At 50.9% G+C, this 66,957-nt stretch overlaps 1 protein-coding gene and 1 long non-coding RNA gene across 2 annotated transcripts in view; one reads left to right on the top strand and one right to left on the bottom strand.

Moving 5' to 3' along the window:
* Window positions 1–6,360: 6,360 nt before the first annotated feature.
* Window positions 6,361–34,768, bottom strand: LOC133361226 (uncharacterized). The gene is made up of 3 exons (XR_009757346.1): window positions 34,671–34,768; window positions 26,105–26,230; window positions 6,361–6,503 (listed from the first exon to the last, which is right to left on the bottom strand). It is a non-coding gene; the product is annotated as an uncharacterized LOC133361226 (long non-coding RNA).
* Window positions 34,769–57,129: 22,361 nt separating this feature from the next.
* LOC133341356 (protein diaphanous-like) overlaps window positions 57,130–66,957 on the top strand; it is a 10,036-nt gene continuing 208 nt past the window's right edge. Inside the window, exons 1-6 of the mRNA XM_061549943.1 lie at window positions 57,130–57,245; window positions 58,270–58,372; window positions 60,734–60,841; window positions 61,771–61,868; window positions 63,085–63,192; window positions 66,899–66,957. The exon at window positions 66,899–66,957 is cut by the window's right edge and continues 208 nt beyond it. Of these exons, the coding sequence (XP_061405927.1) occupies window positions 57,147–57,245; window positions 58,270–58,372; window positions 60,734–60,841; window positions 61,771–61,868; window positions 63,085–63,192; window positions 66,899–66,957 (575 nt within the window). The 5' untranslated portion in view covers window positions 57,130–57,146. The remainder of the gene's footprint in view (window positions 57,246–58,269; window positions 58,373–60,733; window positions 60,842–61,770; window positions 61,869–63,084; window positions 63,193–66,898) is intronic.

Here is a 66,957-nt window from a genome sequence, read left to right as displayed (position 1 = left end):
CCACCACTCCTCACCCAGGCCCCTCCCAAGAGCTCATGGGGGCCCAACCGGATATCAAATCACAGGCGCGCTCCATCCGCTGAACACAACGTTTGCAGGTTGACTTGGGAGGTCTCATGAGAGCCTACGTCACAACAGCAGATGTATAAATGCACAGGCTTGGCTGGGGGGCATTGGGATGGAGTTGAACTTGGTTTCTTGAAACCATTAAAACACTACAACAGGTGCAAGTACCATGCACCCCTCAACCTTCTTGCCACAGGGGCCATTAGAAAAGTCCACAATTGCGGACGCACCAAACCCACAATCGCAAGCAAATCAAGTGCGATGCGAAGTTCATGGAAGGGTTCAGAATATAGGACATACACCTGTGGAAGACACATTCATGTGCATTGCAACACTATTTGGTCCCATCATCAGGGTGCAGCATACACACGGATGAGAAAACTGAAGAAATGTGGTCAACAAGCAGAGCCTAAAGATGCACCTGGGCTGCAGCCTGACAAGAATCACGCTAAATGAAGGCATCTTGCAACTCCACCAAGGTCCAACTATAAACATGTGGGCATCTTCAGCAGTGACACGTGCACACACCGCACAACACGCCATGCACGGGGTGGTGGTACACGCAAAAGGCTCGAACGGTGGACACTTAAATAATGTGAACACGACGGCTGCAGATTGCCAAATATTGTACTAGGCCACAGGCCTTTGCATGCAGCAGGAAGTGATACAAGTTCAGGGCCTGCAACAGGCCTGGTTCTCGCCTCAATGTTGGAAGTCTACTGCCAGCGTCAACTCCATCAAGTTCTCATGGCCAACGTTATAGAACGTCGTCTGGACTTCAAACGTTCTCGCGAGGACGCAAATCATTCACTTCCGCTCCCCGGGGACGCACGCGACACTTGCCTGCCGAGCCACCTCTATCGGTCATTTTTGGTGGGCACCAAAAACCGTAACCGAGACCGGCAAGATGGGGGGGCGGGTACTGAACATCATCACCGAAAGAAGCAGAGCAACGGACACAAAACGACGGTCTGTCGAGACAATTTTCTTCGTACAACCGCTGTGCCGCGGAAAACGAGCCGGACCAAAAACACGAGAATGGAGGACACGAGCGTGGAGGTCTCGAGCGTGGTTTGCGATTGCGGGTGGTGAGGATCACACTTTTCTCCGCTCACCTCGGGCACGTGAACTTGAACCACCGCACCAACAAAAACTACACAGGAACGCGTGTCAAGCGTCGACGCACCAACAACACCAGGCAGGTTGCAAGCTGCAGTGTACATGCACACTGTGCAAACTGTACAGCGCACTGCACAGAGCCCTTGCACTGTACAGCACACTGCACAGAGGCCTTGCACTGTACAGAGGCCTTGCACTGTACAGCGCACTGCACAGGGCCTTGCACTGTACAGCGCACTGCACAGAGGCCTTGCACTGTACAGCACACTGCACAGAGGCCTTGCACTGTACAGCACACTGCACAGAGGCCTTGCACTGTACAGAGCCCGTGCACTGTACAGCACACTGCAGAGGCATTGCACTGTACAGCACACACAGGCCTTGCACTGTACAGCACACTGCAGAGGCCTTGCACTGTACAGAGCCCGTGCACTGTACAGTGCACTGCACAGAGCCCTTTCACTGTACACACTGTACAGAGCCCGTGCACTGTACAGCACACTGCAGAGGCATTGCACTGTACAAAACTCGTGCACTGTACAGCACACAGAGCCCTTGCACTGCACACTGTACAGAGCCCTTGCACTGTACAGCTCACTGCACAAAACCCTTGTACTGTACAGAGCCCTTGCACTGTACAGAGCTTGCACTGTACAGCACACTGCACAGAACGCTTGCACTGCACACTGTACAGGCCCTCCTGTGAGCACTGTACACAGCACAGCACCCGGGTGCACTGTACGCAGCAAGACCCACGTGCGCACTGTACACAGCACAAACCCAGAGTGCACTGTACACACAGCACGGCCCACGCGTGCACTGTACACACAGTACAGGCCCCGGGCGCACTGTACACAGCACAAACCTCGAGCGCACTGTACACACAGCAAGACCCACGTGCGCACTGTACACAGCACGGCCACGGTGCGCACTGTACCCTGGAGATCACGAGGGGGAACGAAACCCCAGCAGCGCAAGGTTGCTGGGCACGCCGGGGCGAGCGACAGACCGAGGAACATCTCTGGCAAAGCGCGAGAACCCGTCTGTGGCAGCTGGGGGGTAGTAAGCAAGCCATCCACGGGCACCCTCACACCGCACACCCAATAGCTCGCACCGGATGTAGAAACTCGAGCGAGATTAAGAGCTGCGTCGTCCCCAAGCAACCGGCTTGCAAAAAACAACAAAAATCATCACCCTTTTTCTCACTTGTGCCAAGCACGCAACGGTTGCGAGCATTACGAACAACGCCGACAATGAAAGCATCCAAACTCGGCACATGTTTTTGTATCTGTCCCCCACCACCACAACCACTGTCGTGGCCCCAAACAGCGACGACTTCCTGGCATCGCGTAACTCTACGGCGTAGCAAGTCGGCGAGTGCCACGTTCACAGACCCACACCGGGGGGGGGGTGGGGGGTAGCTGCTGAAACAACCACCAATACACATACACACATACTCCTCTCACACACACACACGGGACGGCGGATTCTCAGTTGTTGCGAGCCCGTCTGAGCCTTTGTGGATAGCACCGTTAAAAATATTGGGGTGGGAATAACGCACCTTGCAACAGAAAGGGGTAATGCAAGCGAGTCACAATCATCTATTCACGATATCCCCGCTGATCAACTCGGACGCATCGCCGCTGTCACCCACATCCACACCCTCCTCCTCCCCTCCTCTCCCTCCCACGTCGCCCGCTGTTTCTTCTTTTGCTGTGGCGACGGGAGGCAGAACGCCTTCCGATCTTAAGCCGCCCATTTTTCGAGACGTTAAATAACGCAGGTGGATGCTTCCCCGCCCCCCCCCCCCCCCCCCAAGATGTCATCCCTGGCCAAGGGGATAACAAACATACATGGGGGAGAGACGCAACCTCAGCCCCGAAGGTTGCCACCACCAACATCAACACCCCCCCACCACCAACATCAACATCCCCCCACCACCACATCACCCCCCCACCACCACCACCTCGGCCTCCGCCCGCCCACGACTCCCGCAGCATTCCCCCCCCCACTACCGCATTGCCTACGCATCACCGCTGCTGCAACCCCTTGCAGCAGCAGCAGCAACATCACTCCTCACTCACGGCTTCTGCTGCCCAACGTGGGCGAGGTGAACCTACAAAGGGGCTGGTACTGGCCCCGTGACAGCCTATCCGCCGTGTGAAGAAGAAGCCTTTACACCCAGAGTATAAAGTACAGCGTAGCATAACAACGACTGGGACCCCGAGTAGGGAGGGGGCAAATGGATGTCGACCTATGGAATCGTGTGAGAACATCGTGATAGAATTCACTGCAAACCACACACCACCACCACACTTCTCGCAAGCCGTTTCTGCCAGCCTGGTTAGGCAACAGGATGTGTGTGTGACACCAATCCCGGTGGATTATGGGTAACTAAATAAATGTTGCGGCGTCGTCGTCTTGCGGTAAGCACTCGCATTCAGACCCCGCCCCCCCCCAAGAAGGTTCAAGAAGCAAACAACATCAACGTCAAAATGATGCGTCACTTATTTGTGGAGTCAAATCGCCATAGACGTGTGTATGGTCACATCCACTTCTGCTTTATTGTACTAAGCCTAGGAAGGATGTTTTGCATCATCATCATCATCCACTGTCAATCCCTGCTGAATGAAGACCTCCATAGTCGTGACCTCCACCCCCAATCCTGCGATGCCACCAAAATCCACCCCCGCCACAAACGAACGCGATCCACGTGGCCGTCCTTTCAGCCATGACCCCTACCCAAGCTGCCATTCCACCAACAGAGCCTCATCCATCATTATCTGTTCTTGTAACGACGTGTACCCTTGCCTAAACCCCACTTTTCTAACCTTACAGCAACCACGTAGTAATTGGTTTGTCCAATTAATAGGTGCCTCACTTTAAATTCTCCATCCGATCCATCTCAAAAGCACGTTAATATGCACCGATTAAGTCCTTCCCATTTTAGGTAAATGTGTTGTTGCTATTCATGATTTAAGTCAATGTCCAACATTGTTTTTCCACTGGAATACATAATTAATCGTTGACATGTCCAGTCCTTGTTGAATTCCATGTTTACCTTGAACTTGAAGTCTTCTTCGTAAAGATCGCCAATCGACTACTGTAGATCAGCAAATCTGAGATTAAACAAAGTATCCACTTGTGTACTATACATGCCTTTCATATCCATCGTGGAAAAATCCAACAACGTTGTAAAAAAGAGTATCAAAACGTCTAAAGTGTGTAATAGTATGGCTGGAATGTTTGCACGGTAATCCCCTTCGATCCAAAAACATAAACCGAACACTTTCAGTTGAATGTCCTTTTGGAGTGGCTTCCTCAACATGCCCTACAGTGTCATTGGTTCGGTCCCTGGGAAGTAAATGTGTTGGGGTGAAAAAAAACCCACAAAAACCTCAAACTATAGACGCTAAAGTTCTTGTACACCAAAACTCTAAGTTACAAAACCGCAAACTGCGACCTAAACACGAGAAAGCCTTTGAGCCAATCTCCTCCGTCAACTCCACCCTGGTGGTGGAAGGGGCAATCTTGAGGCCATAATTGACAGCGAAGCGATGGAAAGGCCTTCACTGACCCCACCGAAGTTGTGGGCCCCCACCCGCCTGCCCGCTTTCATGAGCCGAGGATATCTATAACTAAAAAAGGGGACCTTGTTCAGGGTCGACCACCCGCACATAGCAGCTACCACCCCCCCCACCTGTGGCACAGAGACCAAACAGCGATATGGAAAGTTCCAAAGTTGAGAGGCAGGTAACGGGCGTACGATGTGGAAACACATTCCGGGAACAATAACGCTTGCCCGACGTTTCGAAGACACGGTGCCCGATTGAGGAAAGGGTGAGCAGGTTACGCCGCAGTCACCACGGGCTAATGTCACCGGTGGTTGGATGAGAATTGCAATCCAAACTTTAATCCCAGGGGCTGTGGCTTAAAAAAGTTGACTTTCACGGTCTAAAGGAGTAAAAGTGACGAGGAAAGACGTCGCTCCACATCCGTGACAGCACCTACGCGGTTGTGCTGCAGCCGAACCCGGCCTGTGGCTAGAAACGTCGAAACAAAATGACTACATCTAAAATAAAATCCAACAAACGAGGGACCTAATTCGGCTTCAAACGCAAGCACCGAGAAAGGGGTAACCCCCCCACCGCCCATCTCCCCTGAAAATAGCAGCCACCCCCATCACAACATTCGCTTAAAAGCAACCAACGCAAAACCAATCCCAACCGCACCTCAAAAGCAACAAAAAACCCAGGTGAGAGAGGCGAGGGGGGGCTGTTAAAAATAAAGTGGATGGCGGTGGAAAATCGTCACCCAGAATTGTTCTCAAAAACGAAAGGCAGCCACCGACTCCCGACCAAACTCGTGCTCTGCCCCCCACCAACCACCCCGTACGACAACAAAAACAATAAATTAATTCAGCCAACTTTTGCCATTTTCAAAACAAACCTCCTCGGCCCCCCCCCCCTATTCAAGGGGGGGCTGCAGCGAGGGGCCTCGGGACGAGCTTCATCTACGGCGTCAACAGCGGCGGCGTCGACCGGGCCGAGCCCGAGAGTGACCCCGGGCCGAGCCCGAGGGTGACCCCCGGCCACCCCGGGCTGGTGACGGTCCCTTTGGGTCGGTGGTGGCGGCGGCGGTGGTGGTGGTGGGGGTCGTCCATTTTGTTACAAAATGGTGCATTGCAGTAACAAAAGGGGGTCCCCCCCATTCTCTCTCTCCCCTCCTGCCCGAGCACCGTCCACTTGGCAAAACCACGACGGGAACATTTCACCCCGTGGGTTGGGTGGCAGCGTGGCCATCGGCACCACCGCAGAGAGGAGAGCGAAAAAAACCATCCCATGCCCCTCTCGTCTCGTCTCTCTCGCTCTCGTCTCTGCCCTCTCGCTTCCAAGGGCGTGGCGGCGGCTACAGCCCCAATGCCTCCCCGTTGTTTCTCCAAGGTCACCGTGGACACGATGAAGAGAGAGAAGAAACAGAAACAATCGCCACTAAAAGTTGCCGAGAGCCCGGGGGCTTCCGCACCCGATGTCTGCCCCGAGTGGCGCTGCGTTCGAGGCTGTGAGGGTGGTGGTGGTGACGGAGGGTCTCCGGCACTCACCTTGACGCGTTGCTGTTGTTGTTGTCGTTGTTGTTATTCGATGCCTCCTCGTCGTCGTCGTCGCTGGCAGCCGTCGCCGAGATGGTGGAGATGTTGAGGGTTGAAGATGACGAGGGGGTATGGTGGCGGTGGTGGCGGCCGTGGCCGTGTCGCCCTGCGGCGAGCCGGGAGGGGAGGCCGGGCGCTCCTCCGTGCTTTTGTCTCGGCTCCCGGCCTCCTGTTGATGGCGGTGACGATGAAGACGACGATGTTGGTTAATTAGCTACGATTAATTAAGCTATGGGGGGGGGTAGGGGGAGGCGGCGTGGTAGGTAGGTAGGTGGGGGTGGTGGTGGTGAAGCTCACAACGCGGACAGGCTCCGAGGCCTGCTAGGCCGCACGCGCCGCCACCGCCTCTCGGCATTTGTTTAAATAAAAACACTAAAAAATAAACCTCCAAATGTAAAAAAAAGCCGTTATCGTTGCCGACGAAAGCGGTCGTTTTTTTCCCCCGTTTTTTAGTTTATAAAAGTGTGAAGGAAGCTTGCGTTCTGCGAGTTGATAGAAGTCGTCAAAAGGGGCCGATTGTGTGTTACGAGGCATCGCGAAAGCGCCAAATCGCTGCGGCTTACCTGCTCCATCTCATTAAGAAGACGACTTTCTCAGGCTTCGCCTCAAGCTGCCCCCCCCCCACCACCAACACTAATTGACGAATCGCCCTTCACTCACTCGACTCTACCAACGCATCAACCAAACCCATCAATGACCTAACGCGTCAACAAAAACTACTAAAAAAAGAATAACCGCGCCAACAACGACGAACCTAACACCGCTGCCCCCCCCCCCCCCCACAGCGAAAAATGATAAACTTTAGAGGCCTTCTTGGATCCAAAAGGTCCGCACGCTTCCCTGCCTAACGCCCCCACGATACACACAAGACGCTGGCCGCAATTAGCACGATGCCGCCGCTGCTACTACCTCCCCCACCCCCCCCCTCCCTCCCTCCCTTCTAATTAACGACGGTCAACACTTAAAGAGGCTTCGAACCCATCGCTGTTGTCTCTTCTAAACCCGCCTTGCCGCTTGCTGATCGAGTCTGTGGCTGGTGGTGGTGGTGGGGGGGGTAGGCGCGTGTCGCCGCCGCCACGTTCACTGGACACGCACGTGTACGACAAGCATCGGCGCTAAAGATGGAGTCCTCCTCCTCCTCCTCGCCATCGCCCCTCTCTCTCTCTGCTGCCTCCTCCTCCTCCTTCTTCCCCCTCTGGCTCCCTCCCCTTTCACCCTCACCACCCTCGTCGTCGTCTCCCCCTCTAGCGGGCGCCCTCCAGCAGCACACGCAACACGTAACACATGTAACCACGCTCACCACTCACTGCGTGGTGTGCCTTACTCGCGATTACAGTACATGGCAGCACACACACACACACCACACACACATTTGCTCTTTCAACTGACCATTTCTTGACAGCTGTTGTGAAAAATCCCTCCACCCCCCCCACCCCACAAAATGATTGATACGTATACAATTAATTCCCAATAAAGCCACCCCGCCTCCTCTATATATAGGTAGGCGATAGTATATATATAGGCTACGCGACTGTGGACTTCCTTCTGATGCTGGAAGCTACCGAGAGCGACCACTCGCCCCCCTACCCCGACCCTTTCTGATGCAAAATATTCATCGTCGTCAGCAGCGAGGCGCTGTAGGAGGAGCCGCTGCGAGTGACGATGGGAGAGGGAGGGAGGGGTGGGTGATGGAGGGGAGGGGCCGCGGGGTTGGTGGTGGATGAGTGGATTGGGGGGCGAGTTCGTTGATCGAAGTAATAGGCGGGTGGACAGGTTAGTGGGTTCATGAGATCGATGGGTTTCGTCGAAACGTGTGGATGGGCTGAGTTGGTGGATTGGTTTGCCAAATCAATGTCCAACATTGTGGGGTGGCTGGGTGGGTGGGTTGGGTGGCAGGGTGGGTGGGTGGGTTGGGTGGCAGGGTGGGTTGGGTGGCAGGGTGGGTGGGTTGGGTTGGGTGGCAGGGTGGGTGGGTGGGTGGGTGGCAGGGTGGGTGGGTGGGTGGGTTGGGTGGCAGGGTGGGTTGGGTGGGTGGGCTGGGTGGCAGAGTGGGTGGGCTGGGTGGCAGGGTGGGTGCCTGGGTGGCTAGGTGGGTGGCAGGGTGGGTTGGGTGGCTAGGTGGGTGGGCTGGGTGGCCAGGTGGGTGGGCTGGTTGGCCAGGTGGGTGGGCTGGGTGGCCAGGTGGGTGGGCTGGGTGGCCAGGTGGGTGGGTTGGGTGACAGGGTGGGGTGGGTTGGATGGCAGGGTAGGTGGGTTGGGTGGCTAGGTGGGTGGGTTGGGTGGCAGGGTGGGTAGGTTGGGTGAGTGGCTGGGTGGGTTGGGTGGCTGGGTGGGTGGGTTGGGTGGCTGGGTGGGTGGGTTGGGTGGCTGGGTGGGTGGGTTGGGTGGCAGGGTGGGAGAGTTGGGTGGCAGGGTGAGTGGGTTGGGTGGCCGGGTGGGTTGGGTGGCAGGGCGGGTGGGTTGGGTGGCAGGGTGGGTGGGCTGGCTGGGTGGCAGGGTGGGTGGGTTTGGTGGGTGGGGTGGGTTTGGTGGGTTTGGTGGTGGGGTGGGTTGGATGAGTTGGTGGGCAGGTGGGTTGGGTGGCTACGTGGGTGGGCTGGGTGGCAGAGTGGGTGGGCTGGGTGGCAGGGTGGGTGGCCTGGGTGGCTAGGTGGGTGGCAGGGTGGGTTGGGTGGCTAGGTGGGTGGGCTGGGTGGCCAGGTGGGTGGGCTGGGTGGCCAGGTGGGTGGGATGGGTGGCCAGGTGGGTGGGCTGGGTGGCCAGATGGGTGGGTTGGGTGACAGGGTGGGGTGGGTTGGATGGCAGGGTAGGTGGGTTGGGTGGCTAGGTGGGTGGGTTGGGTGGCAGGGTGGGTAGGTTGGGTGAGTGGCTGGGTTGGGTGGCTGGGTGGGTGGATTGGGTGGCTGGGTGGGTGGGTTGGGTGGCTGGGTGGGTGGGTTGGGTGGCAGGGTGGGAGAGTTGGGTGGCAGGGTGAGTGGGTTGGGTGGCCGGGTGGGTTGGGTGGCAGGGCGGGTGGGTTGGGTGGCAGGGTGGGTGGGCTGGCTGGGTGGCAGGGTGGGTGGGTTTGGTGGGTGGGGTGGGTTTGGTGGGTTTGGTGGGTGGGGTGGGTGGATGAGTTGGTGGGCAGGTGGGTTGGGTGGCTACGTGGGTGGGTTGGGTGGCTGGGTGGGAGGGTTGGGTGGCAGGGTGGGTGGGTGGGTTGGGTGGCCGGGTGGGTGGGCTGGGTGGCCGGGGTGGGTGGGTTGGGTGGCAGGGTGGGTGGGTTGGGTGGTTTGGGTGGGTTGGGTGAGTGGGCTGGGTGGGTGGGCTTGGTGGCTAGGTGGGTGGGCTAGGTGGGTGGGTTGGGTAAGTGGGTGGGTTGGGTGAGTGGGTGGGTGGGCTGGGTGGCAGGGTGGGAGGGTTGGGTCAGGTGGGTGGGTTGGGTGGAAGGGAGGGAGGATTGGGTCGGGTGGGTGGGTTGGGTGAGTGGGGTGGGTTTGGTGGGTGGGGTGGGTTTGGTGGGTGGGCTGGATTGGATGAGTTGGGTGGGCAGGTGGGTTGGGTGGCTAGGTGGGTGGGTTGGGTGGCAGGGTGGGTGGGTTGGGTGGCTTGGTGGGTGGGTGGCAGGGTGGGCTGGGTTGCTGGGTGGGAGGGTTGGGTGGCTGGGCTGGGTGCTGGGCTGGGTGGGGTGGCAGGGTGGGTGGGCTGGGTGGCTAGGTGGGTGGGGTGGGTGGGCTGGGTGAGTGGACTGGGTGGCTAGGTGGGTGGGCTGGGTGGCTAGGTGGGTGGGGTGGGTGGGCTGGGTGGCAGGGTGGGTGGGCTGGGTGGCAGGGTGGGTGACTGGGTGGCTAGGTGGGTGGCAGGGTGGGTTGGGTGGCTAGGTGGGGTGGGCTGGGTGGCCAGGGGTGGGTGGGTGGCCAGGTGGGTGGGGGCCAGGTGGGTGGGCTGGGTGGCCAGGTGGGTGGGTTGGGTGACAGGGTGGGGTGGGTTGGATGGCAGGGTAGGTGGGTTGGGTGGCTAGGTGGGTGGGTTGGGTGGCAGGGTGGGTAGGTTGGGTGAGTGGCTGGGTGGGTTGGGTGGCTGGGTGGGTGGGTTGGGTGGCTGGGTGGGTGGTGGGTGGCTGGGTGGGGGTGGGTTGGGTGGCAGGGTGGGAGAGTTGGGTGGCAGGGTGAGTGGGTTGGGTGGCCGGGTGGGTTGGGTGGCAGGGCGGGTGGGTTGGGTGGCAGGGTGGGTGGGCTGGCTGGGTGGCAGGGTGGGTGGGTTGGGGTTGGGTGGGTTTGGTGGGTTGGTGGGTGGAGTGGGTTGGATGAGTTGGTGGGCAGGTGGGTTGGGTGGCTACGTGGGTGGGTTGGGTGGCTGGGTGGGAGGGTTGGGTGGCAGGGTGGGTGGGTGGGTTGGGTGGCCGGGTGGGTGGGCTGAGTGGCCGGGTGGGTGGGTTGGGTGGCAGGGTGGGTGGGTTGGGTGGTTTGGGTGGGTTGGGGTGAGTGGGCTGGGTGGGTGGGCTTGGTGGCTAGGTGGTGGGCTAGGTGGGTGGGTTGGGTAAGTGGGTGGGTTGGGTGAGTGGGTGGGTGGGCTGGGTGGCAGGGTGGGAGGGTTGGGTCAGGTGGGTGGGTTGGGTGGAAGGGAGGAAGGATTGGGTCGGGTGGGTGGGTTGGGTGAGTGGGGTGGGTTTGGTGGGTGGGGTGGGTTTGGTGGGTGGGCTGGATTGGATGAGTTGGGTGGGCAGGTGGGTTGGGTGGCTAGGTGGGTGGGTTGGGTGGCAGGGTGGGTGGGTTGGGTGGCTTGGTGGGTGGGTGGCAGGGTGGGCTGGGTTGCTGGGTGGGAGGGTTGGGTGGCTGGGCTGGGTGGGTGGGGTGGCAGGGTGGGTGGGCTGGGTGGCTAGGTGGGTGGGGTGGGTGGGACTGGGTGAGTGGACTGGGTGGCTAGGTGGGTGGGCTGGGTGGCTAGGTGGGTGGGGTGGGTGGGCTGGGTGGCAGGGTGGGTGGGCTGGGTGGCTAGGTGGGTGGCAGGGTGGGTTGGGTGGCTAGGTGGGTGGCAGGGTGGGTTGGGTGGCTAGGTGGGTGGGCTGGGTGGCCAGGTGGGTGGGCTGGGTGGCCAGGTGGGTGGGCTGGGTGGCCAGGTGGGTGGGCTGGGTGGCCAGGTGGGTGGGTTGGGTGACAGGGTGGGGTGGGTTGGATGGCAGGGTAGGTGGGTTGGGTGGCTAGGTGGGTGGGTTGGGTGGCAGGGTGGGTAGGTTGGGTGAGTGGCTGGGTGGGTTGGGTGGCTGGGTGGGTGGGTTGGGTGGCTGGGTGGGTGGGTTGGGTGGCTGGGTGGGTGGGTTGGGTGGCAGGGTGGGAGAGTTGGGTGGCAGGGTGAGTGGGTTGGGTGGCCGGGTGGGTTGGGTGGCAGGGCGGGTGGGTTGGGTGGCAGGGTGGGTGGGCTGGCTGGGTGGCAGGGTGGGTGGGTTTGGTGGGTGGGGTGGGTTTGGTGGGTTTGGTGGGTGGGGTGGGTTGGATGAGTTGGTGGGCAGGTGGGTTGGGTGGCTACGTGGGTGGGTTGGGTGGCTGGGTGGGAGGGTTGGGTGGCAGGGTGGATGGGTGGGTTGGGTGGCCGGGTGGGTGGGCTGGATGGCCGGGTGGGTGGGTTGGGTGGCTACGTGGGTGGGGTGGGTGAGTGGATGGATGGGTTGGGTGGCCAGGTGGGTGGGCTGGGTGGGTTGGGTGGCTAGGTGGGTGTGGTGGGTGGCTAGGTGGGTGGGCTGGGTGGCTAGGTGGGTGGGCTGGGTGGCTAGGTGGGTGGGCTGGGTGGCTAGGTGGGTGGGCTGGGGTGGGCTGGTGGGCTAGGTGGGTGGGCTGGGTGGGTTGGGTGGCCGGGCTGGGTGGCTGAGTGGGTGGGTTGGGTGGCTAGGTGGGTGGGCTGGGTGGCTAGGTGAGTGGGGTGGGTTGGGTGGCTACGTGGGTGGGGTGGGTTGAGTGGCAGGATGGGTGAGTGGGTGGGTTGGGTGGCCAGGTGGGTGGGCTGGGTGGGTGGGCTGGGTGGCTAGGTGGGTGGGCTGGGTGGCTACGTGAGTGGGCTGGGTGGCTAGGTGGGTGGGGTGGGTGAGTGGGTGGGTGGGTTGGGTGGTCAGGTGGGTGGGTTGGGTGGGTTGGGTGGCTAGGTGGGTGGGGTGGGTGGCTAGGTGGGTGGGCTGGGTGGCTAGGTGGGTGGGTTGGGTGGCCAGGTGGGTGGGCTGGGTGGCCAGGTGGGGGTGGGCTGGGTGGCTAGGTGAGTGGGTTGGATAAATTGGGTGGGCGGGTGGCTGCTGGGTTGGTTTGCTAGGTGGGTGCGTTGGGTGACAGGGTGGGTGGGTTGGGTGACGAGGTGAATTGGTTGGATGGATGGGTTGGATGGATGGGTTGGGTGGATGGGTTGGGTGGGTGGGTTTGGTTGGTGGACTGGGTAGGTTTGATAGGTGGATGGATGAGTAGGTTTGGTGGGTGCATGGCTATGTGGGTGGCTTGAATGACTAGGTGGGTGGGTTGAGTGGCTCGGTGGGTTGGTTGGATGGGTTGGGTGGGCGGGGTGGATGGGGTTGGTTGGGCGAGTTGAGTCGGTGGGTGAGTTGAGTGGGTGAATTGAGTGGGTGGGTGAGTGGCGTGAATTAGTTGAGTGGGTGTATGAATTGATTGTGTGGGTTGAGGAGCGGATGGACACGTTAGTGAGATGTGTACGAGTGCCGTGCTGGCTGCGTGGATAACGTGGCTTGGCCGAGTGGATGGGTATGTGCCTGGTCCGGGGCTGCTCGGCGCCGTATCGCTAATTATGGTCTCCAGCCTTAGCTGGGCCAGCACCCCCACCACCGACACATTACCCAACTCCCACTCCTCGCCACCACGAAGGGATGACGTTAGTCTACCCCCCACCCCGCGCCACATTCTACTGCCTGCCCCATCCTCCTCCCCTCTCTCCCTCCCCCCTTCTCCCCCACCTACATTATCGCCACGTTAACTTCTCCACAGACGTCATCATTATAATCAGAGGGGCGATGTCACGAATCCAACCAACCACGACTCCCCATCACCGTGTAAAGGGGGGGGGGGGGGGCGTCACAAATTCCTGAATTGATGCAGAACGATTGCTTTTCCAATCTGTGGTCCATGTACAATCTTCAGGTGCACGAATCTGTACAATCTACACAACCAAAGTCTGTATACAGAATCATTCTACAAGCTGCAGTGTATAACGTGTCAGCAGTATACACGCGAGAACGTAGTGGTATAATCTGACACGATTAATCAATGATGATCATTACATACCACATGCTTTGATTTACGTACGAATTCCATCATCAAAATAATAATTTCATCTCTCAGCAGAACCACTTTCAGTGCGGTCAGTTTGGCGATGTGAGCAAAGGTTGACCTTTGAAATTGAGTCACTGGGTTTCCAATAATCTTTTGCTGGTTAGGATGCAGTTTGTTCTGATGAAAAACGTTTGATGATTCAAAACGGACCAATGCAATGTATCCTATTAATGTATTTGATTCAAGACTAAATTAATTTTCTCCAATACTATGAATGTGGGGCTAAGTTGTCGGCAGCAGAGAGATACGCAGAACAATCCATTGTAATACTATACTTTTATGCTCCTACATCTTGACTCCCAGACTTCACCCACCCACACTGACCAGCGTGGTGATGCATGCACGTCTGGATGCAGTAAATAAGAAAGGAGAACTATTTTAAATGGGATAAGTGGTCTTCTGTATTCAGACAAAAGGCTAATTGGAAACCCAGTGAGTCTATTACCCCTTTTCCACTTACACATTCCTGAACCGTGCCAGCAGGGGGCGGTTTTCCAATGGCGTTTTACCGAGCCGAGCCAGAACCAAGCCGTGCTACGCTGGGCCTCACAAAGACAACGTCTGGATCTGGCTATGGTGGTAAGCCACGCTAACGGGCGAGGCTAATGACCCGTGTGACGTCAATAGGTGCAACTCAAACAGCGGCGCGACCGCGTCACGTACGTGCGCCTTGGACGTCATAAACTGAGCGACGTCATCAGTGATGCGGCTCGGATTTGGAAATGGAAAAGAACCCCCCAAGCTTTCCGGCCTCGGATGTGCACGTGTAAAATGAGGTCTTTCATGAGCGATCGTTTTTGGTCGTGCACATTCACTCTTCCCATCCTGTGTGTACGTACGAAAGAAGTTCTACGTACATAGGTCATCAGGTTCGTGTTGCGATCGAAACGTCGTGGTTTATTTTATTTCCAACTACGTGACTTTACCGAAAGAACCAAAGAGTATGAATTCCTGCAGTCACGAAAGCTTCAAATCAAGTGCATAGAACTTCTTTCGCACCGTACGTCGCCAACCGTGCTAATTGGAGGTGTGAAAGTTGGCTTCACCCAAGATACCCACAGTGGACGAACCACATCGGCTGCACGAGCGATCCGCATGCAGGGCCGGGGGCCCCCCAAAGTGCGGGGCCCGGGGCGATTGCCCCGATTCGCCGTGTACCCTCGGAACGCCTATGTGCGCGTGCATTACACGCTGCGGTCCTTGCCGTTAAGCCGATGTGCAGACACCGTCACTGCCCTCTCGATGAGTTGAGTCTGCGAGTCATTTGTGAGCGTTTCAAAAGTAAATTTAACCCTAAAAGCTAATCGAGTTTCGTGTTTTTCTTCAACGAGGGTGAGAACTCGAGAGACCAGGAGAGTCTCATTTTGCAGTCCACCTTGAGAATTTGGTCCACCAACAGGGGGCGATGATTACAGTTTACTTCTGCTGTGAATAATGACCATGCAACATCCCAACAGAGTGATTTGTGGGTACGTTTCTAATCAAGACAAATTTGGATTCCGACGCCGGCACACGAGCCTACTCTCTACTCTTACGAATTACATCGGGGGGATCTTTAACGTCCACTGTAAGGCAGATGGCGCGTAGTACCAACGTGGCTGTTACACTCCTGAGAGATAATTAGGGCCGCTGCTGGATTTTAACCGTGAACCTCTGCAACAATTGAAGGCGCTTACCGCTAGGCCGTGTCTAGGTGTGCATGCAAAGCAACATTCTCCTTATTTTAGCGTGAAAACAAAGAGGTAGTCATACGGTAAAGCTTCCAAGCATTCTAGTTTGGCCGGGACAGTTCCAATTAGTTGAGAAAGGTGGAATCTAGAAGCTTTTGTGAAAATGGTGCTTTTTATTTCCAGGTTTTCAACATGTTTTTTGACCCCATGGTTGAGTCATGATGCGGACAGTGGGCGGGGCTACCTCAGCAGTGGGAAGAGCTCCATGAGCAGTGGGCGGAGCTACCTGAGCAGTGGGTGGGCATGCGCAGTGGGCAGGGCGACCTGAGCAGTAGGCGGGGTTACCTGAGCAATGGGCGGGGCTAACAGAGCAGGCGGGGCTAAACGAGCAGTGGGCGGAGCTATCTGGCTGGTAGGCGGAGTTACATGAAAAGTGTGGGGCCATCCATTTAGTACGTACACATGGAGGGGGGGGGGGTGAACCCAAATGCGTACACTTGCGTATGGGGGGTCTACTGACAATGTACGTACAAATAGGGAACGGGGGGGGGGGGGGTGAAGCCTTAATAATAATAATGCAGCCGGCGGTGGGCTGTTTGCTTAAACACGTTAATATTATTAATCCTTAATCGTTTCTGCGTGGATTAAATATCGGCTGTTCTATAGGATTGGGGGGGGGGGGGTGCGTCAAGCGTACATACCCAGGTTGGGGGGGGAGGGTGTTAAAAGTACGCGTGCGTACAGGGAGGGGGGGAGAGGGGTCAAGCTTTTGACAGATTTTTGCATACCTACTAAATGGGTACGGGCCTGAGTAGTTGGTGATGAGTGGGGTTTACATAAGTAGTGGGCGGGGCCACTTGAGTAATGGGTGGAGCTATCCGAGAAGTGGGTGGGGCTACCCAAGTAGTGGGTGGGGCAGGGGGAGTGAGCAGGACCCCCTTGGCACAAGCGGTGCATCGGCCAGTCGTCACCTGCCAGTCGACCCATGGCACCACCTGGGTTATGTCCCGTGACTTCCTGCCAGCGGGCGTTCGACGTTGCCTGGCACAAGCGCCGTGGTGACGTCACCGCCACTTAGTGGCGAATGGCAGCACCTATGAGCAGTGGGTGGGACTAACAGGATAGAGAGGAGGAGGAGGAGGGGCCCCCGCTCACTCTGAGTGGGGCTCGTTCGTGAGTGGGCGTTGCTATGTAAAAAGTGGACGAGGCAGACTGAGGGGTGGGCTGAAAGCAGAGGTCGCAACCGGGTACCCGATACCCGTACCCTACCCGATACCCGGCTACCCGTACCCGGCCGGGTACGGGTAGCCGTTTGCGACCCTGGTGCGGCCGGGTACGGGTAGGCCGTGAGTCACTGGTGAGTAACCGTTTGTCACTCATTTCGTGTAGGGTACGGGTAGGGGATGGGTACCCGTACCCAGCCGGGTACGGGTACGGGTACCCATCTGGTGCGGCCGGGTACGGGTAAGGAATCAAAACCCGTTTGCGACCTCTGGCTGAAAGTAACGGTTTCACCTGAAGACGGAAGCTTGTGTTGCCTCCGAAATGTCGTGATTTAATTTATTTGTTTTCTTTTAACCTACGTGACTTTACCGAAAAAACCAAAGAGTATGAATCCTAGCAGTCACGAAAGCTTCAAATCTAGAACAAAACACTGTTGTACTTCCAGGTTGAGCCTCACATAAATTTGGTAGCTTTAGCATATGTGAGATTTCAGTAAAACTACATGCGACGCTTTACTGCGCAATATTCCACGTCAGTCACTTCACAAAAAACCTTTGGCACGACGTTGTTAAGAGTCAAGTGGGTCTCTGTACACACTCGCGTGATGTTAATCTCCGTTGATCGCCCCAAACCAGTGGAAATGCCACATTGCTATGGCGAGGGCTAGTCTTTACATTAAAAACGCTCACAAAAGCAGATTTCATTTTTCATCATTGTAGGGAGGATGGGCTTATGACCACCTTCAAGTGCGGTTACACCATGAGGTACCCAACACAATAAACACTTTTGAAACCATACGACTCGAGTAAGCCAGCAAGGTTGCCTGAAAATCACAAAATAAAGAAAAATTAACTCAACTCCTCTGGGTGGAACACCGTTCAGGCCGTTCACACTTGCACATGCATTAGCCGACCACGACGTCAAGCTATTTTTTTTGGGTGAACATTCTTCTTATGAGTGTGTTGATCATCACGAATAAATCTCATTCAAATGTATTAATCAATTATCCCCAAAGCTAGAAATACCCTGCCGCCAATTAGTCCAGCTTTCCGAGGTTTGTTTTGCTGCATTAAAATGTTACCGTTCTTGCACACACGTAGACCCAGGGCTGGACTACAAACACAGAACGAGGAAATCTTGTAAGTGTATTGTTTGGCGAGGCGTGGGTAAGAGCCTGGTCCAGTTGAACGACGAAGGGCTGTACAATTTTAAATAGTTTTGGCAATATTTATTGATCTCGATCCGCAGTCGAGCTTGCTCGGCCACGGAACCAAATCGCTCTTGAAATCCTGCAAACTTAAATCGCCCTTGAAAATATTGTTTAATAATGATAATTGAGAGCCATCAATCAATCCAACACTGCAGAAAGGCAATCCGCAACGCTGCAAGGGTCATGGGGATTGTTTGACCATACTTCACAACAAGCGTCAATTCAGGGGATGGGTGGGGGAGCTGGAGACAGGGCACCCAGGACCAGAGGTCGCAAACGGGTTTTGATTCCTTACCCGTACTCGTACCCGGCCGCACCAGGGTCGCAAACGGGTACCCGTACCCGTACCCTACCCGATAGCCGACTACCCGTACCCTACCTGTACCCGGCCGGGTATCGGGTAGGGTACCCGATTGCGACCTCTGGGATGAAGCCATGTTGCAGGCACGGGTGGGTTAATTCTAGGAACTTGAATTGTGAGAAGAGACAAGACGTTGGGAAATGAGTGACAAACGGTTACTCAACAGTGTCTCACGGCCTACCCGTACCCGGCCGCACCAGGGTCGCAAACGGGTACCCGTACCCGGCCGGGTACGGGTAGCCGGGTATCGGGTAGGGTACGGGTATCGGGTACCCGGTTGCGACCTCTGCCCAGGACTGGTTTGGACATCGCTGTGCCACTGCTGTTAGCCGTGATAAGCAATCAGCTCACGGTCGCCGAGATCGCAGCGAGTGCGCCGACTGCTGCTGTGCCAAAGGTCGCAAACGGGTTTTGATTCCTTACCCGTACCCGTACCCGGCCGCACCAGGGTCGCAAATGGGTATGGGTACCCTACCCGAAATGAGTGACAAACGGCTACTCACCAGTGACTCACGGCCTACCCGTACCCGTACCCGGCCGCACCAGGGTCGCAAACAGCTACCCGTACCCGGCCGTGTACGGGTAGCCGGGTCTCGGGTAGGGTATGGGTATCGGGTACCCGGTTGCGACCTCTGTGCTGTGCTTATTCAGGTGAAATGCCGAAGAATTGTAAAAGCAAAATAAAGCTTTCTGTGGAGTTATTATCAACTCTCTCTCGGTCTCCCTGTCATCAGCATATTTAATTAAATGTGCAGAATATTCATTAATTGTAGTTGTAAAATAATCGCGACGTTTGCTTTATTTTACAGGAAAGTCTTGTCGAATCTCAAGACTTTTATTGGCAAGGTCTAGCTAGCACTGGAGTGTTTGGCCAGTTCTGTGCTCATCGGCTACATTTGCAGGGCATACACAACTATGCATGACCATGATTTACTCAACAACGTTGCAGGCTTAATTGTGTTGATGTGAATTAAGAGTATTTGTCTGCTATAAATGTCAACATAATAAGCCACTTCGTTGAGCTATCATTTGTGGCCAGGTCGCTTCTAAAAGAACTATATAGCTCAGTGGGCCCTACCTAAATTAAAATCGCTTTTTTAATAGTTTAGTTTACTAACATAATTTAACAATTGTACGCACACAAGCAGAACTCTTTGTAAATCCAGGTTTCACTGCACATCCTTGAGGTCGGATTAAAATCGTAAAGTTTTTCATAATTATGGAATCAACCTGGTTTCAGTCGTGATGTAATTAGGTTGCACTTACAAGAGTTTTATTCTCGCTTTGTGTAAGAAAGGATGAGTCACAGGTACCCAGGTTCCTCAGAAGTCAGAGGCGTTGAGTCGACACGGCTGAGATCCTGGGTTTGAATCGAAGGTTCAGCCACTGCCCTGTCATTAAACCGGACTCTCAACTGTGGTGAAGTTGATGGTGTCAGTCTGATCACCAAGACTGCACAAAAGAAAACAATTACATTAGATTTTAGCTCGGTACTTCATTTAGCAAATTTCCAGTAGAATTAAAAAAAATCTGTTTGACTGACACGACATTAACATACCTCTCCAGCGGCAGAGTTGGTTTGAATGCACTGCCACAATGGAGACCCGAGGTCACTTGCAGGAATCTCAGAAGTAACTGTGATATCCACTTTCACAGGCCACTCTTGACCATGTTCTATCACTATGTATAAGCACTCAATAATTGGCCAATAACACCTTAACATGAAGAGGCCTGCAGAGCTTGAGAAATTGCTGGTAGCGCTGACTCATCACCTGGCTGCTACCTTCCAGCTTGAGTCTGTGGCTCATCAACAATTGTGAGATGCAATTTGCTTGAATAACAATGCAATATATATGTACACAGCAAAAGCTCTGATATCCGGCACTTTACCATCCGGAATGCCCTACTAACCGGCAATCTGTCATAGAAGGCGATACAAATCTTCCTTCACGTATCCGGAAAAAATTCGACAGCCATCCGGCATCTTCTTCTTGGTTCTTTCGGTAAAGTCACGTAGAAGGGAAATAATAAAATTATAAAAATAAAACATAATAAAATACAATTCTCAAGACGTTTCGGCCACAACACAAGCAGCCGTCCTCAGGTGAAGAACAGGTCTGTCGGAAAGACAGCGTCTGAATGAATTGTATTTTATTATGTTTTAGTTTTATTATTTTATTATTTCCCTTCTACGTGACTTTACCGAAAGAACCAAGAAGATGAATTCCTGCAGTCACGAAAGCTTTAAATCGAATTCCGGCATCTTGCCGTGCACTCATCGTAGAGCCGTTGTTTACGGAAGCTTCAGGATGCCGCCGAGTGGTGGTGCTAGCGGCGTGTCTCTGTTGTACACACAGTACTCTAATACTCTAAACGGCCCCACTGCTTTCTTACAATCAACGTGTAATGTTCTACGATGGACTGGTGAGTATCTCCATAAAAGATAAATATTATTTCTTAAAGAGTTAAAATGTAGGCCTAGTTCCTTTCTTGAAAAATGTTATATGCTTGGACTTTTTGGTGAACCATAAGAATAGAATCTCAGATAACCAGCATATTTCATTAACCGGCACCGTCAATTCCCCATGGATGCCGGATAAACAGAGCTTTTGCTGTATATATATTTTAAACTAACCATGATCAAAATAAAGGTTTTTGGGTTAGATTGCGCAAGTATGAATGTGTCGTAACCCACCACCACCCGACACAGCTAACCAGTAAGGCTTGTCACGTAAACAAAATGTGCCAATTAGTTAATACTTCAGCCTAACCCAAAAATCCTTTATTATGAATAATAATGGTCGTGAAAGCCTGCGTGTCAAACAAACCATGAGCAACACTGCTCTTCAAGAGTTTTCGAACAAATTCTTTGTCTCAGGACATCACGGTGGTAACACAATCAGTATAGACTTGTGAAAAAAGATAAATACAGCAAACCCATGCCCATTGCAGGAGGGGGGGGGGGGGCTACGTTCTTGATGATAGCCACAGTCGGCTAATCCGCGATCCTCAAACATAAGGAATGCATTGGCAGTACACTGGTGCGCGATATAAAAAAAAAACAATTAGTGCAATAATTGTTTATTTTCCCGCGATTCGCAACCCTGGTCAGAAAATCTTGCGGGGTGGTGGTGCGTCAAAAAATCAGTTCTTGTGATGCGGTCGGAAGACGAATGTCAGTTCAAATTTAGATTTCAGAATGGTTTTATGAGGACTGGTGTGCCGCCAATACGCCCAAATGGGAAAACTGGGATTTTGTTCACCATTCCTAATACGACACCCACCCCCCTCCTGTCGTTTTCCGTTACCCCACATCAACCGAACACATTACGCGGGAAAGTATTTTGAATGTAAAATTACACATTTTCTTGTGTTACGAATAAATGGCATGGTAAGTATATAAAATATATTTTTTTATATAGTACACGTGTACGTGTTACACTACATCAAGGAAAATCGTGCAGCTGAATCTCACTGCATCACTAGAAGCTGGGAACACCACATGGCCTGGGACTCAGGGGCGCAATTGGCGAACTCTGTACCTCAATATATTTGGCACAAAACCGCGACAGCTAAAAAAAACCCACAAGAAGGCATTGGTTTGCTGTACGAACAAAACTGGGCCACTGACATTGTGCGAACCAAAATGGCATTTTGGGCAGACACAGAAATTCTAGGAAAGACGCGCAATAAAAACACCGGGCAAAACAAGACGAGTAGGGCACAGGCGCGGACTTGGGAGGTTGGCGGATCAGACGATGGCTTCCAGACGAGGTGGACGACGAGTGTTGGCACCCCTGGGGCTTCGGGTGGCCGGGTCAAAGTTGCAATAACAAAAAAAATCCATAAGGTAACTACTTTCCACATCCAGGTGAAATGGCGGTTGAGCTGGGTCAGTGGTGAGCTTCTGAAGAAGGACCTGCAGCAGCTCCAAGTGACGGCGCTACCAAAAAGAACAAGTCTTGAGCTTGCGAACTGCGGCTTTGTGTCCTGGGCTGTGCCACACCTGATCCATGACTAATGTAGTGGCATCGTTGGAGGCCAGTGCATGAGGCATAAGCCGGCCTGTGTGAGGCACGATCCGCGCCGCTCACACCAGCCACATGCAGTGCCAGCCTCTGCCGGTTAGGGGGCGAGAGCGCCAGGGACGGCGCAGGGGTTCTCCGGGGGCCATGGCACTCCAGGTTAACCTGGGGGCCTGGTGACCGGAGGTACCGGCCAAGGTGCCCCAAGGAGGGGGCTGGGGGGACCACGGGACCAGGACCCTCTCGAAGGCTCGAGAAGGGAGACGTGGCCAGGGGCGGAGGAAGCCCCGGGACTGGCAATATGAGCCGGACCCCTGAACGGGTCCGGCAGCTGTTGCAAGACTGAAGACAGGAGCCGTCACCCCGAGAAGACCTGCCCGACTACAGGAGCCAGGGTCCGGTCCGAGATAGCCACCCCGTGTGAGCTAGGGTTAGCTAGCCCGGAGGAGACACCTCCCTAGGGTAGCTGGTGAAGGGGCAGTTCTACCCCTTCGTGTTTTAGGGCTTATTGTAAATAAATGTGTTGCCTCCCTGGTGTGAACCACTACACCTTTATTACCATTGTGCTTTTGTTAACCCAAGAAAAGCCTCACCGAGTCTCGAATCTTGTTCAGGAGGGTCCTCCCAAGTTGTCCGCAGTAGAGGGGCGATGCTGCTTTGCTTAATCCCAATTGAGTAATTTGCAGGGAGTTCTCGTAGCATTGTGTGTTTGTTTGGTGGGTAAATTAATGACACCAAAGTGGCACAATACTTAAAGCTTCATCAATGAGATAAAAAATACTTGTAAGCAACTTCTAAATCCATCACCGCAGCGATGAATCTTCTTTTCTCTTCCAAAAACTTTCTATATTCGTAAAAAGGTTGGCAAGCGAGGGATCCAGGCGGCTTTGGGAGGAGCCTGATGATTACCTGAAACCAGTGGCAGTGAATGATCGCAAGTCAGCAGTAGCGGAACTGTGTTACCCACGGTTTGAGATTCGGTGACTGCAGTTGCGCTGTGGGCTAGGCTTAAACTGCCCCATCGTTGTAGGCGAGCGGTTGCCAACTGACGTCTCCCGAGCTGCATTCGGCTCTTTAATCAACTACGTGCAGCTCCATCGAAGGGGCATAACATAGAACGTATTATCACAGTAGCAAAGAATAACTAATATGTCTCGCGCTATGCCAAAAACTGTCAATGATAATGATGTAAATTCCATAGTTTTACCATGATAGCCTTCTTTAAGCAAAACCGGTGTTTTCTTAAATATCCAATTGGGTTTATGGTAACCAATTCCATGTCTTTTGAAACAAAATGATGGATTAATTAAACAAACAATGAGTAATTAAAGTTCAGGGTAAGTGAAAACGTAAGTGAACCCCTGGTTTCATTAGCTCAATTAAGGTAATAATTAGAATCGGTGTTTAAATAATTAGGTAGATCTTTAGGGGTGAGTTTGGGAGGCCCCACCCTATATAAAGATCAGAAACTTTGAGAGTTTGGCCTTCACCATGCAGGTGTGGAAAGAAGTCATGCCACAATCAAAAGAAATCTAAGGACCTCAGAAAATGTTCTATTGATGCTCATCAGTCTGGAAAGAGTTACTAAGAATTTAGGGCTTCCCAGGAGCGGCTGTCCTACCTAAATCTCTCCAAGAACAAACTGGAAAATCATCAAGGAAGTTGCAAAGAGCCCAAGAGAAACATCCAAGGATCTGCAGGCTACTCTCGCCTTGGCTAATGTGCGTGTTCATGACTCAACTATCAGAAAAAGACTGAACAAGAATGGTGTTCATGGAAGGAGAGCAAGGAGAAAATCACTGCTCCCCAAAAAGAATATTGCTGCCCATCTAAAGTTCACCAAAGAACACATAGATGATCCACAAGACTTCTGGAACAATGTTTTCTGCACAGACGAGTCAAAGGTAGAACTTTTTGGCCTCGATGAGAAACGTTATGTTTGGCGACAACCAAACACTGCTTTCAAACAGAAGAACCTCATCCCAACCGTCAAGCGTGGTGGTGGAAACGTGATGGTTTGGGGCTGCTTTGCTGCCTTAGGATCTGGGCGGCTTGCCATCATTGACACAACCATGAATTTTGCATTTAATCAGAAAATTCTAGAGGAGAATGTCAGGCCATCTGTCCGTGAGCTAAAGCTGAACCAACCAAAAGTGGGTCTTGCAGCAAGACAATGATCCTAAACATATAAGCAGATCTACAAAAGAATGGCTACAGAAAAAAATTCCACTTTTTACAATGGCCTAGTCAAAGTCCGGATCTAAACCCCATCTAAATGTTGTGGCAGGACCTGAAGTGAACTGTCCATGCAAGGCAACCCTCAAATGTTACCAAGTTGAAGGAGTTCTGTCAGGAGCAATTGTCAAAAATTCCTTAAATTCGATGTGAGAAAGTGACCAACGATTACAGGATACACTTAATTGGAGTCATTGCTGCTTAAGAGGGGGGGGGGGGGTGTCACCAGTTCCTGAATCTAAAGGTTTGCATACTGTTTCACACGTGGTTATGGAATGTAGAATCATGAAGATTAATAAATGTTGAAAGAGTATCATGTTTGTGTGTAATTTGTTTAATCAGGTTATCTTTATATATTATTATAGGACTTAGATTCTAAGGTCTAATAACATTATAGATTTGAAATATGTAAAATATGTGAACATCCTAAGGGGTTCACAAACTTTTTCTCAGCACTGTATACACTTGGCTCTTTGCAGACCTCATGGCTACTTTTTTTGCTCTTGTTCTATGACAGATTGGCCATCACTGGTGTAGGCGATGAGAGGTAGGTTCTTCTGTGGGGTGGCCAAGCGATTGTTCAGGACATTTGCAACTTGGGACATTAGTCACAGGTTGTTCCCTACAACCTTAGACATCTGGCAACCCAGGAGCAATATATTTAACAATCCGACTGCTAATTAGACTAAGAAAGTCAAAACCTGTTTCGAGTTTTCCTGCTTGAACTAATGCTGCTGGAAAACATTAACCCATACATTCCAGGGGCTGATCGACCTAATTTTCAAGTTACTTCAAGTGGTGGTGACCCACAGTCGCACCGTGGGTTATTCTCAATTGCCCAATCGGTGTGGCATAAAAAATCCACATCTGCCATGTGATGCTGTGATGCGGTTTCAATGCGGACGCTTGTCTGCTGGGTGAAGTGAAACCCGGAGGTCCTTCAGTGAAATTGGTGAACAAAATTAAAGAGCTCGTTCGGAACATCAGTATTTTCCCGGTTCGCTCTGCACCGAGTCTCTGGACAGAACGAGGGTGCTTTGAGAGCCTGCGCTTGACCTCAAAGAGAGTTGTGGGAATTAAGTCTGTGAGGCTTTGGGAGGTTCTGATGGTCTTCTTGAAATCGGCAAGCGACGGAGTCAAACAAGCGTGGAAACCACACAACTGCGGTCACCAAAGTGGAACGCAACTACCAATGGTCAAGATCTTTTTTAAATGACAATTTTCTTCTCACTAATCGCATGAAACTTTGTGGCGGACAGCCCAGGACATACTGCCACCCTGCGTATGCGTCGGCCAAATTGGAGCCGAGAAAAGTCTCAAGGAGGCGACGAACGTTAACGCTGGACCAGCCGGGTGATCGAACGCACTTTATGAGATTGGCTATCCAGCCGAACGACTCACCTGTTCAGGCAAGCTCCGTGCCTCCGAGTTCTCAATAGAATAACGCGACCGATTTGCAAAATAATCGCGCGTTATAAATCGTGTTCATTATTTATGATTAAAAGATTAAACTGTTATTAAGGACAAAAAAACAATGAAGCAATCGCTGCTACACAGTGCACCTGGTACTCGGTGTAAAGTGTGTACTCTGCGGCCGAACGGTGCGTCGTGTCTCTCTGGCACAACTGGCACTGTGATGCAACAGCCCCAACAAAAACACTCCTTTATTGTCAGTTAAAACCCCAAAACGTAGTAATTTAACGGCAAATGTGGCAGCGAGATCTGTTGAGAGACGCCAACGCACCTTGTCGCCAAGAAGGAGGTGCCCATAAAGCACTCTGTAGTGCGGTGCTTGTGACGGGGCCTCCGAGACGGGCTCACGGTCCTCTTGGGGGCTGGCGACCCCTCAGCGGTGCCCATTCTTCAGTATCTTGGAAAAACACAGAACCGTGCACACACATAAAGATGCACACAAAGATATACGCATGCACGCACGCTTGGGAAATTCCGTTTTTGATTAAGGGGAGTTTGGCCGCTGTTCATCAAAATTGCGGTAACCGGTGCGGTAACAGAAAAGGGAGTCCCAGTCAACTCAAGATTTGTAACGCGCGGCTACATTCAGCAGAAAGCCATGACAGAAACATGGACGGCACGGAAACATTCTCAACAAAACATGAGGTGTAGAGAATTTTTTATTTTTAGTCCGGTCTTAAAAGCACCGATTCTCACAGCTGACCAGACCTCAGATAGCACTCTTCCAGGACACCAGGCTTGCAGATGAAAAGCTCCGTTTTGCTCTCCTAAATCAAGTGGATTTGACACATAGCAGCAGGTTCATGCCAGATAGTATAAGTATGGATGGATGGCATCGTTCAGGTAAGATGATTGCCGATCTTCTTTGCTATAAAAGCCAGTACCGTGACCTAGAACTGGACTCTCACGTGCATTGGTAACCAGCGGAGCTCTTTCAAAAGGCTTGAGGAAGCTTGCGAGGAGTGGGGTCTGGGCAAACAACGTCGGCGAGGAGGGTGTTTTGGAAAATGCTGGAGTCGTCTGCCAAGGCTATCGTTGACTCCGTTATAATAGTCGAGACGTGAGGGCCAACTGGACCACATGCGATATGCTTATTTGTGCAATTTCTGATAATGTAGAGTCCCAGCTGTGATAAGTGCAAAACTGGATAAATTCGCCGACGCACGAATCAAACGTGAGATGTTTGTCAAGTACCATACCCGGAAATTTAAGATTTCCGCGTGTTGCTACGGAACTACACGGCATGATGGTGGAAACTGGCACGTCCAGACATCGTAACTTCTGACAAGTTGCAGGTATCGTAGTCTCGGACATTGAGGGCTTGAGTTGTAGGTTGTTTAGCAGCGGCCAGTATTGTAGAGCTGATGTATATTCTGAGAGCAAGTTCATTGTATTAGGACCATAAGTTTTGAAAGAGATGTAGAACTGGGTATGTACGTATGTTGAACTTCGTTCACACCGAACTTAGCCAACCGTGCTAATCAGAGGCATGGTATCATCAGCATATCGATGTACAGATTCACTCAAATTCTGTAAAAGTCTGGCTACTTGAGACAACGGATCCCAGTGGGACGCCGAACAGATACAGGATGATGCTGGACGTGTCTTGTCTGCAGGTGGTGCAGGACGCGGTGATTAATGGGGTCACGAGCGACTAAAACGTTCAGTCCCTCGTGCTACTGCCAACCCAAAAGAATCAACAGCCACCAGGTCATTGACAATAACCACACGACTGTGGCCTCAGTCGATTGGAGGGCTCGGTATGTAGACTGGACAGGGCTGAAGTTTATTGAGCCAGATACATGTGGTCATAGCCACACCGGTCTTTGTCGCTCGACTGTTTTCGAGTTTGTAAAAATAATGGAGATAGACCAATAATGTGTGACTTCGCACCTGTCAAGATTATTTTTAAGGAGTGGAATGATCTAGCACTTCTTCGAAATGGATGAGAAAGTGCAGGAGCAGAAGGTTTTGACAGGTGCGAGAACATCATCGACAGCTCCTCTTTGCAGACCTTCAATAGTGCGATTGGAAACAAATACCCAGAGAGGTCATCATTGGTAATCCTTCGATGATCTTCTGAGATGAGAAAATAAAGGGGGTAAGAGGAAACCTAGGAGAGAAAGGTTGACACAGCATTGTATGCATGTGTAATGTAGCTCTCAGAGACAGTCTTGTATTTCCATGTATATATTGGAATAAAGTCCACTGACAACTCAACGAGTAACCAAGAGTGACTATATATGCTTGGTTAGTTAGACGACTCGATTCTTGGACAACATAGCTTCTCGTCTCAAGACATCTCGAAAACGATGGAGACGACCTGTCCAAGGCGACGACGACACATCAACAGCCACCAACTCCGGCATTGCGCCGGCTCTTATGCCTCGCCCGGTCCGGCCACGCCCCTATTCTCGAATTCTCCTCGCCACACCTGCTCTGTCAATCTCTGCCCTTATAACACTTCCCCCGCCATTGGATCCCATGCTCCCCCTCATGTGATCCTGTCAACGTTTGTCTCATCAATCATCATTAGCACGTCCATTAGGAACCATACTGTCCCATTATCACTCCGTGCTGTCTTTACATCACCCCCCCCCCTCCCTCTCTTAAAAAAAATAGCAGTCCTCGGCTAACACAATTTCAAACAATTTATTTTTAGGCCGAATCAACCATTTAAAACAACGCATACCAATTGTTTGAGAATTGAAGGAACAACTTGCTCCTTAGAAGAACAATGCAGACAACCATAACCAAACCAACAACACAACAATATTTCCAAAATCCGAACAACCCAAGCACGCAACCCCCGCGATCATCCCGTCAAGCCACGGACATTTTGAACGGACAGACGCCCACAACACACAAGGAAACCAACAACATCACGGCGATCCGTCAACGAAATGTCCAGTTCTTGACGTCGGTCCTTCTCCCCGGGCAGATTTGTGGCCGTCAATGGCCAAGAGGGCTTGCACTCAAGCCCGGGGGGGGTTTTGAGGTCTTTGGGCACTTCTGACGCCAGGGATTCAAAACGGGGGGTGGAACAACACACATCCCTCGACGTTCGATTACTCCGGCCCACCGACCCGGCCCGTCCTACACCCCAGACCCCGACCGCACAACACTGGGGATGAATGATTCAAGTCTAAGACGGACATACGGTTAGAACGCAACTCATGGGCTGCCCAGCGGCGACATATCACTCGCCCTTGCCCACTCCGCGGCCGTCAATTTTTAACAACCTCCACCAGCCATTAACCTGGCCAGTGCAAATTTCGGGGATTAAAGCAATGGCACTTCCTAACCGACTCAGCCATGCTCTATCCCGTACTACACCTCCTCTGACTCACACACTTCAACACATCATACAGCCTGACGATTTATTGACAAGGAAGGTTTGTCCCTTCCAGAGGCCGGACCCCATCCAACATCCATAGGGGCGAATTTCCACGGCCAACATTCACTCAACAGGAATCGCATTCAACAGGAATCGCATTCAACAGGAGTCACACTCAACCTCCTGCGCCCCGAACAACTTAGGGTTACTGCCACAACTCACCCTTCCATGCTTCACAGCATGCGTTCTAACACCCTCCTCTCTCAGCGGTTGGCCCGAACCCATCACTCCTTGCTAACCTCGCTTAAGCAATACCTCTTTCACCTGAACCCCCGCAATTTTCATATCCCCGAATGGGATCTGCAGGAACGGTTCCCAATTTCCACTTAATAGCGTTAGCACCCAGAGCGGTGCGAGTCCGCAACCCTTACACTCTAGACAGGCCAAGGAGGACCTCCGTCTCCTGCCCGCCAGGTCAAACCGTTGCAAGGACGCACAGGACCACTATTATCAATTAAAGTGAGCCCCCAACACGACGGGACCACTACTCCTGAGCAACGTGAGCCCACAGCCCAGTGCTCTAGACTTCCCAATGAGGGTCTCGACCTCCGGGCCGTCAGGTCGGGCCGTCTGCCGCAACACGACGGGACCACTACACTCATGTCCGGCGGATCTCTAGAGATTCCTTGAATTTTACCTGCGCCAACTAACGCTTGCCGATGGGGGGAATCCCCGTAACAATCGTGGTCCCATGGCATCCGAACACACCCTGGTCATTCAACACTTTCGGGCCATCCTGATCAGGATCCGTGCCCCAGAGGTAGGCCACAGCCTACGTCCCAATCCAACACTGGCACCCCATCTCTACAAAATCCTAATTACCTCCGTTCGCCGCTACACACGCAATCACCCCAGCGAACCACAACGATCCCTTAATCTAGAGGGCTTCATGACAAAACGATTCCAGAGTCACAATCCAAGGCACTCACCCCTGAACACATATTTTCACACCAAACACACCATATACAATTCCCCATGAACCAGCCGCACCTACCACTACTCGGCCCGCCAGCTTTCGCTACTGCGTGCCTGAGTTCGGGCTCTACGAATCCCCGATGCGAGGTGAGTTTTAGCGGTCGGGTGTCTAGTGCATCGTGACTCGTCTGGGCTAGGCCGTAGCTGTCGATGAGGCGGTGGACGCAAGGGCTCCATGATGTCCCCACGACGCTTGGGATCCCCGCACGAAGTATTGAAGCTGGCCGCAGCGGAGCAGGTGAGCCTGGGCGCCCGCGGCGAAGGTGCCGAATTGGACCGGGATCACCACTCCGGGAGCCGTCCCGGCATCCCCCCATCGCCGCTGGTCCCCTCCACGAACCGCAGCCATCACTCCCCTCGTAGGCTCCGTTTCTTCCTACGACAACTCCACAAAAATCTTGGTCGGCCGGCCCATTCGTCACCAAGCCGAGGTTTTCCGATCCCTGCTTCCACCCCAGACTGTCTTCGCCAGGTTCCGCCCGCTTGTATACTGCCGACATCTCCTTGTAGGCTGCCTGAAGCGTGGCCCTCCTCTCCTCCGGAATGGCCCAGAACACTGCGAGGCCATCATCATCAAGAGCCGTAGGCAAAGAAGCCAGCGCCTCTTCCTCCATCCAGCCGACAGACACTGCTCCAAACCGGCAGGTGAAGGCACTCCAGTCCCCCCCCCCCGCCGCCGTAAATTATTTGATCAATGGCAGCCTTCGTGGTTGATCGTCGGCTCCTCGCACCGCTGCCCGAGATGACACCGCCTCCGCTGCCTTCTGCGTAGGTTTCAAAATGGCGGCCATCGGTCGTGTCACCTCCCGCAAAATGGCGGCCCCCGACCGCATGATCTCCAACGCGGGAACCCCGACCGCCCGACTTCGCGGCTCATTCCCGGCTGCGTCGGCTCCCGAAATCGCCACTCTCCTCTTCGATGTCAAGTCAGCGACGGACAACCGGAGCCGATCTGCCTCCGCCATCAAGGCTTGCCACTCCTCCGACGCAGGTGCCGCATTCTCTTCACCCTCGGGCTTCGTCACCGGGCTCCCGGCTCCCGGGGCTGCAGTGGGAACTCCTTGACCGTCTCTCTTCTCCGTCTTTGAAGATGTTACAGGTGGGTTCTTACTATTTCCTTTCTTAGGCATTTTACAATAGCCACTTCTGACGCCACTGTAATGTAGCACTCAGAGACACCGTGCTGTCTTTCTATATAATTATTAGAATAAAGTCCATTGACAACTCAACGAGTAACGGCAAGTGACTATATGCACTTGGTTAGTTAGACGACTATTCTGGGACAACATAGCTTCTAGTCTCAAGACATCTCGAAGACGATGGAGACGACCCGTCCAAGGCGACGACGACGACGAGTCCTTACACCAACAGCCACCAGCTCCGACTCGCACCGGCTCTTATGCCTCGCCTGGTCCGGCCACGCCCCTATTCTCGAATTCTTCTTGCCGTACCTGCTCTGTCAATCTCCGCTCTTATTACAATTCTCCCGCCATTGGAACCCGTGCTCCCCCTCACGTGACCCTGTCCACGTTTGTCTCATTAATCATCATTCGTACGTCCATTAGTAACCATGGTCCCGGGGAACCATACTGTCCCACTATCGCTCCGTACTGTCTTTCCACATGTATGTTGAACTTCTTTCGCATGGTATGTAGCCAACCATACTAATCGGAGGTGTGGGGTAAGGACAACAAACTAAACAAGAAAGCAGTTCTAAAGAAATTAGTTTTCAATATAGATTATTTAAAAGTACATTGCTCCAGTGGCTTCCTAATATTGGAAGAGAGTTCCAGACGACCGCAGAAGTGCATCTGAAAACGCGCGATGCGGTGACCGTCTTTTTTCTATAGCTAGCTAGAAGCTGCTGCGAGAATGACCGGAGTTTGCGTGATGGTTTATGCTCCTTGAGAAGATCAGGAAGGACAACTAAACACAAAAAGCAGTTCTAAAGAAATTTGTTTGTCAATCTAGATGATTTACAAGCACATATCTCCAGTGGCTTCCTAATATCGGAAGGAAGAACGTTCCAGACTGCCGCAGCACACCTGAAGCAGATAAAATATGGTACAGCGGTGGGATTATGTAAAGGGAGGCCATAGTGTGTTGGAGTAGCTGAATTAGGCAATCAAAGCTGCTTAGCATAACGAACAGCCACCACAGGAATGGAAGACAATCATCATACCACTACACCAATGAAATAAGTCAGTTGAGTATCCGGGGTCAAGTATTACCAAACTATGTATGAATATGGTGAAGTATCAGATGGAAAAACCGTTTACAGGAAAATTAGAATGGATTTATATAAGGGAGGGGCTTGAGTGATTAGATTGGTACAGCAGATAGAGAAAAGTTGGCAATATGGGGTGGATCACTGGATTTCCTTTGTAGACTTTAAGCAAGCCAATGACGAACCTCTGGAAACTGCCAGCCTGTTTCGGCATCCAAGGTAGGATACTCCAGATGCTGAAAATTGTGTAGATGGCGCTCAGGCCTGTGCACAGGCATCAACTACGGATGCGCGGAAATTAGACAGGATAAGTAAATGCAGAAGACCAGACGAGAACATAGCAGGTAAGTGTTGAAAATATGATGAGGAAAAAAATGGTTGCGCTGGATGGGACACGTGTGCAGGATGAGGGAGGGCCAGTTTATCAAGGCGGGCATGGAGTCATCTCCAAGAATCCAGTGACCAAGCGAAATACCGAAGTCACAGCAGATGGTAGGATACTGTTCGGGAAGACCTTGGAGGTCGAGTGTCTACTATGCAGCAGCTGCGGTATCTGGCAGACGGTAGAACGCATTGGCGAGGTCTGGTGACATCAACGGCTTTGGCCATGATGATACGGTTCAGGAGTTTGGCGGTTTAGGTGAAGTTACAACTTGGGGTTGAGTACTTTGGTAACCTCAGGCCTGCTTTTCTTAATCGTCATCTACGGGGATCGGAGTTTCAGTTGTTGCAGTGTCGACGTTGATCAATCCGACTTGTTCATGAGGTGACATTCACCACCACCCCCACAAGGCCCCGTTTGAAACGGTTTAAATCCATATAATAACAATTTCCTTTATTTATCCAGGAAAAGCCTCACCGACTCTTAAGAATCCTTTTTTTTGAGGAGGCTTCCACAAGGAGATGTTCAGAAGGTTCCACTTCTGAGCATTTGGCTTTGCATGCAAGGAAACCAGAAAGCAGAGTAGCCGGAGTGAAAACATAGCTGTGAGGCAGAGCTCCACACACATGGATTCAAGAATCTTCATTGGTGGTGCCATCTTCGGACCATGTCACAGTGGACATGGTCCAGATGCCACTCAGTTGTTGTTGGAGTAGGCAGAACCTCAGAGTTGTTAGCCACGAGTTTGAATCTCAGCCAGGGTCAACATGGACTGATAACTACTATCACGACCATCATCACTTAGGAGAGGCTAAAATGATCATCACATTTGTGCAGTTAACATGGCAAAGTTGATGTTTTACGGAGATATTTGGTGCCTCGCCATCTCAATTGTGGATTTCCACCATAGGATCAACACGAAAGAGTGTGAGCAATGGCCTGCAAGGTCTAGGCTTATACCCACTGACATTTTCCTCTCTTTTTGTGTCGTGTGAAGACGCCAAGAATAAAACCAACACCACTCAATTTTCTGCATCTTTCACCGAGTCTTAGGGCCCATTTTCACGAGGTTCCTGCAATTGTGAAATGTTTGGCCGATGCCTTAATACTAACGTAAATGCGCACTGCACAGTGTTTAAACAGCCAGTTCATAACGCACTGTTATACAAAAAAATGCGATAGATATTACACGCAAAAAAAACCCCATTGGTCTTAAATATATCATTGTTTACAAATGAATACGCTGACACACTCTGATAAGACTTCGGGGCAAATGGAAACACAGCGGTGGATCAACGTTTGCGGTGGTTGCTTATAAAATGAATTAATAACCACACGGCACTCTACATAATACATAAGAGACAAATAAACCTACACTACGGCATTATACACACACACACAACCCCTTACTACCCACCAAAAAAAACGAGACATCACATTGAACGCGACGCACTTTGTACAAAAAGTAGACGAGCCGACAAAACTCCGAAGCAAGACGGCGAAAATAAAAAATATATATTAGACGCAATTTTACGCAGCCTCGTAAAGATACGTCCGCCAAGGACGGGAAGAATCGCCATTACGCGAACCACGGTTAGAGAGGCGGAGACGCCCGGCCTCGGCCGGCGGCCTAGCGCAGGCTTCCCGCGGAAAAATCCAGGCGAGAGCCTCGGACGAACGGGGCGGTAAGCGGCCAGCGGCGGTTTCGAACGTCGGGAGTGGGAAAAGCGTAAAAAAAAAACGCTGTGGTCGTCTAAGCGGACGACGACGACGATATCGAGCGTGTGCGGAGAGAATTAGAGGGACAAGAGAGAGAGAAAGAGAGCGCGACATCGAGCGAGCGATGAATTCCTTACCTGGCGTAGCGGAGGTTCTGTGCGGAGTGGCAGCGAAGCAGGGCGACTGCCCCCAACCGACTCGCAACTGAAATCATCAAACAGCTCAGGAGGTTTAACCCCCCGGATTATTCTTATTATTATATACAGGGAGGTTGAGTAAACAAATAAAATGTCTGTCTGTTTGTTGTTTATCTCCTTGTGATGGGACTTTGTAGGATTAACGTTGAGATAATGGGTTGATAGGGATGTCGTAGTGTAGTGTATAGTAGTGTAGTGTGTAGTGTATTGTAGTGTATAGTAGTGTAGTGTGTAGTGTAGTGTACCGTATTGTAGTGTATTGTAGTGTATAATATTGTAGTGTATTGTAGTGTAGTGTGTAGTGTAGAGTAGTGTAGTGTATAGTAGTGTAGTGTGTAGTGTAGAGTAGTGTAGTGTGTAGTGTATTGTAGTGTATAGTAGTGTCGTGTGTAGTGTATAGTAGTTTAGTGTGTAGTGTATTGTAGTGTATAGTAGTGTAGTGTATAGTAGTGTAGAGTAGTGTAATGTGTAGTGTAGAGTAGTGTAGTGTGTAGTGTATAGTAGTGTAGTGTATAGTAGTGTAGAGTCGTGTAGTGTATTGTAGTGTAGTAGTGTAGTATGTAGTGTACCGTAGTGTAGTGTTTTGTAGTGTATAGTAGTGTAGTGTATAGTAGTGTAGTGTATAGTAGTGTAGTGTGTAGTGTATTGTAGTGTATAATAGTGTAGTATGTAGTGTATTGTAGTGTATAGTAGAGTAGTGTAGAGTAGTGTAGAGTAGTGTAATGTGTAGTGTAGAGTAGTGTAGTGTGTCGTGTATAGTAGTGTAGTGTATAGTAGTGTAGTGTGTAGTGTAGTGTGTAGTGTATAGTAGTGTAGTGTGTAGTGTAGAGTCGTGTAGTGTGTAGTGTATAGTGTAATGTAGAGTTAGCAGACCTGTCACAACCCACACGGTTTACCCCGTATTCTTGTACAGGGAAATTATGTTTTCAGGTCCATATGGCGTACAGCCGTTTCAACACGGCAATAAAACATTTGTGTCTATTTGTTTGTTATTTCTCCCTTGTGATGGGACTTTGTGGAGGATTTACGTTGAGGTTTATAATGGCCACGGGGTGATCGATAAGCTCTGAATTGGTCTGTAATCAGGTAGGGCACTGATCAGGGGTTGACAGCTATGTATACAATGCCAGTGAGTGGAACGCGGTCTGAAAATCACCGTAAACGTGAACACAATCACGTTTACGGTGACTTTCTCTGCAGGGAATGGATTCTTTGCTCCGCTGCAAGTTTCCTACCACTACTCACCCATTGACATATTTCGTTGCTTCCTCTTAGTATATTTCACACGACGGTCAATGGTACAGTGTATAATAACAAATAGTATAACATTTATATGCTTAATACAATGTACAAAGGAATATATAGTATCGTAATTGTATAGTCAATATACAGCAGTGTGATATACATTAGGGTGGGTAGAATAATACATAGTGCAATATTACAATGTATAAGGTGGTTTATAGCAATACAGTATATAATTTAATGTTGGGTTTGTCTATGGCAGTATATCGTACGGTGTAGACTCGTGTGATGTAAGAGAATAAAGTTTAGATGGAAGCATATTATATATTTTTACGACGTAGAATTTTAATGTATTACTTACTGCTAGTAACTCAGCTTATTGTAGAGTATATTTAGTATACTGATGATACTATGTAGTTTATACTTTAGTTGTTTACGTGGTGGTTTTAGTTACTGCAGCTACATACTATTAACACTCCTTCCCTTTATTAATGCTACCCCTATCCCCTCCCTTTGATGCTGCTAATCCTGCATATGCACGGGCATAAGTAGTCTTATTCACATACCTGCATTTCCCATATCCCCTCCCTTTGATGCTGCTAATCCTGCATAATGCACGGGCATGAGTAGTACTAATCACATACCTGCATTTCCCATAAATATGCTAAATGCCTCTTGATATATATATTCTTTTGTCAAGGCGCTCTTTTCCCCCCTTCCAACCCAGCTTATATATATGCTCCAAGCACGTGTGCTGTTTCATTCAGACGCTGTCGCCTCGACAGACGAGGTTTTCACCTGAGGACAGCTGCTTGCGTTGTGGCCGAAACGTCGTGAGAATTGTTTTATTATGTTTTATTTTTATTATTTTATTACTTCCCTTCTACGTGACTTTACCGAAAGAACCAAGAAGATGAATCCCTGCAGTCACGAAAGCTTTCAATCGAAATTTACATTGCTCCGTTTTAATTTTTTTTACCATTGCTTGTTTCATTGTATGTAATGGCAGAGATTAGGGACTGATAAAGTACAACCATAACCACAATCATCTCAACAGAATCTATGCATTGATTTATATGAAGACAAGTCCAGATATTGTGGCCAAGTTTTAGCAAATTGTTATTTTTATTTACATAGCAATTCTTTTTTTAAAGCAATATATTAAGGGGGGGGGGGGGGGGGGACATTTTCAGCATATTTGAATATTGGGGGGGGGGGGTGTGTCCCCCCTAATATATATTATAATTACGGCCTTGATATATTTACATATTATTGTACCAGGTAAGACCCACTTTGTGCTACGTCGCTCTTTTTTTCAGAAGCGACTCTGGCCATCACAAATGACAGCTCAACCAAATGGCTCTATCATGATCACGTGGACATTGATGGCAGCAGCAGCAGCCAAACCATCTACAGCAGCGTTCTTCGTTAATTTTCAGAGGGGGGTGAGGGGGGAATTTCACCAATAGGACATCGTCAGTGTGAGGGCAACCACACATTTGAAACCATTGGGGGTTTGACAACAGTACAATAAAGAACGCTGCGATGTACTAAACTATATGATTATTTTACCAGGTAAGACCCACTTTTAGCTACGTCGCTCTTTTTTTCAGAAGCAACTCTGGCCATCACAAATGACAGCTCAACCAAGTGACTCTATCATGATCACGTGGACATTGATGACAACAGCAGCAGTAGCCAAATGCTCTACAGCAGCGTGCATCGCTCATTTTCAGAGGGGGGAGGGCACTTTCACCAATAGGACATCGTCAGTGTGAGGGCCACCACATATTTGAAACCATTGGGGGTGTGACAGCAGCACGATGATGATGATGATGATACGCTGTGTTTTCAATATTTGTGTATTGTTGGGGGCTGCACGTCAGGGGCCGCACTAAAGGCTACCAGGTCCGCCAGTGGCCCGAGGGCCTTGCAATGAACGCTGATCTACGGGGTGGTCCTTGCAACCCCCAATTAATTGACCCCTAACATTTTTAGTCCCCTTTGCATATTCATTTGTGCAGATGTCTACTGGGCATCTGTGAAAGAAAGAGCTTTATAGCTGATCGGATTCCTCCAATATAAGTAAATATTCTGATTCTGGTGATTTCTGGTTTAAATAAACCTTACCTTAAAAATATATGTATTACGTTTTAGAAAATTAAAGTGGACACTCTCTCCCTCGTCCTCCTCCTCCGTACGGCTGATGTTGGTTGCCCTATGTTTACATCGAGGTGGTTGATGACCCAGATGATTTCGTCAAGAGTAGTGGAGGTTGTGATGCCTCCTTCATAGAGGTCTCCGTATGAGTCTACAGGTCTCTACTTGAGTATACGGGTCTCTATGTGAGTCTATAGATCTCTGTGTGAGTCTATCGATATATTGTGTGAGTCTATGGGTCTTTATGTGAATGCATTTATCTCTGTGTTAGTCTATGGGTCTTGATGTGAGTCTATGGGTCTCAGTGTAAATCTATTGATCTCTGTGTTAGTCTATGGGTCTCTGTGTTAGTCTACGGGTCTCTGTGTGAATCTATCGGTCTCTGTGTCAGTCAATGGGTCTTGATGTGAGTCTATGGGTCTCGGTGTCAATCTATTGATCTCTGTGTTAGTCTATGGGTCTCTGTGTTAGTCTATGGGTCTCTTTGTGAATCTATCGGTCTCTGTGTTAGTCTATGGGTCGTGATGCGAGTCTATGGGTCTCGGTGTCAATCTATTGATCTCTGTGTTAGTCTATGGGTCTCTGTGTTAGTATATGGGTCTCTGTGTGAATCTATCAGTCTCTGTGTTAGTCAAAGGGTCTTGATGTGAGTCTATGGGTCTCGGTCTGAATATATTGATCTCTGTGTTAGTCTATGGGTCTCGGTCTGAGTCTATGGCTCTCGGTGTGAGTCTATAGATATCTGTCTTATTTTCTGTACGGCTGCTGATGTTGATGATGAAGAGCCAACAGCTGTGATCTCATGCACAACGAGGTGATTGATAAGCCAGATGACAGCGTCAGGAATAGCGGAGTGCCGAATCATCGCTATGTGAGTTTACGGGTCTCTATGTGAGCCTATAGATATATAGTGTGAGTCTATGGGTCTTTATGTGAGTCTATGGGTCTCGGTGTGAATCTATCGATCTCAGTGTTAGTCTATGGGTCTTGAGGTGAGTCTATGGGTCTCTGTGTGAATCTATCGATCTCTGTGTTAGTCTATGGGTCTTTATGTGAATCTATTGATCTCTGTGTTATTCTATGGTTTTTTATGTGAATCTATAGACCTCTGAGCCTAAATGTCTCTGATTGAGTGTATGGGCCTCTATTTGAGTCTATTGATCTCACGGTGAGTATATGGGTCTCTATGTGAGTCTATGGGTCTACATGTGAGTCTATAGATCTCTGTGTAAGTCTGTGGGTTTCTATGTGAGTCTATGGATCTCTATGTGAATCTATAGATCTCTGTGTGAGTCTTTGGGTTTCTATGCGAGTCTATGGATCTCTATGTGAATCTATAGATCTCTGTGTGAGTCTGTGGGTTTCTATGCGAGTCTATGGATCTCTATGTGAATCTATAGATCTCTGTGTGAGTCTGTGGGTTTCTATGCGAGTCTATGCATCTCTATGTGAATCTATAAATCTCTTTTCTTCTCCGTGTGTGGTGAATCATAATCGCTGCTCTGACGATGTCAAGACCACCACCACCTCCTCCTCTGTTACAAATACCGTGGTTCTGTTCTGGGTGCTTGACCGCAGTCTCCGCACACTGCCCGGAGAATTCGTAATCTCCCATAAGTGCATCATCATCATCATCCAGTGTCCATCATCATCATCATCTTCTGCTGCTTCTGCTGCCATGGTTCGTGCGATGGACGATGCAGTTCAGGGGTTGTGGTCCAGAAGCCTCGTGGCGGAGATCGAAGCCCAGGGGATCTCCTGGCAAGTTGCGTTTCTCACGAGAAGGATGGCGCGGGGAGGAGGGGAGGAAGGGGGAGGGGGGAGGAGGAGGTGGAGAGGAGGAGGTAGGAGGATGGGGGAGGAGGAGGGGGAGAGGAGGAGGAGGGGAAGGGAGAGGAGGATGGGGGGGAGGAGGAGAGGAAGGAGGGGGGAGGAGAACGGGAGGATGAGGATGGGGGAGGACGGGGGAGAAGGATGGGGAGGGGGGAGAAGGATGGGGAGGGAGGAGGAGAAGGGGGGAGGAGGAGGGGGGATGAAGAGGGGGGAGGAGGAGGGGGGAAGAGGAGGAGGGGGGAGGAGGAGAGGAAGGAAGAGGGGGGGAAGAACGGGAGGAGGAGGATGGGGGAGGAGGGGGGAGGAGGAGGGGGAGGGAGGAGGAGGGGGAGGAGGAGAGGTTGGAAGAGGGGGGGGAGAACGGGAGGAGGAGGATGGGGGAGGAGGGGGGAGGAGGAGGGGGAGGGAGGAGGAGGGGGAGGAGGAGGGGGGAGGAGGATGGGGGGGGGGCAGTAGGAGGGGGAAGAAAGGGCGAAGGATGGGAGGGGGGAAGAAGATGGAGGGGGGAGGAGGGGAGTAGGAGGGGGGGGGGACTTCTTCTCGTAAACTCCACTCGGCTCTCCGACCTTCATCACCATGGTGATGACCTTCCACGAAGCTCACGGTCCACCCTGAGCCGCATCGACTGCACAAACCATGGCAGCAGTAGTGGTGGTGCGACTGTGGGTGACCCAGAACAGAGACCGTACCCAACGTGTCAACGACGCAACGCTCCGAGCCGCACGTAACGAAGGAGACGCCGTGGCGATGATGCTCTACGACTCCGCTGAGCCTCAAACGCGGTTGTCCGTCTTGACCGCCTGAACGTGACATTGTCGTTGTTGTCAAGCAGCAACAGCAGCAGTTACATCAGCAGCCACACGAAGAAGATCAACCTAAGCGGTCAGTAGGGGGCAATGTTGCTTTTTCTTGACCAGTTGTGTTCGTTGAAAGTCCTGGGACGCACTCTACTTACGAACATTCGACTTAGGGATTTTCATAGATACGAACAAACCCGTCCCGGACGTCCAGTTGCCTGTTCGGACTGTGAGTCATAAGTTCAACCACCCCACAAGGGATGGCCGGTGGTGGCATCTACATCTACAGAACGTGAAGAATCAGTGGCATCTACATCTGCAGGAGATTGTACAACTTTTAAAGCCATTCGCTGTGTTTAGTGTGCATACCGTACAACGTGTTTGGGATCGATAAGAGTAAAGTTGGAACAAATCGACTGACAAACAGACCTCTGGAACCTAACTCGTTCATGAATAGAGGCGTCACTGTACCATAAATTACCACATTCTGATGAGCTCCCCCCCCCCCCCTCTCCTCCCCTCAACTTGCTTTTTTTTAAGGGATTACATCTTGAATCATTGCCTCACTTGATGCAGCTAATCCGGCTGTGACGGTCCCACCTGATGACGGAGACTTGTGTTGCCTCCGAAACGTCGTGATTTTTGTTTTATTTTATTTTTATTAATTTTGATGTTTTACCTACGTGACTTTACCGAAAATACCTAAGAATATGAATTAATAAATTTGGCACACACCAGCCGGCTCTATTGAACATCACAGGATTGTTAATGACCGCTTTGAAACATCTCACGCGCACACTCTTTGGTTCTTTCGGTAAAGTCACGTAGATATAAAACAAAATATATTAAATCACGAAGTTTCAGACGCAACACAAGCGTCTGTCATCAGGTGGGACAACCACAGCAATACAACAACTACAACAGTAGTTTTCGATTTAAAGCTTTCGTGACTGCAGGGATTCATCTTCTTGGTTCTTTCGGTAAAGTCACGTAGAAGGAAAATAATAAAAATAAAACATAATAAAATAATTCTCACGACGTTTCGGCCACAACGCAAGCAGCCGTCTTCAGGTGGAGAACAGGTCTGTCGAAAGAACCAAGAAGATACAACAGTAGTTGTTTCTTGTTGTGGTTGTCCCACCTGATGATGGACGCTTGTGTTGCGCCTGAAACGTCCTGATTTAATTTATTTATTTTATACCCACGTGACTTTACCGAAAGAACCAAAGAGTATGGATCCCTGCATTTACGAAAACTTCAAATCTAGATCTCACGCCCATATTTATTGGATAAATACATCCCCTAGTATTTTCTAGGGCCCCTTTTGGCAGTATCAAAAAGTATGAAAAAAAATAATAGGTTTGTACCCTTTCTGGCAAAAAAATCCGGGAGGTGTTAAGATATTCAAGGAATCAAGTCGAGCATTAACCACACGTGCTTGTGGTGAAACATGTGTAATGAGTCCAACTGATTCGCAGACGTTGTCTTGGGAGCAACACTATTTATTACATCAACTCAACACAACACAACGTAACTTACACTCGGGTGTTGAACGCCCACGTAACCACGCTACGGCAGAACTAGACACGGTCCCGCTATCCCGATCCGGACCACGAGCTGAGTCCCGGACCACGTGGCTAGAGGCTTCTTCAACCCGACGTGGATCTTCACTCACCAACAGTCAAGAACCCCGAGCCCCCCACGGGGCCCCCGTTATATCGGCCCGGGCTGGGGCTGGCTCCGCCTCTCGCCCCGCCCACCTTCTCGATCTCTCTGGCCCTTTCCCAAAGGCTCCCGAGAGCTCTTCTATACCACGTGACCACCCAGCGGCCCCCGTCCACCGGTGTCCCCCCTCCAATATCATCCGGTCACGTGTTGGCAGGTCAACCGGCGTATCATGCCCCAACGTAACCCTGACTGACTGACGCTCCCTCTCGCTCCCTCACCGGGAGCCCGCACCGCACACTATACGTGGTGTCTCCGCGCTGACCAGTGCTCACCCAAGCCCCGCTAGGGCTGGTACTACGCCCAGTAACCGGGCTACACGTAATGCCAACACATTATCCGCCGTGGCCTCGCAAGCCCGGCACCACACAGTGACATTCACAGTCACTACACGTGCAAGCAAACGTGCTCTGACAAAAATGTATGCATTGTCTTTTAAACTGATTGGCCAACACCAGAGACAGCTTTCTTCGTGGCCTTGTCTGACCAGTGTTCGACCAGAGAACATCGCAAAAAGGCGAACGGTACGAAAACAATCAAAGTATCAGAGCATTTATAGCTCGGGTTGAGCAGCGATATCTATGGGATAATTTTGTTTGCCAATATTTGTTATTTGACCATTCTTCGCTACGATGGACAATGCGGGTCGGCGAAGGCCGGGTGAAGAGATGGCTTGCCTTTGCATAATCAGTTTCTGGTACTTATTATTAGTTATAATTTACTTCTTACCGTTCTTATGCGATGTGTTGTGTGCGGTTGCAATCTACTCTGCCTATGGGACCTTTGTTATTGTTGCCAATATCAAAGTATGAAAAATAAGAATAGGTTTTACCCTTTCTGGCAATAAAACGGCTCGTTGAGATGACCTTTTGCAAAGAATCAAGTTTGCATGAACCGCACGTACTCGTCGTGAACATGCATTGTCTTTGAGGTTTGAAGTTTTCGTGACTGCAAGGATCCATACTCTTTGGTTCTTTCGGTAAAGTCACGTAGGTGAAAATAAATATAATAATCAAAATAAAAATTAAATTAACTAAATTCAATCACGACGTTTCGGAAGCAATACCACGGCATTTCGGGCACAACACAAGCATGGTCTGCTGCTGATGCAGACTGTTTTAAATCTTTTACTGGTTCGGAACCGCGAGGTTACACCAGCCCCCAGGGAATTATTGTGTCCGTCCGTCGTGCAGGGAGGGGCTGGGTGGGGAGGGAGGGGCTGGGTGGAGAGGGGGGGTGGGGAGGGGCTGGGTGAGGAGGGTGGGGAGGGGCTGGGTGGGGAGGGTGGGGAGGGGCTGGGTTGGTGGGGCTGGGTGGGGGGTGGGAGGGGTGGGGCTGGGTGGGGAGGGGCTGGGTCACCCCGTGGTGCCCTTATAAAACTCAACGTTTAACCTACTCACGCCGGTTTGTGCCCGCCCTCACAGACGGCCATATTTGCGGAATACACCACGCCGCCGTTGACCCTGGCCATTGACCGAGCAACCCAACGTTCCTACCAGCTCCCTCCGCAGGAATGTGTTAAAACAGTCTGCATCAGCAGCAGACCATGCTTTCCCACCTGATGACGGACGCTTGTGTAGCGCCCGAAACGTCGTGATTTATTTTATTTTATACCTACGTGACTTTACCGAAATAACCAAAGAGTATCTTAACACTCCACTCCAGCAAATTATTTCTTGCTGTGGCTGTCCCACCTGATGACGGAGGCTTGTGTTGCTTCCGAAACGTCGTGATTTAATTTAGTCATTTTTATTTTATTTTTCACCTACGTGACTTTACCAAAAGAACCAAAGAGTATGTCTTTGAGGTGTTCACCTTTTGTCGTTCTTCGTTGGTCTGACATTGGAAGTGAGACGAGGCCATGAAGAAGGCCGCTGTCTCTGGTGTCGGCCAACCAGCTTCAAAGACAATGCCATCAATATGATCAGAGCCACGTGTTCGTTCGCATGTCAACCACAAGCACTGCGTACGGTTAATGCAGTAACTTGATTCCCCTAAACACCAACTAGAAACTTTTCGCAAGGAATCAAGTTACGGCATTAACCGCACGCCGTGCTTGTGATGAACATGCAAACAGAAATATGCTCTGATGACAACAAGGAATTGGCATTGTCTTTGAAACTGGTTGGCCTACACCAGAGATAGCAGCCTCGTCCGTGGCCTAGTCTCACCAGCGTCAGACGTGTGGTCAATGCAGACATGACTCCTCTATTTGGTGTTCGACCGTCTTAACACTTGCATTATTGTCCGAAAGGGTGAAACCTATTTTTAAATCCTTTATATTAAGTTCACTTGCTTGCTTGCTTGCACGCTTACGACCGTGCAAATCTTTCGGTCGTTTTTTAACCCACTTCCTGTGATCCAATCGAGCTGACATTTTGCACACATACTCGTTGTGCGTGACAATTTATTTTCGTGAAAATTTGTTTCCATAACTTTACACTTTTTAGGAAAAAAAAAATATTTAATTACCAATTGCTTCATGGTGGCAGGCAATCATCTGACCCATAGGTGGCAGCCATCTCAAGCCAGAGGACGAGAGGACTCTAGCCGCCACGCATATAAAAGTTTTATAGTGAAAAACTTTGTTCTTACGGGTTAATTTTTTATTTTCCATTCAACGACCTCCGCTGTATATCAGGCGAAGTAGTTAACGGACTGCGTGGTCACCCGGCTAAGCGTGATGCAGCCTCCATTCTGGTCTCATGAGCATGCGGTGATGCCCACCTACGCTGGTAGCCCTAGGGGGGGGGGGGGCAATTCATTGAAATTCATCGTTCCTTTGTTGGCCACACAGCCCGTGGTGGACAATGCCCATGGTGGACAATGCCCGTGATGGACAACCCCATGGTGGACACTGCTCGTGGTGGACACTGCCCACCACGAACAGAATTTCCCACCCCAGGTGGTTACCAAACAACCCCCAATTGGTCCGCGAGCCCGAGGCACTCCGTGCGGTTGTTCTCTTCAGCGCTCTGACACCTCTCACCCCCCCCCGCTCCACCCCCCCCTCCAAGCCTCGCACCCACAGCCACCGCCCCTCCGAACCCCCTAGAGGGGACACCCCCCCCCCGCACCGCCCCCCCCCGCCGCCCGCCCGCCCGCCCGCCTCCCTAGCACGTGCTGTCGGGCTAGGGCTGAGCAATGAATAAGAAAAGAAAACACATTTTAGGGACCGGTGCATCATCGTGCTTGGCAGGTCTGTCTCTGTGCATATTTCGCCGTCGCTTTACATTTTATTTCTCGCCGCGCGATGCGCAGACCAGAATCGCGTTTCGCGAGCGGAGCGTTGTTTAAAACATAATAATAATACATTTTTAGTCAACGCGTGAGTGGAAGGCGAGGCCTAGGCGCTTGTTACAGGTGGGCCTGTTCGATACACACTCAAGTTTTTTGCATGGACAGCCATCGCTCAAAGACGGCGGTCACCGCGTCGCGAGGCGCTTCTCAGACGCGCTTCTTGCGGCCCTCTGGAGCGCTCTTCCTTACCGATATTCGAAAGCCACTGTGCAATTTTATATCACACTCATCTAGATCGACAAACTCATTGCTTTAGAAACTGCTGTTTGTGTTTAGTTTGCTGTCCTTGCCCCCCTCGGCACCTCCGATTAGCACGGTTGACTACGTACGGTCCGAAAGAAGTTCAACGTACATACACACGTACAATTGATGTGCTTCATCCACCTTGGCAATGAAGCTCCTGATGTGGTTGAGTTAAAAAAGTTATTTCCCAAAGATGGAATGTAGCCAAATGAAATAAAAAAAATTTAAAATGAGGATGTTTTTTTTACTCTTAGTTGCCAACTGCTGGCTTTCTCATACCTACATATAGAGATCATATTTCTATAAACCGACGACCACATAACAGATAAAGATCTCCCCGTATAGCCTACATAGGCGATTGGACCAAGCAGGCAACTGTTAAGTCCGGAACGGCGCACGATTCGATATTGTGGCCGGAACACAACGCCCGGCCGCCTCTGCATTCCCAGCACCGATGTTTGTCCACATTGCACCAGTTACAGCACTCATTCAAGGTTGAGTCCACGTCATGGGAGGCTCAGGACTTTTTGCACAGCGTTGGCGGACGGTGCTTTTTTTCTGGAAGATTTTGCAGTTTTTCCTGCATTTTTCTGTTTGCGCATAGTCACTTTAAGATGTTTTCTTGTTCATGTTTTTTGTTTGTTGCGGTTGCACCCGATTCAAGAGCCGAATGGCTCACAGGGCTGTACCAAATAAATGAAACTAAAAACTGAAGGACACGTAGAGGTTATCGCTCGCCACATTGATGTGGGGCCATGGCCAGGAATTTAACTCGGGGGAGGCATGGGTAGTTCCTGGGTCTGTAACGCAGCGCGGTGCGATAATCTTTGCTCCACCACTATCCCCCCAACCACATGGACGTGCGCGGGCACGCTCAACGCACGGCCTCTCTTACTCATCTAACCCTTCGCGTGCTCATTTATTTATTCCGCCCGGTTGATCAGGCAAGCCTCGCTGAGTCTTTCGGATGCGCCGCTTCTGTGCCCGTCTGGAACGCCCTCCCCTTGCCGATATTAGGAAGCCCACTGGGAGCTACGCACCTTTAAATCATCTTTCGTCTCGATTGCAAAACGCATTTCTTTTCAAATGCTTGGTTGTGCGCGCAGTTTGTGTTGAGTCTATGGGTAGTGTGAGTCTATGGGCAGTGTTGAGTCTATGGTCAGTGTTGAGTCTATGGGCAGTGTTGAGTCTAATGGGTAGCGTTGAGTCTATGGGCAGTGTTGAGTCTATGGGCAGTGTTGAGTCTTTGGGCAGTGTTGAGTCTATGGTCAGTGTTGAGTCTATGGGCAGTGTTGAGTCTATGGGCAGTGTTGAGTCTATGAGCAGTGTTGAGTCTATGGGCAGTGTTGAGTCTATGGGCAGTGTTAGACTATGGGTAGTGTGAGTCAATGGGCAGTGTTGAGTCTATGGGCAGCGTTGAGTCTATGGGCAGTGCTGAGTCTAAGGGCAGTGTTGAGTCTATGGGCAGTGTTAAGTCTATGGTCAGTGTTAAGTCTATGGGCAGTGTTAAGTCTATGGGCAGTGTTGAGTCTATGGGCAGTGTTGAGTCTATGGGCAGTGTGTAAGTATATTGAACTTATTTCGCATCGTACGTAGCCACCCGTGCTAATCGGAGGTGCGAGGGGGGTGGTGGGAGAAGATCCGTGTTGCCACTGAGCAGCCCGTCACCTGACTAAACGTCTATGAATAGGTATGATGATGTTAGGGAGGAACCCCCCCGCGAGGTACAGCGATCAGGTGACACAGAATATTTGGTTCACACGTGGTTCCCCCTGACAACCACTGCCGTACACACACTCACCTGTACACACTCTCACTCACCTATATACACACTCACCTGTACACACACTCACCTGTACACACACTCACCTGTACACGCATACACACACTCACCTATACACACACTCACCTGTACACACATACACAAACTCACCTGTACACACACTCACTCACCTATACACACACTCACCTGTACAACTCTCACCTGTACACACACTCACCTGTACACACTCAACGGTACACACTCTCACTCACCTATACACACACTCACCTGTACACGCACTCACCTGTACACTCACTCACCTGTACACACTCTCACTCACCTGTACACACACTCACCTGTACACTCACTCACCTGTACACACTCTCACTCACCTATACTTACACTCACCTTTACACACACTCACCTATACACACACTCACCTATACACACTCTCACTCACCTATACACACTCTCACTCACCTATACACACACTCACCTATACACAAACTCACCTGTACACACTCACTCACCTATACACACTCACCCGTCCACACACTAACCCGTCCACACACTCACTCACCTGTACACACATATACTCACTCAACTGTATACACACTCACTTGTACACACACTCACTCACCCGTACACACTCACTCACATGTACACACACTCACCTATACACACACTCACCTATACACATTCACCCGTACACACACACACACTCACTCACCTATACACACACTCACCTATACACACACTCACCTATGCACATACTTACCTTTACACATTCTCACTCACTTATACACACTCACCTGTACACACTATCACTCACCTATACACACTCTCACTCACCTATACACACACTCACCTATACACACACTCACCTTTACACACTCACCCGTGCACACACTCACTCACTCATTCACCTGTACACTCACTCACCTGTACACTCTCACTCACCTATACACACACTTACCTTTACACATTTTCACTCACCTATACACACTCACCTGTACACACTATCACTCACCTATACACACTCTCACTCACCTATACACACACTCACCCGTCCACACACTCACTCACCTGTATACACACTCACTCACCTGTACACACACGCACACGTGCAGTGCTCTCGCCAAAAGGTTAGGGGCAGGCTGTGTATGCACAGGGATGATGATGATGATGAGGATGTTTTTATCATTGGCTGCAGAGGATTACCACCTGTTACATACGGCATTTACGAACTGAAATAATAGTTCAGCGAGGCAATGGATTACGTACACGCACACACTCTGGGTGCTCTATTCAAATCGTAATTAGCATTGTAACATTCATTCATGTAGCCAGGAAGGTCTCAGCGAATCTGAAAGCTCTTCTTCAAGAGGGTCCCTGCTAACATTATATATAGAGGGACTTAGGAACCAACCTCTGGAACCTAACGCGTTCGTAGGTAGAAGAGTGCCTGTATAGAAAAGGAGAATCTTGCGAACCGTTGAACTTGGGAGCCACGATCGCTCTGCGCGTTTCCCCGATTGAGTAATTTGTGGGTCACATTTTTTGTCGTCAAATTTGGCGAATTGCAAACTGCGTGATGCCGACAGACGTGTCCCGACTTATTATAACAACACCACCGGGTCTTTAACGTCCACGGTAAGGCGAACGGCACGTAGCGTTTACAGTAAACACGCGCGCACCGCAGTACTGGGAATCATCTACTTACGAACGATTTCCAGAGGCGTCTGTTCGTAAGTCGATTTGTTCAAAAGTCCAACTTTACTCCTGTCGATTCGAAACATGCTGTACGGCGTGTACACTAAACACGGGGAACGGCTATACAAGTTGCACAATCTCCTGTAGATGTAGATGCCACCGGTTCTCCACGTTCTACGGACGTAGATGCCACCGCCGCTATCTATTGCGCGGCGGTTGAACTTACGACTCTCGGTCCAAACAGGCAACTGGACATACGGACAGGTTTGTTCGTATCTCATGAAAGTTCGTAAGTCGAATTTTCGTAAGTAGGGGAGTCCCGGTATTAACCAGGGCGGCCGGGGGGCACCACCGGCTCTGCGAGGTCGCGGTGTGAGTTCCACTGAGACATCGTTGTTCGTATCGGGCTGCTGATGCTGCTGATGCTGCTGATGCTGCTGATGCTGCTGATGCTGCTGATGCTGCTGATGCTGCTGATGCTGCTGATGCTGCTGATGCTGCTGATGCTGCTGATGCTGCTGATGCTGCTGATGCTGCTGATGCTGCTGATGCTGCTGATGCTGCTGATGCTGCTGATGCTGCTGATGCTGCTGATGCTGCTGATGCTGCTGATGCTGCTGATGCTGCTGACTGTGCGTGGTTATTTCCGTATCATCGATTACCCGGCGGCTTCGAGGGAGGGGGGGGGAAGGAGGAGCCGGATTTTCAAAAACGCCAGTTAATCACTAAATCATCATGATTTAAAATAGCTTATTTTTGCACATTCTAGCATAATGTTTTAGGTGTTGTGTATGTGCTTAATTTGGAGCTTTCGTGACTGCAGGAATTACTCTTTGGTTCTTTCGGTAAAGTCACGTATAAAGAGAAAATAATAAATTAAATACTAGCATACGACGTTTCGATTGCAACACAAGCAATCATCATCAGGTATAAATGAAATAGAAACACAAATCTAGTATACTTAGAAATGTAATGTAATACAACAGAGAATGTTATCCGACTCTCTGTTGTATTACATTACATTTCTAAGTATTCTAGATTTGTGTTTCTATTTCATTTATACCTGATGATGATTGCTTGTGTTGCAATCGAAACGTCGTATGCTAGTATTTAATTTATTATTTTCTCTTTATACGTGACTTTACCGAAAGAACCAAAGAGTAGTTGTGTATGTGTTTTAAATATTTGTTTACTACGTGAAATTGGTATAAACAAACGTAGAAATAGACAAAAACATCCTCCTGTAAAACGTTACCGTATTTACCGTACCATGTTTACCACTCCAATCTCGAAAACTCTGCATGGGGTGGTGATGTACGTGCTACTACTACGCTCTTGTTTCAACACAACCATGATGTACGTGTTGAGGATCACCGAAATGGTCTACAGCCTTCGGAGTGGTTTTGACGTTTTTGCCGGATCGGCCCAGGACCGCCGGATAATGTTGGAAGCGGCCGGATAATTGTTCGGTGCTGGATAATCGATGATTCAACTTGTGTTCCCGTTATGTCGTCTGCGCCTCTCCGAGACGAGGCAGGTAGGCCGGCATCAGGCAGAGGGAAGGAAAATAAACTCCTTAAAAAAAGTTTTTTTTTTTTTAAACAACGGTTTTATTTGAAAGTGCACTAAAAAGTAAATAACTCCATTGGACAACGGGAAGTGGACGACATCTTGATCACAAGAGACACGTGGCGCTTGCTTCCTGGGCGAGGCGATTCCAAAAATGTTTATTACTTTAAAAGAGCCAATTAGTTGATTAATCGATGCCAATTTTGATACAGGCTTGCACTGCCACCAGATCTGAGTACGGGTGCGACATTTAGCATTCATTGGACAACAGGAAGTAATTCTAGATTTGAAGTTTTCGTGACTGCAAGGATCTATACTCTTTGGTTTTTTCGGTAAAGTCACGGAGGTACAAAATATAATTAATTAAAATGATTTAATTTGTTTGTTTTCATTTCATTTTAATTTAAATTATTTTTTCCTACGTGACTTTACCGAAAAAACCAAAGAGTATAGCAACAGGAAGTAGACTAACTTTTGATTGCAAGATTTGACCACGACACACATGGGAGTCAAACTGAGTAAAACCGTTGAAAATGGTCATCGCTTGAGGTGTGGAAGTGGAGAAAGGGGCTGGAAGTGGGACGTGGGGTGGTGTCAGGGAGAAAGTCAGACAACAGGAGCAGCAGCTGAACAGGAGGAACTACCCGCTCGGTTGATGAAGCAGAGAGCGCGTGGTGGGGAGGCGAGTGAGATGAGAGGGGAGAGGTAGGAGAGTGCGTGGAGGGGAGTAGAGTGAGATGAGATGGGAGAGGTAGGAGAGTGCGTGGCGGGGAGGCGAGTGAGATGAGAAGCAGGAGAGTGCGTGGACGGGAGCAGAGTGAGATAAGAGGGGAGTAGAGTGAGATGAGAGGGGAGTGGGGTGAGATGAGAGGCGAGAGGCAGGACAGTGTGTGGAGGGGATTGGAGTGAGATGAGAGGGGAGAGGTAGGAACGTGTGTGGAGGGGAGCAGAGTGAGATGAGAGGGAGAGAGGCAGGAGAGTGCGTGGAGGGGAGTAGAGTGAGGTGAGAGGGGAGAGGTAGGAGAGTGCGTGGAGGGGAGTAGAGTGAGATGAGAGGTGAGAGGCAGGAGAGTGCATGGAGGGAGTGGAGTGAGATGAGAGGGGAGAGGCAGGAGAGTGCATGGAGGGAGTGGAGTGAGATGAGAGGGAGAGAGGCAGGAGAGTGCGTGGAGGGGAGTGGAGTGAGATGAGAGGTAAGAGGTAGGAGAGTGCGTGCAAGGGAGTGGAGTGAGATGAGAGGGGAGGCGTGAGCGGTTGGGAGTCAGCGGAGAGTCTCGACAGCGGAGAGCTTCACCGTGGAGCCATGCGGTAGGGCTCCGGGTGCCGTGCCGAGAGATTCCGACTCCCCGTTCCTTCACCATCATCAGAGGCCTCTCCTCCCGGAGCGGCCTCTGCTCGGCTCATGGTGCCCAGCCCTGGTGGTTTGGTGCAGGCGGTCACATCGTGCGTCCCACCCTGACCGCTACGAGTTCACCCCCCCCCCCCCCTTGTTGTCTCCTGGCACGCAGGGCACCTGCCAAGGCCCGGAAATGGGCATCTGCTACTCCTGCTGCAGGCTCAGAGGGGGTTATGAGCAGCTGGACGGCGATGATGTGAGTCGTGACGATGACGAACACTGCGGTAACACCGCTTAGATATGCATTGTCATTTGCGTGAACATGTTAAACCTCGGTTTCACACGCGGTAGGCTTTCGCGACCAATATCATCCATAACACTGGTCAAAAAAAAAAATGATGGCATGGAGTTTTGCAGCTGTTTTAGACTAATTTCAGGGTGTTGATTCCAAATCTGATCTCAGATTTGCTCTATCACATCTCGTTTTTATGCTATCGGCATACCCCATTTTCATTGATTTTACCCTAAATTAACTCTGTCACTTATGATTGCAAGTTGTTGCGAGTCAGTGACTGCTTTAGTGTTAAAATATGGTGCTGTATTTTTAGGAAAGTGTGTTTATAATATCATTTTATGTAGATATCCACATTTATTTAATATTTTTCTTCTGCAGTTTTTATTGAAAATGCAATATTTGATATCTCAAAAACCTAGACAACCTAACCTTTTATTGATAGACAAAAACTGATGCCAGATTTGAAATCAGCACCCAAAAATTACCTTAAAACCGTTGGAATACCTTATGCCAGAAAAAGTGTGTTGACCAGCGTAATACATCGCGTAAATACAGGGTGTTTAAGAGAGACGGACCCAATTTCAAAGCAGTGTATTTCACGATGGCAACATGTCACAGTTACACAAACAGTTACAAACGGTTTAATGAGTTATCAAGTTTTACTAACCATTTTATAAATGCTCTGCGTGCCCTCCACCTGCTGTACGGACAACATCGAGACAATTGAATAATAATAGGGGTTTTCCCCTTTTTTCTGGCAACAAAACTGAAACCTTTTTACAAGGATTCATGTCTGCATTGACCACAATACTTGCAGTCAAAATGCAAACAAAAAACACACTATGATAATAAATGCATTGTCCTTGAAACTGATTGGTCCACACCAAGGGACGACTTTCTTTTGAGCCTCGACCCAATTGGTGCTAGACCAGAGGACGCCAAAAGGCGTACAGCTCAAAGACAATGCACTATCACAGTAACGAGGGCTCGGGGTGAGCATCTACATCATTAGACCTCCTTTGCCAGTACCAACATATAATAATAGGATTCACCCCCTTTTTTCTGGCAACAAAACTGAAACATTTTTACGAGGATTCATGTCTGCATTAACCACAATACTTGCAGTCAAAATGCAAACAAAAACACACTCTGATATTATAAAAAAAAGGGGAAACCCCTATTATTATATTTTGGTACTGGCAAAGGAGATCTAATGATGATCGAGACGATTGTTGAATTCGTCCCAAACGCCTCTCAAAGTGTCTGCTTCCACTGAAGTCACCGCTGCCGTGATTCTGTTTTTGAGGTCATCCAGATTAGTCGCTAACGGTGGCACAAAAACAACACGGTCTTTGACGTATTCTCACAAGAAAACGTCGCAGGGTGCGGTGACGTCTGGGGGTGATCTTGGGGGCCAAGAGTGTAGCGCCAAGTCTTGGGGTCCCGTGCGACCTATCCAACGTTGAGGCAGTGTTGTCTTGCGAATGACTGGCGCGGCTTATCGCATCCTTCCAATGATTGCTCAATCTGAATCCATCTTCTCGATTAAAGTTGTGTCTGTATATCTGGATGGCTTCGTGAACAAATCTCTGATGGTGGTCCCGAGGGGTTTGCAGAGCACCTTGGTCTCGGATAAAACAATGCCACGTGTGCCCACAGCGTTGAAACATGTGATCCGCCACCGCCGAGGTGTTGGTTCTGCTGTGTTTCAAATCCGCTTTGTGTTCGCGACCCCGGTCTGAGACACGTCGCTTCGTTTCACCAATGCAACTGCTGCCGCAGACACAACTCAGCTTAAATTTCGATTTGAAGCTTTCGTGACTGCAGGGATTCATCTTCTTGGTTCTTTCGGTAAAGTCACGTAGAAGGGAGATAATACAATAATAAAAATAAAACATAATAAAATAATACAATTCGCACTATTATTTTATTATGTTTTATTGTTATTATTTTATTATCTCCCTTCTACGTGACTTTACCGAAAGAACCAATAAGACAACTCAGCTTGGATGTCCTCAATCGCGTCCTTCACTGATGGGATCACCTGCAGTCACGAAAGCTTCAAATCAAAACCTATTCTTATTTTTTTATACTTTGCTGTTGCCAAAACAGGTCTCGTGGTATATACACACACACACACATTTGTCTAGACCGCAGTGGTGACACAGCTGACAGAATTCATAACCAGGCCCCCCCTTGCTGCCACTCGAACGCTCTCGCGCCGATGGTGAAACCTGCAGGGCCGGTCGGAGCGGGCCAGTGCAGGCTTCTGATTGCCAAAAGTGTGATTCCTCAGGAACGTTTTTAAAAAAATTCGTATATTGCCGCAAGCGGTCAACTGCATCCTGGTTTATTTGCTATTGAAATCACGCACGCATTGTTGCTATCGGTGGTCCCCCGAGATGCGATTATTACACTGTGTAACAGTGCAATGACCGCCTTTGTCTCCCCAGTGGCGATGTTTACACACCACGTACTCATTTCAGGCTGAGTTGACCTAGGGGAGCCCCAGCACCGGTTCAGATAATCGTCACCGGTGTTGGCCGTGAGCGGGAATCGAACCAGGGTCGCTAGGTTTTTAGCGGAGCGCGCAAACCGCTGCACTACCGCTATATATATACACAACAACAACACAACAACAACACAACAACAACAACCGCCATTCGCCACTAAGTGGCGGTGACGTCACCACGACGCTTGTGCCAGGCCATGTGCACCTTGAGGCCACGTGAAGTGTCGAACGCCCGCTGGCAGGAGGTCACGGGACAGACCCAGGTGCCACAGGTCGACTGACTGAGATGACTGAGATGACTGGCTGATGCACCACCTGTGCCCCCTACTGTGCCAACAACAACCGCCACTCGCCACTAAGTGGCGGTGACGTCACCACGACGCTTGTGCCAGGCCATGTGCACCTTGAGGCCACGTGAATTGTCGAACGCCCGCTGGCAGGAGGTCACGGGGCAGACCCAGGTGCCACGGGTCGACTGACTGAGATGACCGAGATGACTGGCTGATGTCACCGCCTGTGCCCCCTACTGTGCCAACAACAACCGCCATTCGCCACTAAGTGGCGGTGACGTCACCACGACGCTTGTGCCAGGCCATGTGCACCTTGAAGTCACGTGAATTGTCGAACGCCCGCTGGCAGTAGGTCACGGGGCAGACCCAGCAGGTGCCACGGGTCGACTGACTGAGATGACCGAGATGACTGGCTGATGCACCACCTGTGCCCCCTACTGTGCCAACACACATACACACAGGGTGCTTAATTTTTTTAAACACTTATACAGGACTATCGTTTTTAATGAAAAAATTACGGATAATAACACACTTTAACGTGATAACAAATGTGATGTTAATAGCTTCAAAAAAATCAAAGAGGCTCTCCCATACTCTTTGGTTCTTCCGATAAAGTCACGTGGGTATAAAACATAAAATACAAATTAAATCACAACGTTTCGATCGCAACATAAGCGACCGTCATCAGGTGGAACCGATACAGCAGGACAACTGCTGATTTAGGAGAAAGATCCGCTAACACTTCCAATCTAGAATGAGTCTCTCCCATTTGTTCTCCATCGTTGTCGACGCGTGCCTGGAATCTTCTCCAGGTGGTCTCCCGAGGTGGCACATTTCACGTGGTAATTGTTGCAAATTCTCAGAAGTGTTCACATTTGTTTGAAGCACCCCACGTGTATATATATATTTTTAAACATGTAAACTTTACCGAAAGAACCAAATAATAATTATAAATTTCGATTTAAAGCTTTCGTGACTGCAGGGATTCATCTTCTTGGTTCTTTCGGTAAAGTCACGTAGAAGGGAAGTAATAAAATAATACAAATAAAACATAAAATAATTCTCACGACGTTTCGGCCACAACGCAAGCAGCCGTCCTCAGGTGAAGGACGGCTGCATGCGTTGTGGCCGAAACGTCGTGAGAATTATTTTATTATGTTTTATTTTTTTTATTTTATTACTTCCCTTCTACGTGACTTTACCGAAAGAACCAAGAAGAATAATTATACACGTTAAATCAACTCTATTCTTGAAAGATCCTCGTCAAAAGCTGACGACGACGACGACGACGTTCCGCACCCCCCCCCTCCTCCAGAATCCAGGCGACCCCACGCCACCACCGGCCGGGACCCCCAGCGAGGGCGAAGGGCTACACGACCTGGGGATTCACCACGGCCACCTCAAGGTTCCTCTCGTGGATCTGGAGTCCCCCGGGTGGGAGGGCCGCCCGTCGACGAACTCGAACGGCCCCGCCGACCCCAGCCGCGCGGGGCCGTGTCCTCCACCGTGCCCCTCCGTCGATGTCCCCTCCGCTGGAGTCCCTGGCCAGACCCCTCGGGGTCCCGCTAAGGCGGCCCCGCAGCCGCAGCTGCAGCCACCGCCGCCACCGCCGCCGCCGCCACCGCCACAACCTCCCCCCATGCCTGGGATGCCGGACACGGCGAGGATTCCGCCGTGGCTCAAGGCCAAGAAGAAATACGACAAGAGGCGGGCGACCCGGCCTGTCAGGTGGCAGATGGTGGGTACCACACAGACAGAGATCCCCCCGTGTAGCCTCGACAGACTGTCGGGGCAAGTGCTGTTCGCGAGCAGTACCTATGAAGGGCGTAACGGTACACGAGGTGGGTGGGTGGCCAGCACCACGCCCTACCGCCATTGTCTCCCCAGGGGCGATGTTTACTACACACTGCACCAGGTACTCGTTTGAGGCTGAGTCGACCTAGGGGAGGCCCAGGACCGGTTCAGATAATTGTCAACAGCGTTGGCCGTGAGCGGGAATCGAACTCGGGACGCCGGGTTCGTAGCGCAGCGCGCTAACCACTACACTACCGCTCCCCAACACACAAGCATACACACACACCCACTCACCCACCCCCTCATCCACCACTCACCCACCCACCCACTCATCCACCACTCACTCACCCACCCCCTCATCCACCACTCACCCACCCACACGTGGTGAGTGCCGGTCCAATCCATTGTCAATCGTCGCCATCTCCATTCGCCAGCTCATGGTGACCACCTGATCGTTCTGCGCTCTTGAGTAGCTCATACTCACACACCCACTCACCTACTCAGCGGTCCACTGGCCTGGAACTCACCTACCCACTCGGTCACCTACTCACCCACCCACCCACTCACCTACCCACTCAGTCACCTACTCACCCATCCACTCACCTACTCACCTACCCGCTCACCTACTCAGCGGTCTGTTGGCGTGGAACTCACCTACCCACTTAGTCACCTACTCACCCACCCACCCACTCACCTATTCACTCACTCACCTACTCACCCATCCACTCACCTACTCACCCACCGGCTCATATACTCAGCGGTAACATTGGCCAGGAACTCACCTACCCTCTCACTCACCTACTGACCCACCCACTCACTTACTCACCTACCCAATCACTCACCTACTCACCCGCCCACTCACCTACTCATACCCACCCACTCATCTACTCATACCCACTCACTCACCTACTCACCCGCCCACTCACCTCTGTGTGTGTCTCTCTGCCCGTGCGGCGTTCTGGCCGCAGATCGCCCCCAGCGCCATGGAGAGGAGGAGTGTGTGGAGCAGAGCCGACGAGGCACGATTCGACAGCCCCCAGTTCCAGGCACAGCTCCTGCGGGCATTCGCGGGTCAGAGCTGGGGCAGTTCGACGTCCGGGGGGGGCGGGGGGGGTCATAGTGCCACGAGGTCATCGTGTCACCGGGTCATTTGTAATCACCTGGTCGCAGTTCCACGACGGAATTTGCTTTTGTGTTTTCACGGGGTCATGGCAACTCTCACGGGGGTATTGGTATGATGGGGTCATGGGTCAGATTCTCACGGGGATATTGGTATAATGGGGTCATGGGTCAGATTCTCAAGGGGGTATTAGTATAACGGGGTCATGGGTCAGATTCTCACGGGGGTATTGGTATAACGGGGTCATGGGTCAGATTCTCACGGGGGTAGTGGTATAACGGGGTCATGGGTCAGATTCTCACGGGGGTAGTGGTATAACGGGGTCATGGGTCAGATTCTCACGGGGGTATTGGTATAACGGGGTCATGGGTCATATTTTCACGGGAGTATTGGTATAACGGGGTCATGGGTCAGATTCTCACGGGGGTAGTGGTATAACGGGGTCATGGGTCAGATTCTCACGGGGATATTGGTATAACGGGGTCATGGGTCAAATTATCACGGGTGAATTGGTATAATGAGGTCATGGGTCAGATTCTCACGGGGGTATTGGTATAATGGGGTCATGGGTCAGATTCTCACGGGGGTATTGGTATAACGGGGTCATGAGTCAGATTCTCACGGGGGTATTGGTATAACGGGGTCAGAGGTCAGATTCTCACGGGGATATTGGTATAATGGGGTCATGGGTCAGATTCTCACGGGGGTATTGGTATAATGGGGTCATGGGTCAGATTTTCACGGGAGTTTTGGTATAACGGGTTCATGGGTCAGATTCCCACGAGGGTATTGGTATAACGGGGTCATGGGTCAGATTCTCACGGGAGTATTGGTATAACGGGTTCATGGGTCAGATTCTCACGAGGGTATTGGTATAACGGGGTCATGGGTCAGATTCTCACGAGGGTATTGGTATAACGGGGTCATGGACCAGATTCTCACTGGGATATTGGTATAACGGGGTCATGGGTCAAATTATCACGGGTGAATTGGTATAATGAGGTCATGGGTCAGATTCTCACGGGGGTATTGGTATAATGGGGTCATGGGTCAGATTCTCACGGGGGTATTGGTATAACGGGGTCATGGGTCAGATTCTCACGAGGGTATTGGTATAACGGGGTTATGGGTCAGATTCTCACGGGAGTATTGGTATAACGGGTTCATGGGTCAGATTCTCACGAGGGTATTGGTATAACGGGTTCATGCGTCAGATTCTCACGAGGGTATTGGTATAACGGGGTCATGGACCAGATTCTCACTGGGATATTGGTATAACGGGGTCATGGGTCAAATTATCACGGGTGAATTGGTATAATGAGGTCATGGGTCAGATTCTCACGGGGGTATTGGTATAATGGGGTCATGGGTCAGATTCTCACGGGGGTATTGGTATAACGGGGTTATGAGTCATATTCTCACGGGGGTATTGATATAACGAGGTCATGGGTCAGATTCTCACGGGGATATTGGTATAATGGGGTCATGGATCAGATTCTCACGGGGGTATTGGTATAACGGGGTCATGGGTCAGATTATCACGAAGATATTGGTATCACGGGTTCATCTGGTCATGGATTGCAGTGGGGCAATCATCTCGTGGTGGCTAGGAGATGTTAACTCTATCTTCTGGTATGCAGGAGGTCGTGAGTTCAATCTCGACCCTGACACCTGCTGTATATTTGGAGTTTGCATGTTGCAGTCTAGGTCCTCCAGTTTTCCCCTCCACATTTAAAATCGACATCACGGTTTAGAGTGTTTGGCCGCTATACATTTCCGCGCGTTAAGCCCACTTTGTTGAGCTATCATTTGTGGCCGGTTCGCTTCTGAGAAAAAAAAATCTACATAGCTCAGTGGGGCCTTACCTGGTAAAAATAAAAAAAACAAAATCGCTTCGTTGAAATAGTTCAACAGCTTAATTACTCACGTTTTCAGAAGGGCGCTGAAGATCCAACGAAAAGGGCTACGGAGCGCCGTGTCCAGGATTTAAGTCCCGTTGGTTCTTCGCTTCTTTCTCAACGGCGGTGTGACGAGCGCGCCTCGTCCCAGTCCCGGCCTGCCCGCCAAATCACACCGCGTTGCGTCCTCACTTCTCCATTGTCGCTGTCATCATCAGTCACCAGTCACGCTTGTAGCATAGGCCCCGGGCAGCCGGAGCGCCTCGGCTTCGGCTCAGGTAGACGACGAGGTGAGAGCGGTTGGGGAACTCGCGGTGTGCGGGCGCGACCGGTGTGATGATGACGACGATGGCGACTGCGGGGTCGTGTGGGTCTCGTGGTGACGGTGCCGCCACTGCTGCTGCCGTGTTGCAGCTAAGCAGCCCAGGGCCGGAGGGTCAACCGGAGCGACGTCTCTGCCAACTCCCGCGTCCCCCGCTGAGGCCTCATCGGTCTTCAGTAAAGACGTCTTGCAGAATTTTGGTGAGAGGGACAGCCATGAGCTCCCACCCCCACTCCTACCCCACTGCCCCCACTCCTACCCCACCACTCCTACCCCACCACCCCCACTCCTACCCCACCACCTCCACTCCTACCACACCACTCCTACCCCACCACCCCCACTCCTACCCCAGCACCTCCACTCCTACCCCACCACTCCGACCCCACCCCCCACCACTCCTACCCCACCACCCCCACTCCTACCCCACCACTCCGACCCCACCACTCCTACCCCACCACCCCGGGGCCCCGTGTCGCTCCCAGATTCGGGGAAACTCCCAAACAGCCGCCGAGGTGGCCAGGAGAGGTGAGACAGCAGCCGCCCCTAGGGGGTACAACGGCGAATCGGGGATGACTGCCCTGGGCCCCGCGCTGGGGGGGTCCCCCACTCCCCCCCCCCCCCCCCGCGCTTCGACGTCACGGCGTCAGATTTCAGGTTTAGTTTGAAGGCGTCGAGGGCGAAGGGTGGTGAGGGGGGGGGGGCACACGTCGTGATTTGCCCCGGGGCCAGTGGACGGCAGCGTGGCCAGCGGGTTCGCGAGCCCCCCGTCCCGCGTCGTCGCCCACCTTGAGCGGGGGGGGGGGTCATCATCTCCTTGACAAGCGGGTCGAACTCTCTCTCCGGGTTCTCCCGGTCGTGTCTCTTCCCCCCCCTCTACCCTGCCTCTACGCGAAGGGTCGGCGATCGAATTCGCGGAATTGACCGACCGTTCCAATGTAGCGCGGCACTGCATAGCGGCACTGTCGTGGACAAACAAAAACCCCAAAACGTCTTGGGATTCAGTGACGCCCTCCCGGACAAATACACGAGCCTATAAGCGAGGGGTCGTGACTGCGGTGATTATCCGACTCCCTGTCTCCTCTCATCCTGACCCGTCCCCCCCCCGCGCCCCCCGCCACCGCGCATGCAGACATCTTGACAAAGTCGGCGAAGGTGTCGTACGATGAGATCGCGAGGGCCACCCTGACGGGAGACATGGCCTCTCTCTCCCACATCAAAAGCATCAAGGTAAACCGAGCGGTCGCGGCACGTGCACCCTGCGCCTGTCACGTGCTCCACGTGTATGTCACGTGAGCCGGTGAGTCACGTGAGCTGTGGTGGCTAGGAGATGTTAACTACCTCGCCTGGTATACAGGAGGTCGCGGATTCGATCCCGACCATGACGATGCCTGCTGCTGTATATTTGGAGTTTGCGGTGTCTCTCTGATCATCACGCTGGCTAGGAGATGTTAACTCCATCGCCTGGTCTACAGCAGGTCACGGATTCGATCCCGACCCTGACGCCTGCTGCTGTATATTTGGAGTTTTCAAGTCTCTCTCTCTCCTCGCGGTCGTGTGTATTTACCCCCGGGTTTCTCCTCCACGGTTATAATTAACATCACGCGTTTTAGAGTATTCGGCTGCTGAAAATGTCTACGTGACGATGAACGGCCACTTCGTTGGGCTATCGCTCGTGGCCCAGGTCGCTTCTGAAAAAGAGCTTCATAGCTCAGTGGGGCTTTACCTCGGGGGGGGGGGGATAGTTTGAATAGTTTATTTCACGTGCTTGCTGGTGTGTCACGCTCGCCCCACCCGCGTGTGTGTGTCACGCGTGGGGGTGAGCTTGACAAAAGACAAAGATCCCCCATATAGCCTTAACAGACTGTAGGGGCAAGTGCTGTTAGCGAGCACCTATGAAGGCCGGAACGGTACACGAGGGGGTGGGTGGCCAGCACCACGCCCGACCGCCTTTGCCTCCCTAGTGGCAATGTTTACACACCGCACCAGGTACTCATTTGAGGCTGAGTCGACTTAGGGGAGGCCCGGGACCGGTTCAGATAATCGTCACTGATGTTGGCCATGAAAGGGAATCGAACCCGTGTCGCCGGGTTTATAGCGCAGCGCGCTAACCGCTACACCACCACTCCCCACAAGGGTGAGCTCGACACACACACACGCGCGTGACCCACGCGACCCGGGTTCGATTCCCACTCGCGGCCAACGCCAGTGACGATGATCTGAACCGGTCCTGGGCCTCCCCTAGGTCGACTCAGCCTCAAAATGAGTACCTGGTGCAATGTGTAAACATCGCCACCGGGGAGACGAAGGCGGCTGGGCGTGGTTCTGGCCACCCACCCCCCTCGTGTGCCACCGTGCCGGCCGTCATAGGTGCTGCTCGCTAACAGCACTTGCCCCAGCAGGTTGTTAAGGCCACACGGGGGATCTGTGTCCCGTGCGCCCACAGGGCCTGCTCGCATCGCTGCAGAAGATAAACGAGGAGGAGGAGCTGGCGCTGAGAGAGAGGCAAGGCCAGGGGGCCCCCCTGCAGCCCCCCGAGTTGTTCTACTTGCAGGTCGACATTCAAGTCTCCGTCTGCGTCGTCATTTCCCACCTAACCCCCTGCCCCCCGGTGCAAACCTGTCAACCCCTTATCAGTGCACCCTACCTTATTACAGACAAATTCAGACCTGGTTGGTCACCCCGTGCCCCTTAGAAATCTCAACGTTCATCCTACACAAAGTCGCATCACAAGGGAGAAACACAAACAAATAGACCCAACCACGTATTTATTTGGCCCGTATTGAAACGTCTGTACGCCGTATGGACCTGCAAACTCAATCTCTCCTGTACAAGAATACGGGCTAAACCGTACGGTTGTGACAGTATGGCGGCATCACTGCCGATCTGTCCTCTCGGCATCGACGTCACGATGGTAGTGGTGGTGGCTACCGCTGCACGCAGCCTGCCTGGAATCCTGCGCTGTGGGTAAGAGATCACCGCACAGACGTTGCGAACCTTCCTCCTGTCCTTGGGTGGAGCTTTTGAGGAGGTTCCGGCACCCCTCGTCTGGCAGGACAAGGCGGTTAGAGCGAGCGTGGACATCTGCAGTGGTATCGAGTGTTTCCCCCTCGCACAAGGCGTGGGATTCTCTCCGGATGCTCCGGTTTACCTCTCTCCCACCCCCCCCCCCCAAACTTGTATAATAAACACAACTCATTATGAGTTGGCTGAAAACATCGGAAAATAAAAAGCGAATGCAGGACCGCACCCCCTCCACTTCTGATCGACACTCTGTGTGGCTCTCCTAGATAAATACGTTAATTACTATTATTGGTAATCATACATTATTAAGTCATGAGTTAAAGTGTAAAGAAGCTCCTGCACAGGTTCCATTTTCTAGACTATTTATTTTACAGTAACGTATTTACAAGGCAAGAGTACGACTAACGGCTATGACTATCTGCAGCCCTGGTGGTTTACCACTAGATTAATCTCGAACAGTCCTTCTTGATGGTTTCCACCATGTAGATCTCGAACAGTCCTTCTTGATGGTTTCCACCATGTAGATCTCGTACAGTCCTTCTTGATGGTTTCTACCGTGTAGATCTCGGACAGTCTTTCTTGATGGTTTCCACCATATAGATCTTGGACAGTCTTTCTTGATGGTTTCCACCATCTAGATTTCAGACAGTCCTTCTTGATGGTTTCCACCATGTAGATCTCGGACTGTTTTTCTTGATGGTTTCCACCGTGTAGATCTCGGACAGTCTTTCTTGATGGTTTCCACCGTGTAGATCTCGGACAGTCTTTCTTGATGGTTTCCACCATCTAGATTTCAGACAGTCCTTCTTGATGGTTTCCACCGTGTAGATCTCGTACAGTCCTTCTTGATGGTTTCCACCGTGTAGATCTCGGACAGTTTTTCTTGATGGTTTCCACCTTGTAGATCTCGGACAGTCTTTCTTGATGGTTTCTACCATCTAGATTTCAGACAGTCTTTCTTGATGGTTTCTACCGTGTAGATCTCGGACAGTCTTTCTTGATGGTTTCTACCAAATAGATCTCGGACAGTCCTTCTTGATGGTTTCCACCATGTAGATCTCGGACAGTCCTTCTTGATGGTTTCCACCGTGTAGATATCGTACAGGCCTTCTTGATGGTTTCCACCGTGTAGATCTCGGACAGTCCTTCTTGATGGTTTCTACAATGTAGATCTCAGAAGTCTTTCTTAATGGTTTCCACCATCTAGATTTCAGACAGTCTTTCTTGATGGTTTCTACCGTGTAGATCTCGGACAGTCTTTCTTTATGGTTTCTACCAAATATATCTCGGACAGTTCTTCTGGATGGTTTCCACCATGTAGATCTCGGACAGTCCTTCTGGATGTAGATCTCGGACAGTCCTTCTGGATGGTTTCCACCACGTAGATCTCAGACAGTCCTTCTTGATGGTTTCTACCATGTTGATCTCGCACAGTCTTTCTTGATGGTTTCCACTATGTAGATCTCGGACAGTCCCTCTGGATGGTTTCCACCATGCAGATCTTGGACAGTCTTTCTTGATGGTTTCCACCATGCAGATCTTGGACAGTCTTTCTTGATGGTTTCCACCATCTAGATTTCAGACAGTCCTTCTTGATGGTTTCCACCATGTAGATCTCGGACAGTTTTTCTTGATGGTTTCCACCGTGTAGATCTCGGACAGTCTTTCTTGATGGTTTCCACCGTGTAGATCTCGGACAGTCTTTCTTGATGGTTTCCACCATCTAGATTTCAGACAGTCCTTCTTGATGGTTTCCACCGTGTAGATCTCGTACAGTCCTTCTTGATGGTTTCCACCGTGTAGATCTCGGACAGTTTTTCTTGATGGTTTCCACCTTGTAGATCTCGGACAGTCTTTCTTGATGGTTTCTACCATCTAGATTTCAGACAGTCTTTCTTGATGGTTTCTACCGTGTAGATCTCGGACAGTCTTTCTTGATGGTTTCTACCAAATAGATCTCGGACAGTCCTTCTTGATGGTTTCCACCATGTAGATCTCGGACAGTCCTTCTTGATGGTTTCCACCGTGTAGATATTGTACAGGCCTTCTTGATGGTTTCCACCGTGTAGATCTCGGACAGTCCTTCTTGATGGTTTCTACAATGTAGATCTCAGAAGTCTTTCTTAATGGTTTCCACCATCTAGATTTCAGACAGTCTTTCTTGATGGTTTCTACCGTGTAGATCTCGGACAGTCTTTCTTTATGGTTTCTACCAAATATATCTCGGACAGTTCTTCTGGATGGTTTCCACCATGTAGATCTCGGACAGTCCTTCTGGATGTAGATCTCGGACAGTCCTTCTGGATGGTTTCCACCACGTAGATCTCAGACAGTCCTTCTTGATGGTTTCTACCATGTTGATCTCGCACAGTCTTTCTTGATGGTTTCCACTATGTAGATCTCGGACAGTCCCTCTGGATGGTTTCCACCATGCAGATCTTGGACAGTCTTTCTTGATGGTTTCCACCATGCAGATCTTGGACAGTCTTTCTTGATGGTTTCCACCATGCAGATCTTGGACAGTCTTTCTTGATGGTTTCCACCATGTAGATCTCGGAGAGTCTTTCTTGATGGTTTCCATCATGTAGATCCTGGACAGTCTTTCTTGATGGTTTCCACCATGTAGATCTCGGAGAGTTTTTCTTGATGGTTTCCATCATGTAGATCCCGGACAGTCCTTCTTGATGGTTTCCACCATGCAGATCTTGGACAGTCCTTCTTGATGGTTTCCACCATGTAGATCTCGGAGAGTTTTTCTTGATGGTTTCCATCATGTAGATCTCGGGCAGTCCTTCTTGATGGTTTCTACAATGTAGATCTCGAACAGTCCTTGATGGTTTCTACCATCTAGATGTCGGTCAGTCCTTCTTGATGGTTTCCACTGTGTAGATCTCGAACAGTTCTTCTTGATGGTTTCCACCATGTAGATCTCGGAGAGTCTTTCCTGATGGTTTCCACCGTGTAGATCTCGGACAGTCTTTCTTGATGGTTTCTACCAAATAGATCTCGGACAGTCTTTCTTGATGGTTTCTACCACGTAGATATCGGACAGTCCCTCTGGATGGTTTCTACCGTGTAGATCTCAGACAGTTTTTTTTGATGATTTCTACCATGTAGATCTCGAACAGTTGGCCCGATGGTTTCCACGATGTCGATCTCCAACAGTGGTTGTGCCGCGCGTGTCTCTGTGTCCCCGCGGTTGTGCTGCTCGTGACCCTGTGGCCGTGTGACCTCAGCTCGTGGACGAGGGCCACCTGTCGGAGCGCCTGCGCTGCCTGCTCTTCCACTTCACCCG

Source organism: Lethenteron reissneri, chromosome 1, assembly GCF_015708825.2.
Source record: "Lethenteron reissneri isolate LAM-NWPU_2019-01 chromosome 1, ASM1570882v1, whole genome shotgun sequence".
Taxonomy (NCBI): Eukaryota; Metazoa; Chordata; class Hyperoartia; order Petromyzontiformes; family Petromyzontidae; genus Lethenteron; species Lethenteron reissneri.
This window is presented reverse-complemented; position numbering and strand designations above follow the sequence as displayed.